This window comes from Mustela putorius, unplaced genomic scaffold, assembly GCF_011764305.1.
Source record: "Mustela putorius furo isolate JIRA1106 unplaced genomic scaffold, ASM1176430v1.1 tig00000129_pilon_pilon_pilon, whole genome shotgun sequence".
Lineage (NCBI taxonomy): Eukaryota > Metazoa > Chordata > Mammalia > Carnivora > Mustelidae > Mustela > Mustela putorius.
In genome coordinates this window covers 36,662,336-36,731,876 of record NW_025421290.1, presented here as the reverse complement: position 1 = coordinate 36,731,876, position 69,541 = coordinate 36,662,336, and the positions used below count along the sequence as shown (strand labels likewise).

General features: G+C 54.5%; 1 protein-coding gene and 1 long non-coding RNA gene across 3 annotated transcripts; both read right to left on the bottom strand.

Moving 5' to 3' along the window:
- Positions 1-10,658: 10,658 nt before the first annotated feature.
- Positions 10,659-14,745, bottom strand: LOC123390525. The gene is made up of 2 exons (XR_006605083.1): positions 13,351-14,745; positions 10,659-11,111 (listed from the first exon to the last, which is right to left on the bottom strand). It is a non-coding gene; the product is annotated as an uncharacterized LOC123390525 (long non-coding RNA).
- A 47,715-nt stretch (positions 14,746-62,460) lies between these two features.
- Positions 62,461-68,451, bottom strand: LOC106006178. Of its 2 annotated transcripts, XM_045071936.1 has the most exons (3): positions 68,245-68,451; positions 64,776-65,784; positions 62,461-64,620 (listed from the first exon to the last, which is right to left on the bottom strand). In XM_045071936.1, the coding sequence occupies exon 3, from the start codon at positions 64,219-64,221 to the stop codon at positions 63,262-63,264; it is 960 nt and encodes a 319-aa protein (XP_044927871.1). In that variant the 5' UTR covers positions 64,222-64,620; positions 64,776-65,784; positions 68,245-68,451; the 3' UTR covers positions 62,461-63,261. The 2 variants fall into 2 exon arrangements, with proteins under 2 accessions (XP_044927871.1, XP_044927862.1); XM_045071927.1 differs by having other exon boundaries at positions 62,461-65,784.
- Positions 68,452-69,541: the final 1,090 nt, after the last annotated feature.

Genomic DNA, 69,541 nt, shown 5'->3' with positions numbered 1-69,541 from the left:
GAGCAAGTTCCTCGGTCCCTCTGAATCTCAATTTCCTCATCTGCAGACAGAAACAATAATGGTATCCTGCCCCACAGGATGGCTGTGAAGATTGAATGAGCTCATGCGTGTGACACACCGAGCCCAAGGCCTTGCACACAGTTAGGACTTCTTATAAGGGTGACCTCATCACGGTGGGCGTTCCTTTCAGAGAGGAGGGATGAGAGGAGCCCTAGGTCCAGCAGGCACAGTAATGACCAAACCAAGAAGCCGTCTCTGAATTATCCAAGTACTGGGTCTTTGAAACACCATGGAAGCATTCTAGTCTCAGGCTTTGGTTAAAGACTTGCATAAAAATCAGAATTTGTTCAGAATCTTTTTTTTCAAGACTTTATTTATTTATTACAGAGAGAGTGAGCACAAGCAGGGGAGAGGGAGGGAGACAAGCAGACTCTCCGCTGAGCAGGGAGCCTGACACAGGGCTCCATCCCAGGACCCTGAGATCATGACCTGAGCTGGAGTGAGACTTAACCGACTGAGCCACCCAGGAGCCCCTGTCCGGAATCTTAACTGAGGGATGCGGGGAGGACCAGGAACGCAGCACTGTGTGAATGGTGCAGGGGACACAGTAGACATCCAGTATTTTTCTCAGCTGCTGAGGTCTGAACCCCTCTTCCTAGGCTGAGAAGGCCTCGCCTCGGGGTGGGGGGGGGAGCAGCTGGGACTTGCAACAGGGACTCAGAAGCGTGCCCACACCAGACAGCGACTCTCTGAGCTGGATTCAGGAGCCGGCATCCCAGGGCACCAAGGCCCATCATAAATTCTCTCGAAGAGCTAGAGCACTGCAGCCGGATGAGCCCTGGGAGCCTGCATGATGTTGCTGGGGTCGGCAAGGACACAGAGACCGCCTGCAGGTCAGCTGGGGAGCGGCAGTCCCGGCTGTGCACCGTGCAGCCGTGGCGACAGCTGCCGTGTCCTCAGGGGACCGGGCAGCCTTGCCAAGAGGGGGCTTGGGATTGGTTTTGTTTTGATGGGTTTTGTGTTCAACAAAATCAAACAAAGATTGGCAAGGCCAGCCTGCATCCTAAACACTGGCTGCAGACCAGTGGCCTTGAACTACAGGAAGGGAATGTTTCTCCTTCAGGAAGCAGCCTTCCTGGAGTGGGAGGGACACCAGGGGGCCGGGAGGCCCACCTTGAGGCCCAGGGGTTTGCCTCTTAAGGAGGGTTGGTGCCCTTAGAGGGCTCCTTTGGCTGCTCGGCCCCCACCTTAGGGAGTCTTGGGGGAGCCAAGAGTGGGGTTGACGAGTGGGTGCCGCGGTGGCCAGGATGAAGAAGACGGAAGTCTTGTGAGGATTTACATGTGTTGTGGTATCATCGAGAACATATGGGCTCTTTCTCCCAGTTCCTGCTACCCACTTTAAAAACCCATGCAGGGCAATTGTGGGACGCAGGGGTTTAAGTGTCCAACTCTTGGTTTAGGCTCAGGTTTTGTTCTCAAGAGTCATGATCCAGCCCCGTGTCCAGCTCTGCACTCAGCCCAGAATCTGCTTGAGACTCTCTCTCCCTTTGTCCCTCCCCCTTTCTCTAAAACAAATATATATATATATAGTTTATATAGTTTTTAAAAAAAAATCCTCTTGGAATTTCCTGAGGGGCAGGAGTGTCTTTGTTTGCCAATGAGGCGACCCAGGGTGGGCCCCCTAGACAGCTTCGGGAGGCTGGTAGCCTGAACCATCAAGCTGGGAACAGAGGTTGGGACTTTCAGCAGATGGGAGAGGAGGTTAGAGATTGAGTTCAATGACATGGGCCGTGTTCTGTCATTCCTACCTAATGAAACTCCAGTGAGAAGTCTGGACAGTGAGGCTCAGAGGAACTTCCTAGGAAGGGACGCTTTGCCTGCCTCTTAGATCTTGCCTTAGACACATCTTCATGTGCCAGCCGCCCAGCCACAGCTTTCATAATAAAACTGGAATCTGAACTATAGTGCTTTCAGTGAGTTCTGTGAGTTGTTCCAGGGAATTATCCAACCTGAGGGAGTCCTGGGACACCCCCGCGTTGTGGGTTGGGATCAGAAGTGCAGCTGTCCTGGGGAGCCCCCTTGAAGCTGGCATCCGAAGTAGTCTGGGGGACCAACGCTCAGTGTGGTGGTGCTGCCCCAGCCCCAGGTGTGATGGACATGGAAACTGTGTACATGAATGAATGATCGTGTTTGAATGACAGAGACAATGTGTGTGCTCAAATATGTGCATGACCGACAAGAGGGTGTCTGTGCCCAACGAGAGGGCTTACCTTTGTCCTGACCAGGCTGTGTCCTAACCAACCTGCTTTGTTGCCAGCATCCTTAAGACTAAAACTCAACTCAGAGCCGCTCCCAGCTTGTATAGCTCCTGGCCGTACCTCCGATTTCCCAGCAGAGGGCGCTTCAACCCCACAAGTTCTCCCCCTCGGAAAAGCCGCAGCTCTCTAAGGCGGAGGTTGGGAGAGAGAAAAAGAAAACAGGACCCCAGACTGGCTCCAGGAAATCAGATTCAGATGCCCCAAAAAGGGCTGTCGTGCCGCTGGTTTCAGCGACACTGGTCATAGCAGAGGAGCGTGGGCCAGAACTCTCACCCTGTCCGGAGAGCAAGCTTCTCCACCCAGGGACAGGGGCAGGTTCTGTGGGGGCTGAGCTGCACCATCTGGGGGAACCTCTTTATAAAAACATACAAATGCAACATGAGGTACAGCAAATGGATGTTTATTGAGAATGAGGAAAAAGTCCCAACGAAAGGCACATTTTCTTTAAAAGCTCTTAGCGGTCTGAATGTCAGGTGCACCCAGAGCCCTGGTGGAGCGTCTCGCTGAGGGAGGGTTCCTGCAGCTCCAGCCTCTTCGGCTCCTTTAGGGGTGCAGGGGACTCTGCCTCTGCCTGCATCTCCTCCAGCAGCGACTGGCCGCCTCCAGATGAGGAGTCCGGCCAGCTTCCTGCCCATCCTGCCATGAAAACGCGCAAGACACATCTCCAGCCAGCCAGCCGCCTGTCCGGGTCTCAGCGCCGCGCCACGACCTTGCGTCTGGCCAGCCTCCGTCCCTTCCCTTTCTGCCACACCCCGGAGGCTGCCACCTGTATCCCTTCTGCCTTTTGAAGCACCAGCCGCTGCTTCTCCCCCCTTGAGCCCTGGCTTCCCAGTGGGTTTTCCATCCCCCTGCCCTTCTTTAAAGATTGTAGAACTCACAGCCCCCAGAATGACTTTCCTAAGGGCACTGTGCTACAAGAAATAACCTTTTCTTAAAATTAATGGGGAATGCAAGTTTGAGGGAGAGGGATTATGTACTTCAGTTTATACTAAAGTGTAAGAGACTTCAATTAAATTCAGTAAACATTATGAGCCTCCCCCGTGTGCAGTGCTATTGTGGGTATGTTTGGGATACATCAGTGAATAAAACAAAACCCATCTCTTACAAGGAGTTTACACTCCAGCAGGAAGGGACCGGCCACAAACAATATATACATCAATAAGTAAGTCCTACAGAAGTGTGAGAAAATGTTAAGAGCTATGGGGGTTGGAGATGAGCTGGGAAGGGGTTCAGGAGAGTCATTGCTGGGGGCGTGGGGAGTGGACTGGGGGAGGTTACAATTTCAGGCCGGTAAGAGCAATGACTTGAAGAACATCTAAGGGAAGAGGTTTCTAGGCTGAGGGAGGACCCCAAGACAGGAGCGTGCCTGGGCAGAACCTGTGCGCTGGCCTGTGCAGGCCTGTGGAGCAGAGAGAGGGAAGAAGACGGCTCAGGTGTGGGGGTGGGGAGTATGGGAGGAGGTCAGAGGTCAGTGGCCTGAGGGCCACTATGTAGAACACAGGGTCTGGGTGACGGGGACCCTTGCAGAGTTTGGGGCAGCAGAGGGCACACTCGGACATCATTTGAAGGGATGTTTGGGCCTCGATGGGTTAAGCTTGACTTTAGGGACTCATAAGCAGAATCAGGAGAGTCCCTAGGGACTCTCATACTGGCAAGAGCTGAAGGGGGAAGCTGTGGGGGTGATCGGGTGCCAGAACCTGGTTGTATTTAAAGGGGGTGCCAACAAGATTCCCCAACAGAGAGGATATAGACTGTGCGAGAAAGTGATGCCCCAAGGTTTGGGGCCCACACACCTGGAAGAATAAAGTCTTCATCGCTGACACAGGAAAGCCTTTGATGGAGAAGATTTGAGTGTTGGGGATGGAGAGAAAATCCAGAATTTATTCAGGGGTGTTTTTTTTTTTTAAGATTTTTTTTTATTATTATTCATTTATTTGACAGAGAGAGATCACAAATAGGCAGAGAGGCAGGCAGAGAGAGAGGAAGGGAAGCAGGCTCCCCGCTGAGCAGAGAGCCCGATGCGGGACTCGATCCCAGGACCCTGAGATCATGACCTGAGCTGAAGGCAGCGGCTTAACCCACTGAGCCACCCAGGCGCCCCTATTCAGGGGTATTTATAAACTGTGGTAGGGAGAGTCACGTAGGCCTTCAGAATCCAAGAATGGGTTCTGTGGGAAGGATCAGGCGCAGGGAATGTGTTGGGAGGCCTGGGTGTCAGAGAGAGGGCGTTTAATGGCAGGAGAACAGGGGAGGCCGCTGCGGGTCTTAGCGTGGACAGAGAAGAGAGGGAGAGCAGAACTGGCACGGGGCATTGCGGGAGGCTACCCCAGCCAGGAGGAAGGTCCCCAGAGTGCAAGGCCCATGGGATGCTTGAGGAAAATGGTCAAGCCCGAAAGACTCACCCCAAGGCCTCTCCCAAGAACAGTGTGGGTGGGTGAGCAGGACGAAGAGAGCTCAGGCAGGCCGAGGGCAAAAGCCACCAGGGAAGAAAGGGACAGGAGAGGGTCCTCCATGGCTTATCTGCCAGGGCCCCTCAGGAGTCTTAGCTCCGTGCTGTCACACCAGCAGCCAACGGGACTGTGGGCTGTCAGGCTGGACGGGATCTGTGGCAAAAGTCGTAAACCTCACAGTCTCTAAGGCTGCCGCAGCTGCCCAGAACCCCTCCTCCGGGTCTGTGCCCGCATCACGGGAAAGTGGCCCCCACCACAACGACCGTCATCAGTCACGTAACAACGCCGTTGTCTGTACCATTTCAGAAGCACCCAGAGCCGTGGGGAGAACCGCTGGGGTCAGACCTTTGTGCCACCATCCATAGCTTCTCTGAGCCTCCGTTTCCTTACCCGCAAGTGAGGGGCGAGCACTTACTCCTCGGGACTATGATGAGGAATAAGTAAGATTAAATCAGCAAGAGCGCGTTTCGAACTATAAAGCTGTACACACATGTGAGGGATTCGCCCTCCCTGTTTGCTGGAAGCCTGACGTGTGTGAGGAGGACCTCAGCCAGGTCAGCCGTCCTCCTCCGCGGCTCAGTCAGGGCAAACCTTCCCTGTCTCCTCAGCGTGGCTTGAAGACTAGATCCGTGCAACGGGGGTGATCCTGCATCCCCGAAAGGACATTTGGCCATGTCTGGAGATGGTTTTCAGTTGTCACAGCCTGGGGAAGGGTGCATCGAGCATGTAGAGACCAAGGAGCTGCCAGACACGTGATGCACACAGGAGCCCTGCTGGGGGTGGGGGGGATGTTTGTGTCTCGCCCCCAAATCCGTGCATTTCAATCCGAACCCTCAAGGTGAAACCCTTAGGGCCTTTGGGAATGATTAGGTCATGAGGTAGAGCCCTCATGCATGGGAATAAGGCCCTTCTAACAGAAGCCCCAGAGAGCGGGCTCCCTTGCCCCTCCCCCATGGGAGGACAGAGAAGACGGCCACCTGCACGCCAGGAAGCGGGTCCTCACAACCACAGACCTGCTGCCAGCTTAGCTTTCTGGCCCCGCGCTCTCCCAGCCTCCCTTGCAGCTAGCCATGCCCCCGTGACCCAGCTGGGCCGCAAGATGCGAAGGGCAGGCCGCTACAGGCTTGTAGGAAAATCCCTCCTCCTGGATAAAAGGAAACAGGCAGAGGGAGACTCTGCCCCCCTACCCCGCCCCACTCTGCTTCTGGGCATGACTGTGCAAGGATGCAGCCTCTGTCACGTGGGCAGGAGGTGGCGTCACCAAAAATGCTGAGGATAGCAGAGCGGAAAGACAGGGATGAGCCTGACTTCAATGACATCTTTAAGTTGCTAGGCAACCCTGCCGCACACCCGCCTTGGGAAGTGAACCAGTAAACGTCTTTCTGCCCAGGCTTCTTCGAGTTGAATTTTGTTACTTGAACCAAGGCATCCCAGGAGTCTCAGGCCACCCTTCCCATGCTCTCTGTCCCTGGTGTCCCTCCCCTACAGGACTAGGAGCCCCTTGAATCTGGGGCTGTGCCCCCATCTGTGATCTCCAGGCTTAGCAGCATGCCTGGGACAGAGTATATCCGGACTCCGAGATATCCGATGGATACGTTGAAAGAATGGAAGACAGAGTGAGGGGATCCCTGCTCTCAGCACCCCGGCTGCTGGGTTTCCTGAGAGCTGCCTCAGCAGACACACTGCCCTCCAGCAGCCCGGCAGCGCCCGTGTGTAAACACACCCACAGATGCCTCAGATGACAGGAGTATCGGCCCAGAGGCCGCGGGTCCAGCTCCAAAAAAAGCAGATATTCCAAGGGGGAACAGAGGACTGAATGGTTCCATGGGGCCAGACTGGAAGCGGGCGATAAATGCACGTGTTTCTTCTAGAAAAAGCCTCCCTGCTACCCATCCTGCTACCCAACCCCTACAGAGATAGACTCTTCCAGCTGCCAAGACCCCTGCCTCACAGGGCTGGTGGGATGCGGGGGGGCAAGAAGTCAGCCAGGAGCCAACTGGCCCAGTGGGCTGTCCCCTGCAACCTCAGTGCTAAGGACCCCAGACTGGGAACTGAGAGGGTGACAAGGCCTTTTTCTCCTTATCCCAGGTTCCTTCCATGATGCCAGGCTCAGTCCTGCCCCCTTCAGGTGTGCTGCAGGGACCCACATTAGCCTGGCAGGAGTATATCAGGGGGCCTCGGGTGAGGAGCTGGTGCCGTCCAGCGGTGGGGGTAGAGGCTTCGTGTCAGGCCGGCCTGTGCTGGAATGCTTGCTCGGCCACCTCCTGCCCCCTCATCCTCTGTGGAGGTCCCACGGTATGCCCGGCACTGTGTGTGTGGCACCACCAGCGTGACGACCGACCAGATGTGAATTCAAACAGCAGCTCCGCTCAGTGACATGGAGCTTAAACCCCAATGGGGAGGCACACAGGAGCAGAGAGCCACCCAAGCCAGGCTGCGGTAAGGACTGCCGCCAAGGAGGAGTGTCCAGGGACGAGGTGGCCACTGTGGGGACAGTAGCCAGTCACTCAGCTCATCAGACTCTTGTTATTGGAACAATAGGATCCACCTCTGTGGCTCTTGTGAGAAGAAATGGGACACGGCCCATAGGCCATGAATGTCCTGGCCAGGCCCTGACCAAGTGCTTACTCACCGGGGGCGGGGGGGGTAGTGGCAGCTGTCCCCATCAGGAGGCTCACGGCCGGCCTGGAAGCCTGGGGATGAGGCTACAGAGAAAGAAGGGTCTTGCACGGGCTTGTGCCCTAGGGGCCTGCCAGGGCAGAGCAGCGCCAGTTTCTATTCCTTTCAGGCCTTCCTCCCCTCCGGCCTGGCGTTTCCGTGCAGCTAGACGGGGACAGCTGTCCCTGGGCAGGGCCTGCCTGCTCTCCCTGACCTCGGCTGAGCTTCGGCTACTGGAGTCGAAACAAAACTCCCGAAGTCAGTATACTCCTGGACCCCGGGCCCACCGTTCCTCTGGCTTGGGGGATTCCATGACCCCAAGGCCAGGCCCCTGCCAGGTGGCAGCTGGCCAGCCTCTGTGAAGTGGTGACAAAGGACAAAGTAACCCAGCTGGGCTGCACGGGGACCTGGTCTGGAGCTGCCAGAGCAGCACCCTCTCCCCCAACGCCTGCCGCTCAGGAGGGATGCCACTCATGGGGGACAGAAGGCCAGGGCAGGCACTGGGACACCTGACCTCGCCCCCACCCAGAGCTCTGGGGCTGGTATGCCATACGGGCAACTTGGCCGTCGCTGCCAAGCCCTCCCTTTCTGTCTGAGATGGGCGGCACTGCATGGGCTCATGAGGCCCCAGTCTACTGGCTGCCTCAGTTTCCCCGGGGGGAACGTGAGTGTGGGACCTCAGGCACCACCACCAAGGACAGGGTAACCTATAAAGAGGCAGAGTGGGTGAATGTCTGCTCAGACCTGCCTTCCAGCCACCGACAGGCCCTGGTCCAGGAGGGAGCTGGGGAGGGGCCAAGGAAGGCCAAGAGTGTTCTGGGAGCAGGGCTGGTTTTATGGGTACAATGTGTGCGGTCACATGGGGCCCCGTACTCAGAGGGGCGTGGGGCTTGGTTTCATGGTCCTTGTCCCCGTCTTAAAATCTTTGCTCGCTTTTTTGACGAAGGGACCTGCAAATTACGTAGCCGGTCCCGTCTGAGGGAGAAGACATTTGCACACGAAGGGCATCCCTGTCTGGGAGACGGAACGGGAGGGTGTCAGTCAGCCCACCATCCACTCCCCAACAACTCAACGAAGACGCAGAAACCGGAGCGGCCTCGTCTCTTGGACAGATGGAGTATGTTTTCAGAAGCGCGGGCAGATCAAGAGCAGCCCTGACTTCAACAGGTTGCCCAAAAGGCCAAGAAGAAAGAAGGCAGGGGCCAGGGGAAGACCAGTCCCTCCTCCTTGAGCCCCGGCTGCCTCTTCCAGAAATGGGGTCGTGGGGCACCCGGGTGAACCCCTCAGCTGGAACGTGCCATTGCAGGAGGCGAAGGCAGACGGGGCTAGAGGGAGGAAGCGGGAGGCAGTCAGGCCTGAGAGCCAGGAGAGAGGCTGCTCGAGGTCTTCAGCCAGCAGGGCCAGCCCAGGCCTGCTCCAGCCTCTGGTCTCCAGCCAGTAAGTAATTCAGAAATTCCTCCAGAATGCTGCCGGGGCCTGCTCGCCCTGCCCCCCGCCCCCAGCCTGAGCCCTGCCTGCTTGGTCCAGGCAGACTGTCGGTTTCCACCTCCCAGAGGCTGGCCAGTGACTCCAGCAGCCTCCCCACCTCCCTCACAGCTGGTCCGGGGTCAGCTGGTGCCGGGAAAGAGCTGGCGGGAGGGGGAGTGGCCCTGGGTCCCGGGCCAGGGCTGGGGAGAATCCAGGCTCCCCAGAAGAGGGTGGAGAGGGGGCCCAACCCTGGGTGTGTTGTGGGGAGAATGAAAGAGATGCGGGGATCTGCCTGGAGCCCAGCCTGGAGGCTGGCCTGACTCTCAGAAGTCAGGCCCAGGAAGTCCGCCCTCCCTGGCACAGACTGGCCAGGCTAGGCAAGAGCCAGGAGCCCGGGCAGCGCCTGTCTCAACACCCCCACCTTCTGTCCCTGAGGCTGAGATCTGGGCCACTGGAGACGCCCTCCTTGGCATCGCCCCCAGATCGCAGGCTGCTACTTCCCTCCCAGGAAAATGCAAACTGTCCTGGGAGGCCTGCAGAGGGCCAAGGAGGGGCGGGCCTCACATCAGGCTTTCATCCTTCACACTTGTGGGAAGCTTGTGCTGGGCCAGCCTCAAGTAAAAGCTCGAGAAAAGGACCAGGGTGGTCTTCAGTGACATTGGCAGTGAAGACTTGCTTTTGCAAGGAAGGAAGGATGGGCAGAAGGGGAGGTGAACTTTCCCATTTCAGACCTGTGTCCCGGGCAGGCTTTCCTGCCATGGACCTGGGTCCCAAGGCTCACAACCACACGCGGGTCTCCACCTCCTTTCCCCTTCCTTCTCCGGGCTCAGGCTGGCCCTGTGGTTCCCTGGAGACCAGGTGTTTGCAGACACGGAAGTTGAAGCCCCCAACATGCAGGGTGAGGTTGACAGCTTAGTGTCTGTGCAGAGCAAGGCTCCTGCTGCCCTCTTCTTGGAGGGCCTCCCCGGACAGGGCCAAGGAGAGTTCTGGACTCAGATCTCAGCTTTGCCACTTACTGGCCTCAGGGCCTTGGGCCAAACACTCGACACCCCTTACCTGTAAGGGGAGAGCTACAGCCCCCTGCTGGGGGTCCTGTGAACCCAGACCTCAATAAGGATGATGGAGGAGGGGTTTGGCTGCAGGGAAGTCCTCAGTCAACAGGTCCTGCTCCTTTCCGTAGTGGTTTCTGTGGCAGAGCTCTGCCCCCCAACCCAGCGCCCAGCGCCCAGCTCCAACAGCCCAGAGCCTATTCCAGGCCTGCTCTCAGACTTGGTGCTATCAAACCACAGGGGATCTGAACCTGTCCTTGCAAGAGCTCCCCGGGCCCTGATGCAGCTCTGGCCACCAACACAGTGGCATCCCCCTTTCCCGCCCTCGAGGCCTGATTCGAACTCCTTCCATTGTTGAAAGAATCTAAAGGTTACTGGACTTGTCCCTGGGTCTATCATTTCTGTAAGAGTTGCAGAACACAGATCTTCACTCATCATCTCCTTTCATTTTAAAAGGGGTCCCCTTAGAGATATTTCAAAAAGAGAAGGGACTACTCTCTTCTTACCGTGGTGATGGCCCTTCCCATGTCAGCGCATCTAGAAGGTGGAGACCATCACCCCTCCAGAAACAAACCCAGCTAACGTCATGATCATATGTGTCCTATGGGGAGCTCCACGGTGAGGGGGCACCTTGGGGTGCACAGGGTTGTCCAAGAGAAAGTCCCTGTCCTTAACACATTTCTTAGTATGTTCTGGGACACAGACGCTTTTGAGAATCTGATGGAAACTGGGTATTTACCCCAGGAAAATGCACCCTCCCCCAATTTTGCATACAATTTCAGGGGGTCAGACCGTCCTCAGACTTCCCAGGGGTGCATGCCACCAGGGTTAGGAATCCTTCCTCGAGGCTGCTTCCGATTGTCCATGGAAGAACACCAGATCGGACTTTAAGGCATGTCGATGTGAAGCCAGCCCTCCGTACCAAGAGAAGAAGGGTGCTGTGAGGTTGCAGTTCAGAAGGCATGACCCTCCGAGGACGGGACCGGGACCGGCTGGAGCCCTCAGACTGAGTTCTGGGACAGGGAGGCCACAGTTTGCATGCAGTGTTGCTGAGCATGTGGGGTCCACCCTGAGCCAAGAGGGAAGTAGGAGGTAACAGGCTCCCGGGACTCTGCAGGGCTAGAGAATTTCAGACCATAGCTGCAAAGACAGAGCTCCATCTGGATGTCCTAGGGGAGAAGGTTAGAAAGCTTATTAGAGCACATGTTCACTTTCTCCAAAGTTCTCAAACCTTGGTGTGTGTCAGAATCAGAGGGGAAGGGAAGCCTGTTGAAAGTGCAGGAATCATGCCTTCCCCCTCCATCCTGGGCCCCCGGGGGTCCACATTTCAGAACCCCCCGGGGGGTGCAGCCCATCCGCAGACCACGGGTATTTCCTTTGAGTGGGGAAAGCTCCCACATCTACAGGGATTCTTCTGTCAGGGCTCCCTTTCCCTCTGGGTGCAAATCACAGATCCTCTCCCCCGACATGGCACAGACATAATTTACCATGTCTTCCCATGGGAGAGCCCACTGTCTCCTGGCCTGTGGGACTTGGGGCTTCTGATAGAAAGGTAAGGGCAGGACCGCCTGGCTTGCCTGGGTCTCAGGGAACAGGGGAGCTAGGAGTTCAGTCTCTGCCAGCACCCAGGACAGCCTGCTCAGGAGGATGGGGAAGGGGCCATGTCCCCCCTCCAGTCTTCCCCTCCCACTGGCACACACCAGCACTCCTTCGGACTTGGTCATGGCCCTCCGGTCCACCCTCATCAGAACCCACATTCTGGGAGCCTCTGGTCTTTGTGCTCAAGGGGTGGGGGAGCTCCCTAGCTGGGATCTGGCGGGGCGGAGCCTGGGACAGGGGCTGGGGGAGAAGGTAGGTGACAATGAGGAAGGGGGGGGCTGCTCAGGGGGAAGCAGTCCCGCCCGGCTCTGTGGCTCTGCCTGGGGAAGCCCTCGAAGCAGACAGCGGATCTGAGGTGCTTGCAGTTGTGAACCGGCTCCGGGGGGATGCGGATGGGACCTAGAAAGGGGCTCAGGGACCATCAAACCAGGGGTCACCTCGTTTGAAAGTCCGAAGGTATGGAAGGCAGCGCGTCTTGTCCCTCTTGGAGATGAGGCTCCGTGGCGAGGAAAGTGGGGATTCACCACCCCCCACACACGTACACACCGGCTTTGGGGAGAAGGCGGAATCCTAGGGTTCTATTAAAGCCTTCAGAGCTTCCCTGATCCAGCGCCCTCATTTTACAGATTAAGAAATGGAGACCCAAAGAGGAGAAAGACTGTGTGTCCAAGGTCCCATTGTTCACTGGTGACAGAGCTTAAAGTCAGAGTCCCTAACTTTCCTCAAAATGGTGTTGTCTCAACACTGAGACAATAGGTCCCACCAGGGGTGATATTCATTTTAATGACCCCAAGGGCACAGCCTCAGTAGTAAGAATGGGACATTGTCCTTGGCACGGGGTCAGGGTCCTGGAGACCCCAGAGATGTCTCTGTAGTTGTGGGCTCTGGAAGAGGTCCTCAGGTTCCCAGGGGGAGTGACTAGGATAGTAGTGGGAGGGTTTGGAGGTGGGGGGGGTGGTGGCAAGCATTTCAATGCTGTGCCATTTAAACGTTAACCGGGTGAGCCAAGGGTAAGAGAGCCCCCAGGCACTCCATTTATTTATTTATTTTTTAAGATTTTATTTATTTATTTGACAGAGAGTGAGAGAGCACAAGCAGGGGGAGAAGCAGAGGGAAGGGGAGAAGCCGGCCCCAATGAACAGGGAGCCTGATGTGGGGCTGGATCCCAGGACCCTGGAACCATGACCTGAGCCACAGGCAGATCTGAACCAACTTGACTGAGCCCCCTCCCCACCTCACCCTTTAGAACAGGTCCCTTGGGAAGGTAAGTGCCACACTTCCCTCCCTCTCTGGGAACCGAGCCCCTGGCTTGCCATTTACATGGAGTGAGGGAGGAGATGAAAGAAATCAAATGACAGGGACCAGCCTTTAGCTTCCGGGTACCTGGCCAGGTCTCCCACCAACAGATCATCCAAGCCCAGCCTTCCCTTCTCTGTGGCCAGCAGCCGCTTTGTGTGTTCAGCCTGGAAACACCTGATAAACCCGGTGTTCTCAACTCTGGGCAGTCCCCATGCAGCTGCTGAGGGGGTGCCAAGTGAGACCTTGCAGGCTCCTCTGCTGTCCTGACGCCGGGGGTGGGGGGTGGTGCCCAGAGGCTGGGGTGACTCAGCTCAGCATGGTGGGGGTGGGGAGCTCCGTACAAGCTCTGTGATGCAGCGGGATGCAGCCACCTTGCGGGGGGAGCCTACAGTCCTCCAGAAGATGAGGGCACAGAGGGCCTGGGCAGGGAACTGGGACCCCTCGTGAGAGAGCTAAGGGGGCAGGAAGGGCACAGACCAACAGGGTGTAAATCCTGACTCAGCCACTCACTGGTTCCTGTGACCTCGACCTCACTGAGCCTCTGTTTCTCCACCTGTAAAATGGGATCTCACAGGTTGCGGTGAGGAATAGATGCGGTGCACAGTCCTGAAGTGAGGTGGTGGGTTCCCCTGTGGCATTTGTTGATTTTGCTTCATAACCTTTACATTGTCTGCGATGTCAGTGATCTGTGAGGATCGAGCTCACACGGAGTCCAGCAAGGTTCTGAAACGCAGTGGTGCGTTAGGTTTCTCCCTGTGGGATGCCATGACATGTGAGTTCCTGAGGGACAGATTTACTGCGGCGTCCTCCTGTGGGATTGTCACTCTCTCCTTCCCCTGGGGGCCAGAAAGCCTCCCCTACATCTTGCCGGAAAGAATCACAGGGCAACCCTTAGCTTAGACCCTCAGAAGTTCCCTTGGCTTCAGGAGATCCGCAGGGAGGCCAGAGCGGTTGTCCGGGGCTGAGCTGGAGCTCAGCCTCAAGGACCCGTGGAGAAGGCTGGCCTCAGTCTTCCAGGGACATCATTCTACATTCCTCATGCTTTGACATGCAAACATGTGAGTTTTCTTCTTCTCATTATGCAGCTTATTTTTATCATAAGCTGCATTTGGCCCCATATTATCTCAGATAACATTTAATCTGATAACTTTCAGATAAACTTAGTCACTGCAATTATCTCTAAGTTGCTTCTTGCTTTAAACTCCAATAAAATCAAGATTTCTCTCCTTATCCTCCTCCTCTCTGGGGCTGATTGTCCAGGGTCGGTGTTTTGGGGCTCGTGGCTCAGTGTGGATCTGCCCTGTGTGGGCTCATGCTCTATCCCCGTGGTCTGCCTCCCTCATCAGGGCCCTCCAGCCTTAGCCTCACAATCCTCAATTATGCAGAAAAGCCTTGGGGTGCATCTCATGGGGGGAGAGTGGGGACTCCGGGTGAGGCCAATCAAGGACCCCATGCGGCCGTCACTACATCTCTGGGGCTGGCGGACCTCCCAGAGCTACAGCCGGAAGGTAGAGCACCCGTCCCTCTACTCTTGATCCAGACCTAAGTGGGGCTTCTCATGTCTGCCCTGCTAAGGATTCAGTGCCGCTCGGAAGAGGTGACTCGGTCTAGGCAGAGTTCCCAACCCTGCATCTGGCCCAGATGGTAGCTGTCTCACAGGGGCTGCCTTCTTTCCCTCTGATCTGAAGACCTTCTCTTTCCAGGGTCTTCCTGGGAAAGGACGCAAAGGAAGGGGTCATTAGTCTTGCCCGGTCGTATCCCCCAAATCATTTCCTTTCTTTTAACCTTTAAAAAAATGTCAAAGCCCCAAGTGGATTCACTGTCTTGCTGTGGGACAACTGCGGAGTGTCCTAGGGTAAAACCACTGGCGGGCGCCTGCCTGGCACGGTGTAGCCCCCGGAGAGGGCTGAGTGGAAAGCGCCTGCAGAAGCCAGGCCCAGCAATGGGCACCCGCCAGCATCCCTTCAGCGCAGAGCTTGAGCCCGAACGGCAGGAGAGCTGCGGCTCCCTGCTCCCACTCCACCCCCTACAGCCCATCCCTGGGGATGGAGAGGATGATGGTTGCTCGGAGCCCTGCCCCTCCCCAGAGCCCAGATGGACCCGACCCGCCCCAGCTACCTGGCAGCTCAGCTTTCTGTACCCCCACTGGCCCGGCTCCTTCCAGACCAACGCCTAGATCTCACTTTGGGCTCTTCTTCCCCACCGCTCGTTGAAGGCCCCCATGCCCTGGTGCAGAACGTGGGCCCAGAGCCGGACAGACCTGGCTCTCCCTACCTCTCCCAGCTCCACCTGTGCAACCCCAGCAGCTTGCTTAACATGTCGAGCCACATTTTGCTAATCTGCAAAATGGGGGCATGGTCCACACACCCCGCCCCGGGGCTGTGAGACTGAGTGGAGAGCGTGCACGTGAGGTGCTGAGCCCGGCAGCTGGCTCTGAGACAGAGAGGGTGGCTATTTTTATTCTTATTATCCTTGTCCCATCGCAGCAGGGAAACAGGTTAATAACCTGCTCCCTCACAGAGCTAATTAAAGGAGGCCTGCCGGGCAGCTGTCCAGATACTAAGCCAGGAGGAGGATCCCACACTGGCTGCTAAAACATGGCCAGTCCTAACAGGACTGAATGAGCCCAATTCTCCAGCACCTCTCTGGGAAGGGCTGGAGACCTTCATCGGGGCCCATGGAAGCAATGCGCCGGCGGGGGTGGGGAGAGACTGCCGCCCAGGAACGTTCTCCATCCAGGGCTCTTTCCTGAGCCTCCTTCCAAAGAGGATGGCCCTGTCGCTGGCAGGGGGTTTGTGGGGAAAGAGGGGGTCAGCCACCGGGAGCAGGGCCACACTGCCCAGGGGAGTCAGGGAGAAACCGAAGCCTCCCACAGCCTCCCCTCCTGCAGCTCGGCACCCCAGGCAGAGCCCAGCCTCTCCTCCAAACAAATGTTGAACAAACACTTAAATAACACAATATGTAGGCCTTCTGATGAAAGAACATGCCAGGACCTCACTGATCCCAGCCTGGTCTGCCTGCTTCCCCAGGGCCTTCTCCTCCCAGGAGTGTCCCAGACCAGGATGTGGGAGCCCGGGAGGGGGTGGTTGGGACACTGCCCTCAAGGCCCCAGTGTCTGGCCATCCTCTACTCTGAAGCTCTCACCGTCTTGCTCCCCAAGGCTCCCTCTGGAGCAGGGCAACTCAAAGTGGGCTTGGGGCCCCTGTGCAAGCTGCGTGCTCAGATCCGGGTAAGTATTGCAATTATCCCCAAGCATTTAGATCCTTTCATGGCAACTCGACAGAATTGTTTTATGTCCCTTGAATCTAATAAAAAAAATTTTTTTTTGGCTTGTATGTTATGTCCTTTGTTCATTTCCTTTTTTCCAGCAATTCTCTTGTGTTATATTTCACAAAAGAAATGGCCCATCATGGACTAGACATTAAGAAAACAATTGGTCCTTGACCGCAGAGAGTTGGGGAAGCTCTGCTCCCAATGATTTTTCATCTTGGTCTTAGAAACCCTCACGTCAACATATTACGTTAATATGTGTCGCTTAGAGAGCTGGTGCCCAGGAGGCGCGGGACGCCCCGTTCCCACGACCCAGCACCGCACCTGACCCTGGTCAGCTCCTCGCCACAGCTCAGCTGTCAGCTGCCAAGATCAGAACTTCCCCCGCCCCCGATCCCATCCTTGGCCAAGCCCTCCCTGCCTCCGTTCACAGCCCTCTCTTCTCCCCTGGAAACTGCAAGGGGTTCTGTCTCCCCCACCCACTTGGTGATTTAGCTAATTAAGAAAAAAACCAAGTGCAAGACTTTGTGCTATGAAATTGAACACGCAACTCCTCCAGCCGGCCTCTGTGTGTGGACTTGTGCAGCTAGCTTTCAGCCTCTGCGGCCCACACGTGACTGCTTGTGCCTGGACTCTTCCACTCCTGGCTTCCAGGCTCCAGGGGCGCCGCTGAGCTCACCCGCCACCCTTAGCATCCCGCCCTGTTGGGCACAGGGTGCTGCCTGAGGGAGATACTCGAACAGATGAAAAGCCTCCCAAGGGGGCACCTCGGTGGCTCAGTGGGTTGAAGCCTCTGCCTTTGGCTCAGGTCATGATCTCAAGGTCCTGGGATCGAGCCCCGCATCGAGCCCCGCATCGGGCTCTCTGCTCAGCGGGGAGACTGCTTCCCCCTCTCTCTCTGCCTGTCTCTTGCCTACTTGTGATCTCTATCAAATAAATAAATAAAATCTATACAAATAAATAAATAAAATATGTTGATTTGGTTTTTTTAAGTTATACATGCAGAAAGTAAAAAAAAAATTGAAAACCTACAGGGGCAACTGGGTGTTTCAGCTGGCTAAGCATCTGCCTTTGTTCCACTCAGGTCATGATCCTAGGCGATCTGTCTCTGTCAAATAAATAAATAAATAAATGTTTAAAATAAATAAGGAAGTCAACAGTCCAAAATCAAGATGCTGGCAAGGCCGTACTCCTTCTGAAGGCCCCAGGGGAGGGGTTGAGGGAGGAGTAGCTGTGTCTTTCCTTGCCTCTTCCAGCTTCTGATGCTTCTAGCATTCCTCGCCATGTAGACACATGACTCTGATTGCCACCCTTGTCACGTGGCCTTCTTTCCTGTGTGTCTCTGTGTCTCTTCTCTTCGTATGAGGACACTAGCTATTGGATTTAGGGCCTGTCCTAAATCTAGGACGATTATACCTGGAGATCCTTAACTTATTACATCTGCACAGACCCTGTTTCCAAATAACGTCGTGTTCTGGTATTCCAGGGGGATGCAAATGTGGGAGGGACCCTGTTCAGCCCCCCACAAAGCCTTCTTTCATAAACGGTTCCTTGGGTAAACTCTAGGCTTGTTTGGGCCGCCAACCCCCAACCTTGGGCTTCTGGGAGCCTGAACCTTGGGTGTCTGTGGACCCAGTGGGGCAGCATCAGGCCAGGAGGGACACATCCAAGAGGCTGGGCACAGTGACCCAGATCCTTGTGCCAGGATGGCAACCCCACCTACAGCAGCAGAGAGCGTCAGATGCTCCCCACGGACCCCTTCTGAGAATTGCCCCCCACCGCAGCCCAGCCTGGAATGCTGGTTGTTCCCCAGTGCTGAGCCCATTTGGCAATGACTGAACACACAAGGCCAGCCTCCCTGCCTCAAGAGGTGACAATTTTGTGGCGCTGCTCACACTCCAGAGCTCCCCAAAGAAACAGCTGACAGGACACATCAGCCGAACCCACCAAGACGCCAAGCATCTTCCCTGCTCCTCCTGCTCCCCTCGCTCCCTCGCTGTCTCACCGGAGAACCCTCTCTCCAGAACTCACTTGTGCAAGAATCCCCACCTCACACGGCTGCTAGGCAACCGGACCTAAGACAGCGGGGGGAACGAGGTTGCGCGTGTGACGGATGGGGGAGCAGAGAGGGTGGGTCTCCTTCCTGAGTCTGCAATTCCCCCAGCCCTCCCCAGCCAGCTATCCCTCTGTGTCTGTGGGGTGGACACACCCCGGATACAGGGCACTGATCGGGAAGAGAAGGTGGAACAGGCAGAGAAGAAGAAAAAGGGGTAAAATGAATAGTTTTCGCCACAGAGTTTGCATTATGGAAATAAGATGCACAAACATGAGCTGACTTGAGAGCAATTACAGAGCAACGAGTCAGCGCGCCCCAACTACCCGGTATCTCCTGGTTATCTCGAGGATGAGTCACAAAGGGCTTCTGAACAGGAATTCATTTCTAGCTACCCTCCCCACCCTCCCCCTTTGGCTCGATTCTCTTTGTTCAAATCCCAGGAGGTGAGGCTCCCTGGTGCCAATGGAATCCATGTGCCACAGACCCCCAAGGGCAGGAGGGCTCACCATCTACCAGCAGCCATGACATTCAGGTTAGTGGGTTTGTTGGGGGGCTAGTTAGCTGGTTCGATAGTTAGAGGAAGAGGAACACATAGATTCATCCAGGCAGAGAGAGCGACATGGACGAGGGCCCAGAGACAGCACGGCCCGGTTAAGGAAACACCAGGAGTCCCACAGGAAGGATCATGAGACGTCTGGCCGGAATGCCACTCCAGAGGGAGCAGAGAGACCACGTGCGACACAGAGGCCCTGAGTGTTAAGCAGGGAGTCAGGACTTTACCTTGAAAGTTGTGGGTAGCCCCAGCATGAGGTTTTTAATTAATTAATCAATCTATTAATTTATTTATTTTAAAGATTTTATTTATTTGAGAGAAAGAGTGTGAGAGAGAGAGAGCCCAAGTTGGGGGCAGGGTGGTGAGGCAGAGAGAGAAGCAAGCTCCCCACTGAGCTGGGACCCTGATGTGGGGCTGGATCTCAGGGTCCTGGGATGAAGCCCTGCATCAGGCTCCCTGCTCAGTGGGGAGTCTGCTGTCTGCTTCTCCCTCTTCCTCTATGCGCTGTTCCCCCTGCTTGTTCTCTCTCTCTCTGTCAAATAAATAAATAAAAATCTTAAAAAAAAAAAAAGAAGAAAGAAAGAAAGAAAGATAATTACTTGGTCATGGGCAAAATGGGTGATGGAGATTAAGAGCTACTTCCCATTTTAAAGTAAATAAGTCACAGGGACAAAAAATACAGCATGGGTTGTATAGTCAATAATATTGCAATATACTTATTATGTGAGCATTTTGTCATGTAGATAATATATGTTTCATCGCTATGTTGTACGCCTGAAGCTAATTCAATATTGTATGTCACCTATAGTTCAATTAAAAATTTTTTTAATTACTTGATCAGATTTTCATTTTAGAAAGATGACTTTGGCAGTGGTTTGGAGGATAATTTCCAAAATGGAGTATTCGCTATTTACTGCTGCATAACCTTTACTCTAAAGCTTAGCAGCTCAGAACAATGAACATTTATTACCTGACAATTTCTGACGTTGGGGGATCTGGGAGCAGCCCAATCGGGTACTTCTGCATTAGGGTCTCTCCTGCAGTTGCAAGCTGTTGGAAGCCTTGACTGAGGCCGGGCGGTCTTCCTCAAGATGGCTGCCTCACATGTTGTTGGCAAAAGGTTTCAGAACCTCACCACATGGGCCTCTCCTTAGGGTTACTCACAACATGGCAGCTAACATCACAACTAGCGATCCAAGACAGCACAAAAGGGAGGCCAAAGAGCTTTTATGACTTAATCACATAAAGCCACTTCTGCCAAATTCCATTCGTTAGAAGTGAGTCAGTAAATCCAGCCTACAGTTACGGGGAGGGGAATTAGCCTCCACCTTTTTGAAGGAGGAGTGTCAAAGATTTGTGGATCTGTTTCAAAACTGCTTAGCCTACAGGTTAGGAGACTGTAGGAGTATTCTAGGAGAGAGATGTCATGGCCTGAACCAAGGCAGAAGCCTCCTGAAGATTATTATTACAGGGATGGCTCGCAGATGCAGGGAACTATGATGGGTCAGGAGCCAGTTGATAGGAGTGGCCTTAGACACAGGACCTGAACCACCTCTCCCTGCAAATAGGAAGAGGGTGACAAGCAATCAATGGTCTCCAGGAACGTTTGGATGTAATAGATTTCTGTAGCAGCTTGATGAATGGAACCAGCACTAGCCAGGCTGAAAGCTCCCTGGAACCCAGTGGTGAGAATCTTTTGGATCTATCCCTCCAGGATAGGGTCAGGGTGAGAGTCCTACCCCTTACAAAACCCAGAAACCGTGGGTCGGCGACGATGATGGCAGAGCAACAGGCTCTAAGTCAGTATGTCAAGCTCTACAGCTTCACCAACCATCCTGAATGTGACAAGTGTGCCTGGGTTTACTCATTCCTTCAATAAACATTTGTTGAGTGTTACCAGGTCCCAGGCATTCTGTAAGGCCCTGGGGAGGAAAACCAGGAATTAAAATGGCCTCATACCTCTCATCAGTGGCACTGGAAGCTAGAAGACTACAGAATGATACTTTCAAAGTTCTGGGAAAAAATATGTCCAGCCTGTATTTCGATATCCAGCCAAACTATCCATCAGTGTGTGGCGGGAATGCAAATGTTTTCAACAAACAAGTCCTCAAAATGTTTACCTCTAATGTACACTTTTTCAGGAAAAAAGGAAGGATTTGTGCCAGCAAAAAGAAAGGGAAAGGAATAATGGATCCCTGAGGATGATGGAGGGAACAAACATTCTAGGATAACAGCGAGATCAGCTAGTTCAATTTGAAGCAGGACAGGGATCCAGAAAAGAAGTGGGGGGAGGGGGAAGCTAACCAAGCAAAGAAGAAGAGGAGGGGGAGAGGGGGTGCGAAGGAAGAAGGAGAAGAAGAAACAGGCAAAGAGTAACTCCAGTTACATGAGAGAGAAAATGTAATCATAGTGCACTATAAGACTCAGCTGTGAACAAATTTCACATGCACATAATAATGTAAACACTACTGGTTTACGTAAAAATGTCATAGGAGGATTGGGGCATTGGGCCAAGGATTAGGGTATATGGTGAGAGGACTAAATCCCAAGATTTCACTATAGAAAGTTAATTGATTGTAACTTTTAAAAACATATATATTTTATAAAAATTAATATCTTTATATATTTTTATATTTATATTATATATTTATATTTGTATCATATATTTATACTTATATTATATAATATAGAGAGCTATATTTTTTATATATTTATATATAAATATATTTATCTTATTTAAAAATCTGAAGGTAAAACCATAGGAAATTTTTTAACAGTATTTTTTATTTTATTTTTAGTTTAATTTATTTATTTGACAGATCACAAGTAGGCAGAGAGGCAGGTAGAGAGCGAGGAGGAAGCAGGCTCCCCGCTGAGCAGAGTACCTGATGTGGGGCTCGATCCCAGGACTCTGGGATCATGACCTGAGCCGAAGGCAGAGGCTCAACCCACTGAGCCACCCAGGTGCCCCATACCATACGAAATTATTTTTAAAAGTTTAAAAATTAGGGGCACCTGGCTGGCTCAGTTGGTAGAACATGAAACTCTTGATCTCTAGGTCGTGAGTTCCAACCCCACATTGGTCATAGAGATTACTTTTTAAAACTTAAAAAAAAATACAGTTAAATGGGGGCTCCTAGGTGGTTTATTCGGTTAAGCGTCTGACTTAGGCTCAGATCATGATCCCAGGTCCAGGGATCAAACTCCGAGTAGGGCTCTCAGCTCAGCAGGGAGTCTGCTTCTCTCTCTCAAGTAAATAAAATCTTTTTTAAAACTACCGTTAAATACAGTTGCCTCTGGGGAGGAGAAGTTGAGTTGGGATAAGCCTCTTAGTGTATTTGATTTTTAAAACACACCTATTACTTTGATTAAAACAATAAAAATGGGGGGCCTGGGTGGCTCAGTGGGTTAAAGCCTCTGCCTTCGGCTCAGGTTGTGATGCCAGGGTCCTGGGATGGAGCCCCGCATCGGGTTCTCTGCTCAATGGGGAGCCTGCTTCCTCCTCTCTCTCTGCCTGCTTGTGCTTTCTGTCTGTCAAATAAATAAATAAAATCTTTAAAAAAGAAAAAAAAAACCAATAAAAATAAATAAATACAAACAGAGTAGCCAGCTGGCGAGGGAGTCAAGGCAACATTCGTAGACAACTCTTTCCTTTTCTGTGAAGGGACTAGAGAGGTGGTGGCCTCCAGAACACTATCAGAGAGACTGAAGTGGGCAAGAGAGTTAGAAGTCTTCTTGACTGAGTCGCCATAAATCCACGTGTTGAAAAGTCTAACTTCTTTATCTGGGCAAATTCTATCAGTGCCTTCCAGTGACTGGTGGAAGCCAAGCAAGCCAGTTTCCTGCAAGCAGCATCCAAGCACCAACTGAACTGACTACAGAAGTCATAAACTCTCACTTGGGGGACGCCTGGGTAGCTCAGTGGGTCGAGCCTCTGCCTTCGGCTCAGATCATAGTATTAGGGTCCTGGCTCTGCTCAGCAGGGAGCCTGTTTCCCCCGCTCTCTCTGCCTGCCTCTCTGCTTACGTGTGATCTCTGTCTGTCAAAGAAAAAATAAAAACCTTTTAAAATAAATAAGTAAACTCTCACTTGGGAGCCAGACTGGGTTTGTGCTTCATGAAGAATCCTTGACTGGTCCCCTTGTCTCCCTTAGACTCAGAACAGTCTTAGAAAGACTCTGGCACTTTTGAGTATGTAAATGGACTCTGAGGGATGGGCCTAGCCTTTAGTCGGAGTGTGAAAGGGGGAACAGCATCCCCACAGTGGAGAGACATCTGTTGTGTTAGCCCATCCAGCATCCTATTCTTCTTCCTGGTGAGAACACACCCCTCCTTCCTCCAGCCCAGGGAGGGCTGACAGCTCAGCAACCCACCCCACCACCACCACCCCAGAAACACATGACTCTGCCCCAACCAATGACAGCACTCTGTGCCTTTGATTGCCACAATTGGTCAGAGGTGGACATGTGATCTCCCTGAGCCAATGACAGCCCTGTTTAGCATTTTTGCTGAATTACTGGAGAAGAAGGGCTATTTCACAGCTCGCATGGCTATGAGGCAAGTCTGATATTGCTGCTTGCCATCTGGCCACTGCCAAGTGAAAAACGGCGTGAAAATTAAGTCTGCTAAGGGAAAAGCAGCACTGAGAGAAGGAAAGGGGTTCCTGATGATGTCATCTGTGCACCTGGATCCAGCCATGCCTGAAAATGACCACTCCTTAGACTTTTATTTAACTGAGTCGATAATCCCCTGGGGGATTTTATGCCACTTATAACTGGGAAGATTTTGAGTGCTACACCTCTTGGGAGACAACATGCCAGAAGAGGGAGACCCCAAAGCGAAACGCAAAATCAGAATAACCAGGTTACTGAATCCAGCCATGGACCCCCAACCACTGTGATTTTCCTCCAGGACTGCCCCAGCTCTGGAAATTGTTTTATTCCCTTACATGTGCGTGTGGGAAAAGGCCCACTGCACAGCCCTGCAAACACATAATTAGGAGGGTCATGTGTTGACAGAACCCAGCTTCTCACGCACTTAGATATGAAGACATCATCTCGTTTGCCTGTTACCTGATCCAGACATCGTCTCTTCACCTTGCCTCACTTAAGGCCATCCAGTTTCTGCTCAAACTGTCCCATGTTTGTCCAGCTTGTCCACTGAGACAAGAAACAAGAGCAGAGCTAGAAGGTTCTTCCTCCATCTGACGGAGCCAGTTTTCGTCTCCCTAAACCTTCCACAGTCCCGAGCAGCATAGGAAAAGTCCAAACCCACACCCAAAGACAGTGCTTCTAGAGCTGTCATGTCCCTTTTTACAAACAGGGATTGCGTTCAGCTGCATGAAACAGAAACCAGACTACAGTGGCTTAACGCAGTGCAGAGGGAGAGATTTCTCAACATTATAGTAGGGCTGGGTGGGCCGCCCGGTGCAGGCGTCACAACCTCGGTGTCCCCTGCTGTCTCCCGCCTTTCTGCTCCACTATCCTAATAAGCGACTTTTATCTTCACGGTTGCCTCAAGGTGGCAAAGTGGCTCCCGCACCACCGGACTCCAGTCTACACTCCAAGCAGGAAGGTGAAAGAGGAAAGCGATCCGGAAACAAAACTTTCCCAGAAATAGCCGGCAAAGTGCTGTGTATGTCACATAGATCAGAACTGGGTCACGTGGCTGCCGCGAGCTGCAAAAGAGCGGAGGATGTCTTTCATTTATTTGCTTAAATCTGGGCACATTGCTGCCTCAGATAAAACGATGGTACTATTGGTACAGAAAAAAGGGAGACTGCGCCCGGGGTAGGCACCTAGCAATTACTTCAAAAGCTTCCTCTGGGACTTCAGAATTCTTGCATGGAGAGGCTGAGACCTTGACTGTGGGCAAGTGGTCCAACCGGCCCCCAACTTCCTTCTTCCGTGGGTGACTTCAAGAGATATTTTTAAGCTCTTTGCGCTCTTGTTTGCTCGTTTGTTTAAAGAGGATAAATGTGCTTTTCTCAAGGGTTTCTGAAGTGATTAAAGCACCTCCATGCAAAGGACCTTCACATTTAGACACTCAACAAATGTTAATGACTCTCTTAACTCCCTGTGATTGCTTGTTATGTGACATATTTTTAATCCTTTCTTCCTGGACATGCTCCTAAGATCTGCTCTCATGTATCTTTTATTTTTTTATTTTTTGTTCATTTTTTAAAGTAATCTCTACATGCAACATGGGGCTCGAACTCACGACCTGGAGATCAAGAGTCACATGTTCTACCAGCTGAGCCAGCCAGAAGCCCCTCTAATGTCTCTTTTAAGAGGTAGCCCCGGGGAGACTTGACCGGCTCAGTTGATAGAGTATGCAACTCTTGATCTCCAGGTCATGAATTCCTGATCTCCAGGTCGTGAGTTCGAGCCCCATGTTGGGTGTAGAAGTTACTTTAAAAAATAAAATAAATAGGAGCAGCTGGCTGGCTCGGGCAGAAAAGCCGGTGATTCTTAATCGTGGGGCTGTGAGTTTGAGCCTCACCTTGGGTGTAGAGATTACCTAAAAATAAAATCCTTAAAATAAATAATAAGTTAAGGGCGCCTGGGTGGTTCAGTGGGTTAAGCCTCTGCCTTCGGCTCGGGTCATGGTCTCAAGGTCCTGGGATCGAGCCCCGCATCGGGCTCTCTGCTCAGCAGGGAGCCTGCTCTCCCTACCCCCCGCCTCTCTGCCTACTTGTGATCTCTGCCAAATAAATAAATAAGATCTTTTTAAAAATCAAGCAATCAATCAATAATAAGTTAAACAAAAGGTAGCCCCATGATGGAACACGAAACTCCATCGTGTCTTGCTCTGGGCCCTGGGCTTCCTTCTCACACCACCTAGCCATGAGCCCACTACTGTGGCAGGCATGAATCGCTTAACAATCACTTCTTCCCTGGGATCTTACACCATCAGGAAGGAACCAGAAGGACCTGAGTAAGCATGGGTCTGCCCACAGGGTTAGCTTTATGAACATAGAGATGCAGGCCCTCCAACTGTCCCCCTTGAAATCTAGACCCTGCCCAACTCCAGTGGATTCTCCAATCACAACTGGAGAAACTGGGATGCTGGAAGTAAGGGCCCACCCCTGGAGTGTCGCACTGTATCCTACTTTAAAAAAAAAAAAAAGTTGCTCTCTAATCAGATTAGTGCCCTGCCTCCAGCAGGGAGAAGGAAGGAGGTAAAGAGGCTGTGAGAGATCAGTTGGTACCCCCCCACAAACCCCAAAATAGCTACATCTTAATCCTTAGAACGTGGGAACGTCCCCTGCCATGGCAGAGGGGATTCTGCTGGTAAGATTAAGTTAAGGGCCTTGAGAATAGAAATTCTGGATGAGGGACACCTGCGGGGTGGGGGGGTTCAGTCGTTAAGCATCTGCCTTTGGCTCAGGTCATGATCCCAGGGTCCTGGGATCCAGCCCCTCATCGGGCTCCCTGTTCGGGGGGAAGCCTGCTTCTTCCTCTCTCACTCCCTCTACTTGTGTTCCCCCTCTTGCTCTCTCTCTCTCTCTCTCTCTGTTAAATAAATAAATAAAATCTTTAAAAAAAAATCCTGGATGATCCAAGTGGGTCCTATGTAATGGCAAGGGTCCTTATAAGAGGGAGACAAGAAAGTCAAAAGTGAGAGAAAGAGGTGGGATCCTGGAGGCAGAGGTGGGAGTCATATGCTTTGAAGTTGGAAGAAGGGACCATGAGCCAAGGAATGCAGATGGCCTCTAGAACCTGGAAACGCAAGGAAACTCCCCTTGCCAAATTGCTCCCCCCCCCACCTTGATTTTAATCTCATCAGACTCACTTCGGCCTTCTGGCCTCTAAAATGTAAGAGAATACATTTGTGTTGTGTTAGGCCACTAAGCTGGAGGCATTCTGTGACAGCAGCAACTGGCCCCTCACATGGGGGCTGGAAAGGGAGAGGGTGGCAGGGAAGCAAGAGAAAATCCTCCCAAGGATGTTGTCTTGTAGTCACCCAGGCCTTCTGGAGCTTTCCAGGAGCTCAGGCAAGTCCTTCCTCACTCCATCCTCCAAGGCTGAGCTCAGACATTGCTTTTCAAGAGGGAACCTGACTTGGCGGAGTTAGCCGTCCCCTTGTGCCTGCACCCACAGGGCACTATGTCTATATGACAGTTCTGGTCGTTCCAGCTCGGCATCCTAGTTCCTGGCCTGTGCATCTGTCTGACTCCCTCGGCAGAGCGGGAACTCCTTGGGGACTGGAGCCGGGGCTGTTGCTCTTAACAGTATGTTGGATGGAGTCGAATGAAGCCGGACCCTCCCCTAGCACGTGTCTAGTAACTGTCTCTGCTTTCTTTCATCCCCAAACAGAAACCCTTGCTCTGCACCTCCAACAAGCTGTCTTTAGTGTCCTGCCTTGGCCATCGATGTGTATGTCACCATGGATATCTCGTGTGTTATTTACATCCGTACAATGGAAGTCTTTCCCCAGGGATCAGGGATCAGGGATCAAGACCGAGAGGCTCCAGCCCAGGCTGGTTATGGCTGAATGGAGCAACCGCAGACTCGACTACTATTGTTTTTATTGGATTTTTTTTTTTTTTAAGATTTTATTTACTTATTTGACACACAGAGAGAAATCACAAGCAGGCAGAGAGACAGGCAGAGAGGGAGGGGGAAGCAGGCTCCCCACTGAGCAGGGAGCCCGACGTGGACCTCGATCCCAGGAACCTGGGATCATGACCTGAGCCAAGGCTTCACCCACTGAGCCACCCAGGCACCCTTTATTGGATATTTTCTATCCCAAGTTCTGTGCATCCGGGAAAGCAGGGCTGTGGATGAGGAGAGGCATGGGAAGAAGAGGGCAGAGAGGAGAGGAAGGGTGCTGTGGGTCCCCGCAGAGCCTTGTTCCTGGATTGAGTACATCCCCGAGGCCCCATGGAAGGCCTGCCCTGGAATTCTTGAGATACTTCTGGGGTCTTTCCAATAGATTTCCTGTTTAGCTTAGCCCAGCCAGAGCGCATTTCCATTATTTGCAACCAAAGAAGTCCTTAAAAATCTGGAATGAGCAAGCCTGAGCCAAGAACAGAGTGTTGGCACATCACGCATATGGTACATTCCCAAACCAAATACGGTAAAGCGTCACAAGCGTGACCCTCTTGCCTATGCAGGACACGGTGGAAAACGCAGAAGAAAGAAAGAAGGCCTATTGTTCTCTCTGCCTGGCTGCAGGGCTGGGGCCCGGAAGAGCCAAACGGTAGAGCAGACGTAGACGGTAGAGCAGACAAAGCTCAGGGATGGCCATGGATTGGAACACCAGGGAGCAGAAGCCGGGGTAGAGAAGGGGGCCAGGGTCCAGCCGGGTGGGGGAAGCCACCCTGCCAGAGAGGGCCCTGGTGAATTTCCTGGTCTGTCCTGTGTGCACAGACACCCCTTCTGAAGGCAGAGGGTTGGCAATGACCGTGAGAGGAATGGATAAGCTACAGCGGGGCTTCTCCCCCTCGGCACTCATGGCATCCCGGGCCAGTGACGTCTTCGTCACAGGGAGCTGTCCTGTGCCTTGCAGGACATTCCCAGCCCGCTCCACCCCCTGGATGCCACTGGGACGCCCTCCATTTGTATCAACCAAAAAATGTCTCTGACATTGCCGCGTGTCTCTCTTGGGGACAAGGTCACCCCAGGTGGAGAACAGCGGTGCTGGAAGAGAGGGAGGGACAGTTCCATCACACAAGAATGAAAAAGCCCAGCAGCCTCGGCCAGTTGGTAAAGGGGCAGAGCCCAACGACTGTCTGACCCTCAGGTCCCTTGTTGGTGACAGCAAGTGGGAGCCCAGTCCCACCAGCCCCTGGGCCAGACCTTCCCTGATTGAAGCTCCCCAAGAAGTGGCAGAAAGGTGCCACCCATCCCATTTAGGAAGACCTTGTCTTAGGAAGAAAGTGGGGTGGAATGGGCCCCCGAGGGGTGACAGCGCTCCCCCAAGGAGGACTAAGTCCACGGGATTGTTTTTCCTCCCTAATATTGGTTAAATTAAGCTTCATTTTAAAGGTTTCTACACCCATTCCATCTTGGTTTAGGGCTTGTTGGGGGAATGGAGCTGCCCACCTTTTCTGACAAGATCCTCTCAGTACATCCGGGTCATCAGCCATCCTGCTTCCTCCTCGAGGCCGTGCGGGCCTCCCTGCCGAGGCCTCGCTCCCAGGCCCCTTCCTCCCTTCCTTATCTGCCCTGGCTCTTTGACCTCCTACACTTACCATGCGGGTCAGGAAGAGGTAAGGACATCTTAGCCCAGTCAGAGCGTTGTGCGTGACGGACAGTCAAACCGGTGCCACGGGAGGGGGTGCAAGTTGTCTCCTCTCCCGTTCACAACGCATGGGCCTTCTCCCTCACCCTTCGAGGGCTACGAAAATTGGAGCAACGTAGAGTCATAATTGGGAAAGGAGGAGTGCTATCTGGCATCTGGGGTCTCAAGTCATTCTCCCCGCTTTTTCCTCCAAACATCATGACCAAACCTAAGCTGAGTTTAAAAAAAAAAAATGTCTGACTGCTGCACAGGGTGGTTGTATGAGCATGCCTGCGTTTGTGCACGTGTGTGTGCACGTGTGTGCACAAATACGGAGGGGTGTAAGGAAACGCATGTGTGTGTGTACATGCACAGGGCCTGTGCACGAGTCTTCTACTTGGGGTTATTTAGGGTCTGCATTCCGGCTGTTGGAAGCAAATATCTCTGCTGAGAGGCCTTTTTCATAGTCAGCAGTGTGGGCCTAGGCACTTCCTTTTGCAGTAGAAATAGGCACTGTGATTAGTCAAGCCAGTGGCTGGGCCTTGGGGGAGGTCTGGCTGAAGAAATGTGGGCCCCTGGTCCAGGGCAGGCGCGCTCAGACCTTCACCCAGGGATAGAATGGCCCGTGGCAGGCATGTGAGGCTCCTGGACCATGGCCGCTGTCCAGGAGTGTTGCAACTCTGGACATCAAGGTGGGAGCACACAGCCTGGTGTGGGCATGGGGACCCAAGTAGACCTCTACACTCACCCTGGAAGAGGTGGGTAGTGAGTCATTCCTGCTACCCCAGGGAGCCTACTCATGGGAACTTCCAAAGTCTAGGCCCTAAGAGCCCTCCTCGGAAATCCATACTCAGCCACGGAAGATGTCAGCCTGGTTGGTAGCCCAGTACCCACCAGGTGTCCTTTCCAATCCAGTGTCCATGATGATCTCTTGTTCTGCCTCCAAGAGGAGGGAGACGGGCTCCTACCCTGAGACTGGTAGTCATGAGAAGACCCTGGGGCCATCTTCTTTGGGTGGAGCTCCTGAGCAAGCAGAAGAAGGTGCACCAAAGAAAGGGATGAAGATTTTCCTTCCAGAAAACATTCTGGGGGACGTGTCCCAGGCACTGTGCCAAGCGCTTCATAACACACCAACTTGGGGATCTTCGAAAGAACACCCAAGGGCACTGGGGCCCTTGACAACTCAATGGACGCATGAGCAAACAGAGGCTCAGAAAGAGGAGGTGACTTTCCTGATATCACACAGATATTAAGTTCAGAGCCTGGATTCAAACAAGGTCAAAAATTAGATCTAAAATGCCCAACAATCAATAAACTAGTTAACTAAATAATGGTTTATTTATAGAATACTGGGTAGTCATTGACATTTCTTGGTAGAATATTTAATGACCAGGAAAGACGTTCAAGATATATAGATGGGGGAGGGGGGAAGGTTGCAACACAACGTATGTTAAAAATAAAATGCAGAAGTATGATTTCTAAGAAAAAATGTCAAAATATTAGCAAGGGCTTGTTTCTGGTACAAGGAGTAAGTATGAGTTCTGTTCTGTGACTTTGTCCATTTTTTCTTACAGTGATTGCTTTGTGACAGGGACAAACCTAATAGAAAGATCCCAGCCTGTGTTGAGGGGCTGCGGGGACAGGGGGGTGGGTCTCCAGCCAAGATCAGCCCTGAGATGCAGGATCCTAAGGGCTGAGCCTGCCAGAGGGTGTGGTGGGAAGCAATGCCCTTCTTTGGAAAACATCAGACTTTTTCTAGATTGAGCAAGTGGCAGGCAAGCCTGGGTGCCTTCCCCAGCTGCGGGTACCCTGGCTCTGAGGTCCACCTTTCTAGCCCTATACTTACTCTGCCAGGGGCCGTTGAGGGTGGGAGAGGGCAGTGCTGGACCCAGTCTATCCTGGGTGTGCGTGGAGGGGGTGGGGAGAGCCAGTGAGAATTGCTTAAATCTAGGCATTTATGCCCAGTCTTCGGTAGGTGGGGGGCTGGGGTGCCCTCACCCAAAAAGAATAGGAGTGACAGTTGGATTCAGTTATCTAGAACTGTGCCTCTCAGTCCTGTGAGCCCCAACAATGCTCCTTTTAAAAGTTATTTTTAAAATATTGTGTAATAGGGGCGCCTGGCTGCCTCAGTCAGTAGAGCATACCACACTTGGTCTCAGGGGTCTGAAGTCAAGCCCCACGTTGAGTGTGGAGATTACTTAAAAAGAAAAAAAAAGAAAAAACTAAATAGATAAATAAATAATGTGTTGTGTAATAATGTAACAATCTGAAAGTAAACTTGTTAACCAAATCTACAGACATAATATATATTTTTTAAAGATTTTATTTTTTCATTTGGCAGACAGAGATCACAAGTAGACAGAAAGGCAGGCAGAGAGAGAGGAGGAAGCAGGCTCCCCACTGAGCAGAGTCAGACATGGGGCTCAATCCCAGGACCCCAGGACCATGACCTGAGCTGAAGGCAAAGGCCTTAACCCACTGAGCCACCCAGGCGCCCCTGGACATAATTTCTTTTTTTAATCTTTATTTATTTATTTATTTATTTATTTGACAGACAGATCGCGAGTAGGCAGAGAGGCAGGCAGAGAGAGAGAGGAGGAAGCAGGCTCCCCGCTGAGCAAAGAGCCTGATGTGGGGCTCAATCCCAGGACCCTGAGATCATGACCTGAGCCGAAGGCAGAGGTTTTAACCCACTGAGCCATCCCCGCGCCCCTGGACATAATATTTTTTAATCAATCTAATGCCCTTACCATATTGCGAAAGAAACAGTTCATAATAAAACAATATGAGTATTTCAATATGTAAATCCTCAGGCAGGACTAAGATAGAAGAACTGTCCCCACCACTCTACCCCCAAAACGGCACACACAAACTTCCAAAACTTCCCCTAGAAGAGATTCAACCATAAGGACCACTGATCAGAATAATAATCACTAGCAGGCAGCGAGTGCTTTCTCTGAGCCAGGCACTCTAAACTCTGTGTGCCTGTGTGTGTGTGTGTGTGCGTGTGTGCACATGTGCGTGTGTGTGCGTGTGCGCGCGCACGTGCACACCTGTGTGCATACAGTCATCTAACCTTCAGGACACTCTGAGGTAGGTATTATCACTAGCCCCATTGTACAGATGAGAAACAGAGGCCTGGAGGTTGAGTTACTTGCCCAAGCTCACTCAGCCAGGGAGCAGAGGAGCTGGGATTTGAACCAGTGGGAAGGGGCTTTCCCTGGGGCGGAGGCTGAGGGGGCTGGGGCACAGCCTGGAGGGCTTCTCAACCTCAGACAATTCCTAACACGATTCCTAAGACAGCTGGATATTTCTTTTTGTTCTGGGGGCTGCTCTGTGCTGGGGAAAGTGTTCAGCAGCAGACCTAGGTTCTGCCCATCAGACCTGGGCTTCTTCCCGCTCCCCTGCTGGTGGTGACCACACAAATGTCTCCAGACATTGTCAAAAGTCCCCCCAGACTAGGGGGTAGGCAGGAAAAATTGTAGTTGAGAGCCACTGGGTTAGAGTGAGCAAGGTAGAATCCTAGAGAAGACCCAACCTGAGGCAGGCCAGACATGCGCAGAGTCCTACCGCAGAGTCCGAGAGAAGCGGGGCAGTGTTCTCTGGTGAGGGATGGGCATGGCCGGGCACAGTGGTAGTTGGGCGTGGGGGGGGGGGTTCCATGGAGGACGTGTGCAAGCAGGTTTAGGTGGCCCCGTGCCCATGGGATAGAGAGAAAGCTGTGATCATGTGGCCAGAAGGAGGAAGAAGCTGCCTTCACGTCCTGGCCTGGGAGAGGACGCCTGCTAACGACGGGGCACCTGAAAATGCCTCTGCCTGAGGGTCCCATATTGATCAGAATTCACCTGGCTTTGCCAAGCCGCCTCACCCCCTAGGTTAGCCTGTCTTTCCGACCCTCAGATGACTCATTCCCACATGCAGAGACCCACCTTCCTGTTTTGTAATCTCCCCCCATTCTTAGCGAGCCTCCCAGCCCCACCTTCTCTCGTCCTGCCAGCCGGCGGCAGTCTCCCTGGGGTAGAGGGGCTCCTGACCTGTGATCCTGAGAAAGCTGAGGAGTCAGGGAAACAAATGGCTTGGGCTGATTGGCAAGGAGCCTCTGGCCCGACCCTTCTCACCCCCTGGGTCCCCTCTAGGCTTCCAGGAGAAGAGGGGATTCTCAGACAACCCCTTTGGCTCCTGACTGGAATAATTGGAAATGGAGCCAGGAATGATGTCATGCCTCTGCAGAACACAGGATGACTTTGAGCAAGACATTTACCTTGGCCTCAGCTCTCTTCTTTGTCAAGGCAGCAAGGGTGGACTTGGTAAGTTTTAATGCTCCTGCACTGACATTCTGATTTGAAGATGAAAGCCCCGTGGACAAATCCTTTGGAGAAGAACAGCCTGGGTTTGCATACTCAACTCACTTCCCCTCCCCCTTCCTCCAGGTGGTGCTGATGCAGCTGTCAATCATGATGCCCTCCCCCACTTCTAGGAAACCAAGGGGTCCGAAAGTATCCCAGGCCACCCAGGCAGAGAACCCTATGTTGATGGGTTCATTAATGGACATGCTCCCAAGCAAGTCAGTTAAGGGTCCTTTCTGGAGTATGAAAGACAGAAATGATGTTTCTAGAGACTTATTAAGCTGGAAAAATGAGAATCTAAGGTTACTGGCTGTCACCTTCTTGACACAGGAGGCAAGCCCATCTGCAGAATAAAGCCAGCATGGAGTAAGACAAAGCTGAGAGCCAAGAGAGAGAAAAATCCCTAATGACATTGTTTGAACCCCTGGATCAAACTATGCCTGAAGGTGATACCCAGTTATGTTAATAATTTTCCTTTCTGCTAGCATGATTTGGAATTCTGTAACCTACAAATGAAAGAGTTCTATTATAAGCCTTTAGCGGGAGGGCTATGAAAGAAAGGAGGGCTATTGAGCACATGGAGGGGGAGAATCAGCCAGCTTACACCCCCAGCCTGGGGCAGCAAACCCCAAAACCCCTGGCATATCTCTCCTGTCATGTGCTTTGATGGTCTCTTAACTTCAGCCTTGGAGGGGAGCTCTCCCAACCTAATCCATGGCCAACACCACCGTGCACATTTTTCGAACTCAAATTTGACAGCAGCCTCGAAATATGGCCCCAGGACATAGCATCCCAGGAAATAGGCATGTGGCATCTATGACACACAGCCTCCAGCAAGGTCAGAGAGATGGGGAGCAGGGGTCCTCAGGGGAGTGGCACATGTCAGCAAGGGTTCTACATTCATCCTCAACCCCATCATTGGTGGTCTGTGTCCCCTGGCCCTGGGATTACAGGAGCCTGGGGCTTAGAATAGCCCACCAGGCCAGGGTGATGTCTGGCAGGTTGGAATCATCCTTTCTACTGCCTCAAGCCGCTGAATGGGGAAAACAGCCCCAGCCACAGGGCCCAGAAGGGCCTGTCACCAGGAAGTCACTGCTTGGTACCCCTGCAGCATCTGGGTTCTTGGAGCCAGGTTCCACTCTGCTATAGACTGGATTGTGTCCTCCCTGAAGTCATACTCTGACACCTTAACCCCCAAGGTGACTGTATCTGTAGAGAGTCTTTAGGAGATAGTGAAGGTTAAATGAGGTCATAGGGGCACAGTCCTAATAGGCCTGCTGTCCTTATAAGAAGAGGGAAAGAGAGAGAGAGAGATCTCTCCGAGAACGTGCCTGAAGAAGAGGGCATGTGAACACACAGCTGGAGGGCGGCTGTCTGCACAACAGGAGGAGGGCCCTCCGAGACCCTGACCATGTTGATCTCCTGATCTCCGATTGCACCCTCCAGAACAATGAGAACATAAATGTCTGTTGTTTAAGTCACCCAGTCCTTGGGATTTTGTTAAAATAGCCTGAGCTGCCCATGATGCAGTCCCCTCCATCCCCTCCCTCGAAGGCCCCGTGTGCTCCCTCCTGCAGGGGCAGAGAAATCTTTCTCAGCCAGGAGCTCCCAGCTGTCACCCTGGGCCAGGGACAGCTCGAAACCCTTGCCATGCCTTGGCTCACTGAATCCGCAGAGCTACCCTGTGAAGTAGGTGACGCTGTAGTCATCAAACAGACGAGGAAACGGAGGCACGGAGAAGTTAAAGAACTAGGGTCCTACAGTGATACTATAAAACTGAATCCCAGCCCCACAGAACAAATCCAGCAGCCCTCAATGCTGCGAAACAGAAAAAGGGATAAGGAAAATACTGCACAACGTCCCTCGTGAGAATCTGTCCCCCATGAGAATCCGCAGCAAGGGCGCCATGGCCTGTGAGCTCAGCATCTAGATGCCGTGGAATGAACTCGGGTCCTCTGCCTCACAGTCCACTGGAAGTGACCTGTCTCTCTGTCCCCTTCAAGGCTGTTTCCCCTCCAAGGGGACCTTGCCTAAGTCATGTCATGAAAAGCAAGAGCTGGGCGACACAGCTGCTCAAAACCCTTCCTGTTCATTCTCTGGTTCTCAAAACACTGCGACTCAGGCCCCTGTATGGGAGGTGCTCCAGGGGAATTGTGCGGAACCCACTCGCCAGTGTGTCCGGCTCAGGGTATGTAAGCCCAGGTCAGAGCCTGGCACAGGTCTTGACTCAGCCCTGAGGAGAGTAGCAGAATCTGTTCTGTACCCAGTCACCCCAGGGCACTGGGGTTGGGGCCCATCACAGGCCCTAGATCTTCTCATCCACCCAAACCTCACTCAAGCCCAGTGACCAAGCATCATGGTTTCACCACCTAGCCAGGTCCCCAAAGGTCCTTGTGTGATGGGGCACTGAACTCTTCCAAGGCTCATCTCCAATCTCCCGAGGTCCCCAGTGCCCAGGACTTTGGGCTGGGGGTAGTCACGGGGTTTAGCCTGCTAGGGAATGGGACTGGGACCGCAGCCCAACAGGTTGGTCGCATGGCTCACACGCCCGGTGGGATGCTGGAACCAGGGGCTTGGCCTGCAAAGGGCCTCTGGCATCTTCTTGTGACCACACCCAAGGCCCACCAGGTGTCGCTGTGTAGCCAGCAGGATGAGAGCTGAGGCTTTTCTCCAGCCCTGACCCTGGGAAGCAAAGGCAGGAGGCCTGTCCCCCTACCAGTAGCTCTGTCCCTCTAGCCTCTAGGCCAGCAGAAGGACCCCTGTGAAGGCGTGTGCTGTGGTCTACATGCCTGGGGACAGCGAAGGTCTCTAGCCATGACTGGAAATAAGGTGGAAGAATTCCTGGCCTGTCTGCTGAGCTTTCCTTTTTACCCCAGCATGCTACTGGGTGGGACTGGAGGTTCCCTCCACTCTTCCAGCCCCCTCTGCAGAAGCTCCCTTCAGTTTCCTGGGCCCCCGCCTGCGGGAAACCCCAGCCCCATTCACAGACACGGTCCCCAGGCCCTGTAGACCCACCATGAACACCAACGGACGTATCTCATCAGCTCCAGACAGCACAGACCCGGCCCCTCAAGAGGAAAGTCGGTTCAAGGTCAGGCAGGACTATGAGATTCCCCTCCGGTCGTCCCCCACCTAACCTGAGCCCAGAAGGCACGTCACCCAGACACCAGCGGCACGGAACACTGGGTTCCCGCCCAACCTCCTCAGGCCCAGGGAGGGAACCCACCAGTCCCAGGTGTGAACCCTGCGGCTCCACGCACAGGAGACCCTGCCATGGCAGTGGAAGGACTCTCCTCGAGCCCACCCCATCTGAGGACTGACGAGGGCTCACCCTACGGCTCGCAGAAGTCTGGGTATGGTTCTGGCACATCTGGCATCAGCGGGGCCTCTGGGGAGCTCAGGGGAGAGAAAGGCCAAATGAGGTGGCCCTGGGAACCCAGCCCCTCTGGCTCCTCAGAGTCCTTCTCTCACTAGCGGGCACTCAGACTCCTCCGTCAGGCTCTTTCCTGGAGAGGAAAATCAGAAGGGGTCAGGGGACCGAGAAAAGGTAGTATTCAAAAGGAAAGGAGCACATGGACAGAGTCACAAGAAACACAGTGGCTGCGGGTGTAGCTTTCACGGGTGCTGGCAGATGGGGTGGGCCCACCAAGTGAGGGGCGGGCTTACACAGGCCGTTGTGGGTTTGGTCTAGGGGATGGCTGCTGACAGTGATACAGAGATGGCGGGTGCGTCTCGCCCCGAAGTTCCCTTAGCACAAATCATCCAGAGTCCTTCCTCTATTCGCCAATACACAGATACCAGCGGGTCTCCTACTGGAAACTTCACTGTGCCAGGCTGTGTCGGGGAGACCCCAGGAAACACCCTGTTCCCAACGGCGCTAGTCACAGTCGAGCCCTCGGCAGGGACACAAGACTCATGATCAGGAACCGGCGTGCCCCTGCGTCACCTGCGACACCGGCTGTGCGAGACCCCAACTGTCCAATGTCTGCTCAGAGCCACCCCTGAGCACTCCTAACATGAAAAATACAACATGCATTCGAGACTCCCCGCAGCCCCGCCCCACTTCCCTAGAACAAGCTGTTCAAGATTTTGCACTTCTGTGTGTCTGTCTGTGAGTGCACGTGTGTGTGCGTGTCTGATTGAGCACCTCAGTACGTCTGTGGCTTTGTGCTTGGGAGGCTTGAAGAAAGGAATTCCCAAGACTTGTGCCAGAGCAGCAGAGGAATGGGGAGGTCTCCTAGGCCTTTCTCACTGTACAGAGGGGACAAGAGAAGGTCCAAGAGGGGGGAATCATGTGCCTTGGGTTACTCGGAAGTGAAGAGGTTAATAAAACTGGCCCGGAGGCTTGTCTTGAAAGATGTGGGAGCTCACCAGAGGTCAGAGACAGAACCCATGTTGGAACCAGAAGAGCAGAACTCTGGCAGTAGTGGGGAAGGGGGTGGGGACACGCGGGGTCCCCTGAGCCAACCTGAAGCGTGACGATCAGAGGAGACAACGAAGGCAAGTGGTTAAGTGCTCTGAAGACAAATTGCTGCGGCTGGAATCCCAGCCCCGTTGTAGTAGCTGCCTCTGAACAGCGCCGCACCCTCGGTTTCCCCATCTGGAAAATGCGGACGATGACAGCGCCTCCCTCACGGGGCTGTTGTGAAGACGAGACGGATGGATAGATGCAACAAAGGTAGCGGGTTGTCTGGCATGGAGGAAAAGCTGAATCGAGATGTACCACAAAGCCCATTCTCTGCTCGCACGCTGGCCAGCAGGACTCCAGCAAGCCTGCTTCCACAGACAGTGCTGGCGTCCAGAGACTACCACCCTGGGCTTCTCTTTTTACTGATTTACCCTGTAATCCCCAAACCTGACCTTCAGGCAACTCATACAGAAGGTCTAGCCTCCTCCGGGTGAAAAGGAGGACGGGGGACAGCGGGTCCTTGCGGCTTTGTCCTGTAGCTGGGCTCGGGGGGCATGGGCGGAGCTGGGGTGCTGGGCAGCTGACCCGTGCGTCCCAGGGAGGGAGGCTGGTGTCTGCAGAACACGAAGCTGCATGTTCTCCTGCCTTGGGGCTGTCAACTCTTTTGCAAGATTCTCATGACACTACACAAAATAGGGGTTCTAGAGAGTTCTGGTGGTTGGAGCTTACACGGGGCTGTTGACATCCATACAAAGAGTTGTCTCTTTGTGCAGCTCATTTTTATTTTTGTCATTTGCTCTACTCTCTAGTTCCACCCGCGCTCCACATCACCGCGTGTCAAAACCAGCAAGAACCATGGAGCCGGCCTCGCCTTTATTTCAGGACCAAGGACCCTGAGCACGGGCGGATATTTTTTCGTAGCTGGCAGAGCCTTGCCGCAGCGTCTCCCTTGGGGACCGGGTACAAGGCCTTCCTTAGCAACCGCCACTGGATCACAGCAGAGAGCGCTCGTGGGACTGGGCCCTGGGGTGGGTGCGTTGAAACAGCCACACTTGAGCCGGCGCCCAACGGAGCTGGCGAGAGCAGTGCGGGCTCCACACTGGCCTGGGGCCACCTGCCCCGCCCCGCCTTAGGAACCCGTGACAAACAACCTCGCCCGGTGCCCAAGCTCTTGCCAAGCTGTGTCGCAGTAAAACCCTGGCAGGCTCAGCAAGGAGTCCAACTGCAGCCCAGCGGGTGGGGAAACCAAGGCAGAGAGAGCCCAGTGTGCTCAAGGTCACACATCGAGCTGTCAACCAGGAGCCAGGCAACTGTGGCCGCCTGCTGGACAATGAGCCCTCTGGCCCTCCCCAGCCCAGGCTCTGGGCCCCGAATTCAGGACCGACTGACATTTCCTGAATCCCCTTGGCACAGAGCCCAGAGAAAGGCCCAGCACTTTCTACCCAGGAGTCCTCCCAGCAGCCAGCCCCCCTCTCACTAGGGGAGCAGAGGCACTGAGGCTCCCTAGAAGCCCCCTCGGGGCCTCAGGACCAGGCCAGGAATCCAGCCCTAGAGGATTCCAGCTTCCAGCTGAGAGCCTCAAACACCAGACATCAAAAACTGGGCAGGCCGAGGGAGAAGGGAAGATTAGATCATTCCAGCAGAATGAAGGAAGCCGAGAAACCAAGGGAGGGGAGGAGGGCCAGAGGCCAAGAATGTTTTAAGGCAACCTGAAAACTCCTTCAGATTCAAGCAGGCCCAGATCCTGGCAGCTTCCCCGCTGCCTGACTTACTCGGCCTGTGCAGACCTGGCGGGGCTCCGCCCCTCCTCGGGGTCAGCGCTGGTGCACACGCGTGTGCGGGCACTAGGATGTGAGGGTCACAACGGCCTCAGGAGCAGTAAGTACGCACGCTCGGTGTGCCTTCCCGTATTTGGGCACACGCACGCGCACACATGCAGGTACCCGGGTTGGGCGTGCAAGCCCACAGGAGTATGTGTGTGTGTTTGTGTGCAGTCTACAAACATGTTTTCACCAAGCTCAAGGAGAAGCAATCAGTCATCTCCCAGGAATCCTAGCAACAGCCGTCCCCAGGAAGGGCTCCTGCCAGCTGGAGCAGCCGTGAGTCAGCAGAGGCTGCCTCGGGAGGGGGAGCTCTTGCCCCCGCGCCCGGCCGCTCCCTCTCCCGGCCTGGCTGCCTTGCCTGGGTCACTGCTTTGGCACTGATGTCCGAGAACACATTCCTGGAACTGGCCAGCACGGGCCGAGAAAGGGTTTTTCCCTCCTCCTCCCTCTCCCATCCTGTCCTCCTGGCCCTCCCCACACCCGCCCTTTTAATTCCCCCCCTTCTTGCATCAAAACCGAAACACCATGTTCAGGAGTTCAGGAGTTCAGGAGCTGCAGCCAAATGGTGGGAGCTGGCCATGGAGGGGCTGGGATGGGGACAAGGGGCTGCCTGGGCCTGAGCGGGCCAAGGTCTAGGCCACCTCCGGGCCGGGCAGCAGAGAGGGCCCTGTGGGAACTGCTGAGTGCTGCTGAATTCTTATGGGGCAAAAATGTCATTGCCTGGGGCTCTTCAAGGTAGTGGCTTGCTGAGAATTGGACTGTGCCTACCTTTGCCTCATAGCAGAGCCGGAGGTCGCTAACGCAATTGACCAGGCAGGAGGGTGGTCGAGGAACACAGAGGCTCCATTACTAATCGTGCTTCTATCTTCACAGCACCCCTTGGGGCGATAGAATGATCTCCTCTTACAAATGGGGAGCTGGAGGTGTGGACAGGTAAAGGGGTATGGCCCAAGGTCACACAGCTATTAGCCAGGGAGCTAGACGGAATTAAACCAGGCTAGAGAGGCCTGGGAGCTTTAACCGCTGGACCACACAGCCTTTTTTCCGGAGCTGCCCCTGGGAGGTGCGCGCCAGGATCGCCGCACCTAGAAAAAAAATAAATACAATAGAAAACAATCGGCTGGTGCTGTCCGCTCTCCCTGTCCCTCTCCCCTCCTACGAGCAAACGGATCTGGGTGAAGAGCAATCTGCCATCTCAGCAGCCGCCGAGGCAGGGGCAGTAACAGCCCGGCCCAGCCCGAATCCCTGGCCTCTTTACTGGAGGCAGGAAATGAATAAAAGCTAAATGAGTCTGAAAATGCCAGGAGGCAGTGTTTATCCCCTTCCCCCTCCCCCTCTCCCTGGCAAGGACCGTGTATAGTTACAGTTTAATCTTGGAAATGCCAGACAGCTGTTCCCCGTTGCTAAGAGACTGGCCCACATTATGCAGATGTCAGGGACCTCAAATGTCTGCCGGAAATTACAGATCATGTTGGAGGAGCAGAGGGGCCTTCTCTCCGCTGGGGAAGCGCAGCGGGAGACCTGGGGAGGGGGGGTTGGCAGAAATAAGGGGCCCACCCCTTCCCGGGTCCCCCCCTCGGTGGCTCTGGATCTCCACTTCTGCAGCCCTGGCTCCCTCCTTCCAGCAGCTCCCACCCCACATCCGGGCCTTCTTCCTTTGACAACTGTGCCGAAGCCCATCTCCACCCTCCCCCCTCCAGTTTTCCATCCAGGGTCCCTCTGTCTGTCTTGCAGTCTTTCCTGCCTCCGGGAAGCAGCTAAGCTGGCTGGGATTGCGCTGGGAGGGGCTGGCTGCTCCCTAGGAGGATGGGATCCCACTCCTTGAGCCCCACTCACCTGCTGCTGAAAATGGGGACACACACACACACACACACACACACACACACACCTGCCCTGCCTGACATCCCCCTCCCACTGCAGCCACTGAAACCCAAGTGAGGGCCGCCATGGCAACACAGTTAGGCTACCAAGAGCTGCCATAGGCCTGGTCCCTGGAGAAGGGGACGACCATGGGTGGCGGGGTGGGGGGAAGGGAGTGGGGGAGGGGAAGCCCTTGTCCAAAGTCTAAGGTAGAGCCTGACTGAAGGTGACAGGGCAGGCAAGAAGCAGGCACAGCTCCTCACTCAGGCTGACGAGGGTGTGGAGAGAGCCTGTCAGGTGGCCAAAGGAGTGACTGGCATCCATGGCGTCCGCAGGATGATCCCTGGGTCTTGTAGTGGGGGTGGGGCTGAGGCCTGGGTACAGAGTGGATGCTGAGTGCCCACTCCTCCCCTGAGAGCCCACAAGGGACCCCGAAGGCAGACATGTCACGTTAGTACCCAGGCATCTAGATGGTGCCTGCTGTCCCTGGTGCCAAGTGTGTGACCTCAGTTTCCTCCAGTCTTATAAAGCACACAGTGAACGTTATATGCCACAGAAGGGGGCTGTGAAGGTAAGAGTGTGTGTGTGTGTGTGTGTGTGTTCACCCCAAAGTGAGAGCATTTTAGAAAGAGCTTCGTGGGAGCCTCAGGAACGCGGGGCCTTCTGAGCACGCCTCTGGTGTCCCTAGAGATGCCCGCGAGGCTGGTAAGAGGGGACACTAGGTACATAGCTTTTCCGGGTACCCAGGTCTTCCCCCCCAAAATGGATATCACCTTCAAGGAGGCCCTCACTGGCTGTGTCTTTGCTCCTCTGGTCAGCTTCTCAACCCACACATTTCTGCAGCCAACAATGATGTTGGGTGGGGAAACTGAGGCACAGACATTTCTGAGACCTGCCCAAACCATCACAGACATTAGCTTCTCCGTAGGCCCTCAGAGCTACCATTCCCCTACCCATCCCCTCATAGTCCAGTGGGACCATGACCTCTGACCCCACAGGTTAGACACCAAGGCTTCTCCTCCCCCATTGTTAGCTCCGGGAGCTGGGTCTCCTTAGCTCTCATTCCCCTTCTGGAAAATGGAAACAGATGATAGTACAGACCTCTCAGGGTTGCTGCGAGGATTGAGTAGGATAAAGGACAACCTGCTTAGCTCTTGCTAAGCTCTCAATACATTTTCGTTCTTTTATTAAGGTGGAGCCATTCCTGGGCCCTGTCTCTTCAGAAAGGGGCCAGGCTTCATCAGTGAAAGGAGCGGGACTTCCTTGGGCTGCATATACACCTGCTCTTACCCTATCCCAGCCTCCTAGCGCAGTGGCCGGTTTCCACCTCTTTGGAAGGTTCTAGAAAAATTATCCGAGACGGTGCACCTGGGAGAACTCTGAGGGCAGGCACCAGCCACCAAGACTAGGGAGGTAGGGGTTTCGTGGGGCCTCAGAGAAGACACTGTAGCAGAGAAGGGGTGCGTGGTGGAGGACACGTGCCCCCTTCCCCATGGAAACTGCTGAGCCAGCAAGGATTTGGCGGGCAGGAGCCACGGAGACTGAGTCATGGCTGGCTCCCGGCTCATTCAGCCTCAGCGGCCCTCGGAGGCCTTTGCTTGGCGGGAGGGAGACGTGGCAGCTGCTCAGCCCGGTCTTTGTTCCTCTTCTCTCTCCCTCCGCCCCTCCCACCCTGCCATTTCCTCTCCCCTGCTCGAGCTCCCTCATTCACTTTCTTGGCCTCCTCCTTCTTCTCATTCTCCCACCGACCTCAGTTCCCTCCCCCTTTCATCCTGCCCTTGAAGCGCATTTCTTGCTTTCTCATCCTTTCTTCTCCCTCTGAGCTCAGAACCACACTTGGCAGTCTCCCCTCCCCCCTCCCTTTCCTCCCGGGTGTCCTTCCTCCGCCCCTTCTCCTCCACCTCCCCCAACCTCTAGGTCTCCTCGTCACCTCAAGGAGACACTTCAAGTCCCCAGACTGACAAAGCCAGGTCAAGGTCATCTACCAAGCCCTCACCAGCCCTGGTCTGGCAGACTGGGATCCAGAGATCAAGGTCAGAGCTGAGCAGAAAATCAGAATGAGTTGGGGAGAGTTTTTTTCCCCCGGAGATCGCACAACCCCTACCAACAGTGGCCCTGGCTCCCGGTTTAGAGATTTCCTATGCCAGGCCACCTGCTTCCAGCTCCCTCCTGCCTAGGGTCCCAATACCGCAGGGGTTATCAGAGTTTTGACCCTCCCTGGTTCTGCTCCTCCTTTCTCTCTGCCCTGGTGTAGGGAGGCCAGGTGAGAAAGGCAAGAAAGAAATCAGAAGCAATAAAAACTGCTCTCAATCAGAAGGAAAGCGGCTGGGGGAGGATTGTACCATAGGGGAGGTGAACCTTGGGGTAAGAAACAAAGTGCAAGACTTTGAAACCAGATAGGGTGAACTTGAATCTTGACCCCGCTTCTTATAAGCCAATGAACTTGAGCAAGACACTGTACCTCAGAGTCCACCTCTATAGAATGGGGATAATAAGAAGAGCACCTCCTTGCCAGGGCTCTTGCAAGAATGCAATGGAAAAGTGCACAGGAAGTGCCTGGCACCCTGGCTTCTTCTAATCCCTACTTCCTCCCTCCTTAGAGAAAGGAAGGCTTCCTGGAGGAGGCAGAGCTTGTTTGGGTGTGGAAGGATAGATAATAATATAATCATATTTCTGTGGTGTGGAAACCAGGTGCTATGCTGATCACTTTGAATGTATTGTCTCTTTCAATCCCCCAGCAACCCAATGAGGCAGTTATTTCCTTATCCCTGTTTCGTGGAAGAAGCAGTTGAGGCTCAGCAAAGCTAGGCAATTTGCCCCAAGTCACACAGCAAAGTGGAGAAGCAAAATTCTTATCCCTCCTGCTCTTAGTTGGGGTGGGGTTGGAGGACACAACAAGAGTGACCGCAGACAAGACCAAGCACAGTGCCTAAATCAGGCACGAGCAGGCGGACAGCAAGGGTCTGGCTGGGGTAATGGGGAAATTCTGATGGAGCCCAGGGCAAACCCAGCTCTCAATTCCTAGGTCAGACTTGGAGCTTTCCAGTTTCCTAGGTCAGCCCGCCTGAACTCTTGCTGTTGAACCACGGTGGGCAGAAGCTGGATGGGGTCCAGCTTCCCACCACTGGAGCACCGTGTCCCCAAGGTTTCCCCTCCTTCCCACACACACCCCCTATAATCCAAATCCCTGCGGTTATGTCCAGGCCCCCAGATGGCAAAAATGATCTCTCTTGGTTTTTTTTTTTTTTTTTTTTTTTTTTTTTTTTGCCACACTCTGTTGTATAACAAGGATAGCCGCTCCTTCTCTGGGGAATCAGGACAGGGCCTGTGGGGCTACTGCCTGTGATCGCAAACAGACTCGGGCAGAGAGGGCACGACGACAATGACGGGAGGCGGGTGTCTTACGGGAAAGAAGGGCAGTGAGGCCTTGAAATAGATGGTTTCTGGAGCGGTGAGCTAGGGAGACCGTAGCCAAACAGGTGGAATCTTCCCACCTAGGTTCCCCGGCCTCAGCACCCTTCCCCCAGCCATCTCGGATTACACCCAGCTCTGCTTTCAAAAAGAACTCCGCAGTTTCCATGGCAACTCACCCACGTGGTCTCTGCCTTGGAGGCTAGAGGGGGGAGCGGTGAAGGGCAGCTGACAGGAGGCACGAGGAGCTTCTACAAGGTGAGGGCAGAGTCGCACCCTCCTGCCACCCGCCCTCTCCTCCAGGCCCCCGGCTAAGGCCTCAACAAAGCTCCCAAGGAAAAGAGGAGATAGACCTCCGGGACAAAAAGGCAGCAAGGTCACTTCCCCCAAATGTGCCCTTGGCCATGGGCCCTAGGGCAGCATCCTGTTCCGCCTCTGGGCTCTTCAAGGAGAGGCCAGGGGACACCCTGAGTAGGAACATGCCTTTGGTTGCATCTCCTCTCCCCTTCCTTTGAAAGGGGGTGGGCATTCTGTGCTGGAGCCAGGGTTTCAATCCTTTCTTGTTTGGCTGTGGTGAGCTGTGTTACCTTGGGAGAGGGGCTTCCCCTCTCTGAGACTGTGTCCTCATCTTTAGGATGAGGACCGGTGCATCTACATCTCAGCTTAGTCAGAGGGTAGCAAGGGAGATCGCATTTGGGAAAATGCTTCGTGAAAGAAGAAGCATAAAAGAGAGAAAAACGGAGATGGTCCTGGTTAAACGGGAGGACACTCAGAGCCCACCGAGGCTCCCCTTATCTGGCCAGGGGCCCGGCTCTACTGCCTGGAAACTTGCAGTTCAGAAACTCCTGTATTTATGAAAACCTTGATTTGTTAAGACCTCACCTTCCTGTATGAACTGGGTCTTGATTGATCTCCCCTGAATGGGACCCCAAGCAGAGGCACCTCCTTCTGGCCAAATACCTCATCTAGAACCAGGTGGCCCATGAACTTGCCTCGAGGTCCCACCACTGAGCTGATCTCAGGTCCGTAGGGCTTTCCCTGGGGAAGACAGAAGAAGGCTCAGCCTTCTCTGGGCGTGTCCCTCCTTTTCCCCCTCTCCCGTCTTTACACTGGGAAGTTCCCTCATGGCCTCTGACTGGTGATTTCTCTCTAGCCTTGAGCTTGGTCCCCTGAGAGGCAGCCAAAACCTCGTGAGGCTGAGATTAGCGGAGGGGTGGGGGAGAAGAAGAAGAAGAGGCCGGGGTGCCCAGGGCACACATACTCCCAGCTACAGGGGCTTGCACCTGACCCTGCCTCTCCCTTCCTGCCTGGTGTCCCCGCCCGGGCTGGGGAAAAACCCACTGGCTTTGCCCAGCCACCCCCAGGGCACCAGCGTGGGCCTTCCCTTCTCCCTCTGGGGGTGCCTGAGCTGCTCCCTTCTGCCCTGGAAACTTGAGCGAGCTGCCCACCTCCCTCCATAAGCCTCCCTCCCGCATCCATTAAGTGGGGGTGATTCTGGAGGCCCCCTTGGCTCTAAAACACTGACTCGGCAATTCTCAGCAGCAGGCAGCCTCCTCCCCCACAGCCCAGCCCCCTCCTTCCCTTTGTCACCTCACTCGGCAGTGCCCCCAATCCCGGAGAGGGTGGCTTTCATTATTTTTTCTTTATTTTTATCAAAGGGTATTTTTTGTCAAAAATTGTGTCTCCCCTGAGACAGCACAGCCTTTGAGCAGGCTCCCCTTGTTTCCATGGCAACAGCAGCTGGCTCACATGTGTGGTTGCTATGGAAACAAGGCTGGTTCTCCTCCCCTCCCTCCCCTCCTCTCTCACTTTCCCTTCCTTCCTCACCACCTCACCACCCCCTTTTCTCCTTCGCACCACTCGGGAGGCAAGAAAGGGCAATGGGTGGTCCCCCTGCATGGCACAGTTTGGGGGAACAAACTGGGTCCTGGCCCCCCACCCCGGCTGGGTAGGAGCCATGTGGGTGGACCCTCGCGACTGGCCAGGGGGCACGTCTGTCCATTCCCAGGGGCCCTTCCTTCCATATTCCCTACACTGGGGTGCGGCTTCTCCGGTCCAGGGTGTGGGGCGCAGGCTGACTTCAGCGCTTTGGACAAGGACCCAAAGGAATCCTGCCTCTGGCAGGAGTGGGGGGCTGTCTTCTCGCCTGCCTGGCCCAGAGCCCAGCCCCCCAGACATACATCCAGCACCTCCGAGTTGCAGAAGGAGCCTGTTTCTGCCACAGCAAATACATGCAAAAGAAAAGGAAGGCTTCTTGGAGAGGAAATCGATAGCTAGAGACAGAGACCGAGGAGAGAGGGAGCGGACCGAGAGGTCTGTCTTGTCTGTCAGTCGATGGTACAAAGATCCTGTATCCTTTTTCCCACAGACATGTAAGCACCTAAGAGTGGGAACCCTGCCTGTCTTGTCACTGATGAATCTTCAGTGTCTGAGGGGAGAAAGAAAAAATAGTACATACCAACATGCTCACGGCGAGGGTTTTTTAGGTGATGGTTCTTATTATAGCCTTTTCATGTCTTTTCTGCAGCGAACATATATTAAATATATAAAAAGAATAAACAACAGGTGTATTTGTTTGATCTGAGAGGATAAAGGGAAGGGAATTTGAAAGAGGCCAGATTGTGGAACAAACCAGAGGCAGCTCTCCCTCCAAGCCCGAGCAGGCGGACTGTCTGCTCGTCTCTCGCGTCACATGCCGGGCCCAGAGGGGTGAGGTGACTCTCCACTTGGCATGAGAAAGGTGCCAGGAATCTCAAGTCAGAGCAGGAGAGAAAGCCTGTGGGGCCAGGTAAGGGCAGCTGAGAGTGAGTGAGGCCCTTGTCATCTGCACAGACTGAGGTGACAAGGATGTTAAGAGGCTGATCCCGATCCCCCAGGAGGTGGGCGCTGGCCTCGCCTGTCCCACCCCCACCCTGTCTCTCGTGCCTCAGACTAGGAATTTGGCTCAATCATGCTGGAGAACTATGAGAGCCTCCTCTGCTGACTTGCCCAAAGGGACGAATGCCAGATCCCTGCCTCCTGAGGGGCAAGGTGTGTGGAAGGCATTCTCAAGGTCAAAGAAGACGTCACGCAGATTCTTTTTTTTTTTTTTAAGAATTTATTTATTTATTTATTTATTTGACCGACAGAGATCACAAGTAGGCAGAGAGAGAGGAGGAAGCAGGCTTCCTGCTGAGCAGAGAGCCTGATGTGGGGCTCGATCCCAGGACCCTGGGACCATGACCTGAGCCGAAGGCAGAGGCTTTAACCCACTGAGCCACCCAGGCACCCCAGTCACACAGATTCTTGTCCTCAGCCAAGGACACACTTCTCTGTTTCCTTCCCCCACCTACCGCCAACACACTGTAGGGGTGGGGAGGGGGGTTCACCAGGCACCTCAGAAATCTGGAAATCTGAGCATCTTGGATTGGGAGGGCGCAGGGACCTGGTGGGGGGAATCATGCTAATACTCCCATCATCCCTCCGTTTGAGGGACAGACAGAGGACTGGGAGGCAAGGGCTTGGCCCTGGCTCATCCCCAGTCAGCTAATCCTGCCCTCTGTAAAGGAGGAGAGAGGGACAGAAGAGAACCAAGAGAGGCCAAGAAAGAAGGGAAAGCAGGAGAAGGAGGGAAGCGGCTCTCCGCCTGGTCACTGCCAAGGAGAGGACCTTGCCTGGCTCCTCTGTGCCCCTCTGTGAACGGCGAGGGAAGCGCCCAAGGTCAAGTGGAGGGGGGGACCCAAGATGGTTAGCTGGGCACGAAGTGGGGGAGGGTCAGGAGACTGGTGTTGGGGTGTTGCATTCAGTGCCTGGTAATAAAAATAGAGCTGGCACAGTTAGTGGTCCTTCGAGGTCGACAGGCCTTCGCAACAAGAAAAGCACCACATCACAAGGTTCTGATCAGCTCGGTACTGCTCAGTCAGGGCCAAGGCACTGAGGTGATGCTGTCTTTCTGCTACTTCCTCACTAAAGCGAGGCAAGGCAAAGCAAGAGTGCCTCTAGAGTACTGACCGTGGTGGAGGAGATCCAAGGGTCAGGAAGCCTGACAACGAGTCATGGATTGTGTGCACAAGAAAGTCTTAGAGAGTCATCTTAGAGGAGTCATCTCTAGAACAGCCCTGAGGAGACATTCTTCCACTCTCTGCTTGGATGCCTCCTGTGACGGGGAGCTCATCCCTTTACAGCTATCTCCTCTCTGCCGATTCAATTCCCTCTTGTTAACATTTGTGCATTCCATTTAAAAAAAAAAAAGGAACTGTGCTTCCTATTCCATTATCTTTACAGAGAAGATCAGTGACAAATAACATCTGGGCATATCTATCATCCATGCATGCTAAATTAGCCCTCACCCCACGGGTGACTCTAACTCCCTACTTTCCCGTTCCCCCACCTGCCAAAAAATTGTTTGGCGTGTGGCCCTTCCTGCAAGCCTGAGCCCCATGTGGGGTGCAATGGCCCGGGCTCATGTTCCTAACATCTCTGTGGCTCCTTTATTCTTGTCCTTGGTTCTACGCCCTTCCTCGGCTTTGAACGTGTCCTGCTCCAGCCTGAGCTCATCCGACAGCTCCTCATCTCTGAGGCTCCTCCCCTTCTCCTTCTCATCAAAGCCTTTCAATGATTAAGCAGAGAATTTCGTTCGCGAGGGCCTCGCAGACCCACTCAACATTCTTTTCTGGCTCTCCTCTGGATCGCGCCTGCCTTTGGCCTCGGTGTTTTGAAGGTTTATCTGACCGAGTCAGATTCGCCACTGGCTTCCCCTCGGAGTCCCCGTTTCTTTGAAGCGGGGAGAGCGTATTAGTATCCTAAGGCTGCCGTAACAAATTACTACCAACTGGGCGACCTAACATTTCAGATGTTTATTCTCTCACAGTTCTGGAGGCTACACGTCCGAAATCAAGGGGTCAGCAGGGCCCTGCTCCCTCGGAAGGGTCTCGGGGAGAATCCTTCCCTGTCCTCTTTCAACTTCTGCTGTTGGCCAGCATCTTGGGTTCTCCTTGGTGTATAGACCAATCACTCCCATTTCTGCCTCCACCGTCACACTGCCTTCCGTGTCTCTGCTCACCTGTGTCCATACTTCCTTCTTCTTATAAGGATGTTGTCTTTGAATTTAGGCCCACCCAACTCTAGTATGACCTCATCTTCACTTGGTTACATTGCAAAGACTCTATTTCCAAATAAGATCACACACAGTCACGGGTTCCTGGTGCACGTGAATTTGGGGAGGACCCTGTTCCACCCAAGGCACTCCCTCCCCCTCACCTTGATCCTTCCCCCATCTCCCACCCCCGAAGAAGCTTTTCTGGCTCAGTCAGTTAACCTGACTTCGTCCTTGATGTCCTGCCCGTTCCTCACCAGCAGCTTCCGGCTCAGTCTCTAGCACCCCAGTGTGTCCTCAAATCTTGGGCACCTGGGTGGCTCAGTCGGTTGGGCGTCAGCCTTTGGCTCAGGTCATGATCCTAGAGTCTGGGAATTGAGCCCCACTTTGGGCTCCCTGCTCGGCGGGAAGCCTGCTTCTCCCTGTGCCCCTCCTCCCGCTTGTGTTCTTTCTTTCTCTCTCTCTCAAACAAATAAATAAAATCTTACAACACACACACACACACACCACACAAATCTTACCTTATCCCCCAAACATGTCCCACTGTATTCAAGTTAAGGTACAAAGATTTGCAGCACAGAACACAGGACCTTTAGCGAGGCTATTCTTACTTCCTGGTATAGCTCATTTCGTTTTGTACCGTCACACACGTACACACGCACAAACACACAAACACACAAACCATACTCAAGCCACGCTCTCACCCAGCCGTGGCTCTTGGGAAGCAGCAGGCTCTCTCCTGCCTCTGGGTCTTTCCACAACTCTTCCTCTCCCAGAGGTCTGCTATTTCTCCCTCAAGACAGATTCAACTGTGTCGGCCCTGTCCAGGACACGGCCTCCCGCCCAGCCCTCCCGCCCCCACGAGCCCAGCGCAACACTCTGGCTTCTGGAGCCCCGCCCTGTCTCTGCGCCTCACCGCCGTGAGGTCCTGGAAAAGCTGTGTCCAGCTGTTCCGCACGGACAAAGCACGTGTGAATAAATGATTTCAGATCCTGCCCAGACGCCTTGGATCTGCATTCCTCTGTTTTCCATGCAACTTAATACCCACCTGTCTTTACCGGCTCCCCGGGACCCTCTGTCCCTGCCAGCCCCAGGGCCGCCTCCTCTCTCACATCCAGCTGTTCCGCAGCCTCACCCAGCATTCTGGGCCTCTTTATGTATGTATTTATTTATTTTAATTGTATTTATTTATTTATTTATCTGAGACACAGAGAGAGCACTAGAGAGAGAGAGAGAGAGAGAGAGCAGGCATGAATAGGGGGCAGAGGGAGAGGGAGAAGCAGACCCCCGCCGAGCAGGGAGCCCGATGCGGAGATCCGTCCCAGGACCCTGGGATCATGACCTGAGCCAAAGGCAGATGCTTAATGGACTGAGATGCCCCTGGGCCTCTTTATTAAACAGCCTGCTTTCTCCCCCATCCCCAGTCTTGGCTGAACTTGTTTCCCTTTCTTCCCTACTTGGGCCTCCCAGTGCGGTCCTCTCTCCAGACTGCCACTTGGCTCCTGGAATCGGATTATTTGCGTGCACCGGCTGTCTGGGGACATGTTTATGGGAAACCGTTCTGTGGCACCGCGGTGTGGAGTTGACTAAATGATTTCAGATCCTGCCCAGACGCCTTGGATCTGCATTCCTCTCAGCAAGAGAGGACCCAGGAGCCCCTCAGGTTGCTGGGAGGCCACAGAGAGCAGAAATGCTCACCTGGAGGGAACAGGTTTGCACTCAACCCCCACCCCCACAGGGCAACACCCCAGGGTACCCCTCGGTGCTCACCAGGGCACTGGAGCCCCTCGGGGCTTTTTGCTGGCAGAGAAAGATGGAAGCCTTTCTCCTGGGGTGTTGCCAATGGGAAAGACATCATGGCGCTGCTCCAGGGCCTGACTGAAAGCAGACAGAAGAAAGGCCTCAGGTTCCCTACTTCAGAGGTCAGCGAGTAGCAAGGGCTGCCGAGGGTCCCCTCCTGGCAGGGAAGCTGTGCTGGGTAGGAAAGTCACCCAGAGCCCCAGGCCCCAGCTGCCAGGACTGTCCTCATCCCCGTGGGCAGGGGAGGCAGGAGGTCGGCAGCCTTGTACTCACAGAGCCCAGCACAGCTGCAAGGCCCAGGGTCAAACTCTCAGCATCCTCCCTCTATCCCCCAGCTCGAAGGCCTCGGGACCCAAGCCAGAAGGCAGGGTCTCCTTCGCCTCTCTCCCCCGCCGCCAAGAGTGGTCGGCGCTGCCTATGGACCACCGCTCCCACCATCAGCCCAGGCCCTCTGCACCAGCCTCTTGCACGGGGCTGCTCCAACGGTCCCTTAACTCACCCATGGCCCACCTCTTTCCAAATCACAAAGCAACCACCCAGTCTGGAAGCAGAAGCAAGTATAGACGATTAGATGATGTGGCTTGTGGCTCTCACATAACAATTCACAACACGGGGCTATTACCTCTGTTTCCAGATTCTCTGGCCACTCTGCAGTGTCTACCTAGTGGTCTGGGTAGATCTGCTCATTCAAATTTTTTTTTTTAAAGATTTTATTTATTTATTTGACAGAGAGAAATCACAAGTAGACTGAGAGGCAGGCAGAGAGACAGAGGGAAGCATGTTCCCTGCTGAGCAGAGAGCCCGATGCAGGACTCGATCCCAGGACCCTGAGATCATGACCTGAGCCGAAGGCAGCGGCTTAACCCTCTGAGCCACCCAGGTGCCCCTGCTCATTCAAATTTGATCTTGTCTCTGTCCTGTAAAAATCCTCCCTAGATTCCTTGTGAAGTCAGGAAAAAACACCCATAGTGTAACTTTGAGGCCTCTTGGGTAAGATGGCTGTGCCCATGAGGTGATGGGGTTCTTCCGTCCAGATTTGTGGTAAATCTCTCCTGATGGGATTTCCTTTCTTCTTTTGATTCTTAAGAACAACACCCCCCCCCTTATTTTTAGGATTTTACTTATTTATTTGACAGAGCAAGAGAGTACAAGCAGAGGGAGAGGGAGAAGCAGGCTCCCCGCTGATGCGGGGCTCGATCCCAGGACCCTGGGATCATGACCTGAGCTGAAGGCAGAGGCTTAAAAATTGAGCCACCCAGGTATCCCCCAAGAACATCCCTCCTTTGGAGTTCCCCAAATTCCCAAGCTGTTGAAAGTCCACTTCCCCCCACCACGGGCATCCCTGGAAGCTCCCTCAGTTTCCCCGAGAATGTTCATTCCCTCCAGCCCTCCAGCTCCAGCTCCTCCAGGAGGTAGAGACTGGCCCTGCCTCCCGCAGCCCAAACCAACCGGAAGACTGGCCTGGGGCAGGACCCAGTAGTCGGGTCTGGTCTACATGCCCAGGGTGGCTACGGAAGCCCCCCAGGGAGGCCCTGTGACAGGACCTGGCCGTTGGAGGAGCCCCTACGGCGGCACCGGCTCTCCCTCGGCGCCCCAGCCCCCAGCCTCCCCTCCATTTTGTATTCCGGGCCCATTCACTGCTTTAATGAAGCTAACCATTTTCTAGCTGCCCTGTGCTCCTCTCTGCATTATTCATGGGCTTCCGTCTTTGCTACCGACAGGCACAGGCTGTTCGCCTGCTCCATTCAGAGAGGAAGAAAGTAAAGGCCCGGGCGACACGGACCCCTCCCGGCCCCTCCCACTCTGCCTTTTCTCCTCTGCCCATTTCTTCAGTCAAGAGGGTCAAGAAGAGGGTCTGTGATGGCCACATAGGCCTCTTGGGGTCACGGGGACCCTTTGGTCATTTGCAGCTTCTCGTCCTGAGCCGCTGCCGGCTCCGTGGGCCTGGCTCTGGACAGGGGCCCCAGAGAACTGGGAGGGGAGTTCGGGAAAACCCTTTCTGCACAGGCCGGAGGCTTCTCCAGTCCTGCTCGCAGCCTCCGAGCCAGCCTCTCAGGTGAAGACGTTCCCTTGGGACCACCAGTCCTGAGGCTACAAGGAGAAAAATGCCTCATCTTGGTTATTTTTTTGCCCCCTCCTAGGGCCTTGCTCTCTCCCACGGCCCGAGCCCCCAAGGCGGGGGTGGGGGGCACACGAATCGGCACCAGGCAGGTGGGGCAGGACCTCCTCCCGGAGCAAAGAGACAGGAGCACTGCCCCGTCCTCTGAGGCTCCCCACCGCCTGCCTCACTGACCCTCCCGGCCTCCCAGGGCCACACATACAGCAGGGCAGAGCCATGACGGGTGGGGTCGGAGGGCTATAATCCCCCAGGAACTGTGCCCTGAGCACCCATCTAATTGCCGCATTTATTCTTAAGCCATTTTTGGAGGCAGGGGATATGTGTCCCTCCTCACAGATAAATAGCCCCGGAGCAGTGACTGTGACCAAAGTCACACAGCCTGGCAAGGGGGACGTCTCTTTGTAAGCAAGCTCCCTGGCACCCCGATTCCAACCTTGCCACTCTTCCAAGGGCCAGTTCAGGAGCGCCCAGCTGGCTGGGGATGCAGCCACTCCACCCGCCCCAGAAGGACCCAATGGCTAATCAGAAACACTGGTATCCAGGCAACCGGCCTCCCTGGCTGGAGATAAGCAAAAACAGCTGGGAGCTGCAGAGGCTGGGAAGCCGGCTGGCCTTGGGGACAGAGATGGGGAGCCAGCCGCCAGTCAGCTGTTATTTTGAGCTTCTTATTCTCACCTCCCCAGACCTCGACTTGAGCTAGGGCCTTTCCCCCAAGCTTGTCCTGGCCACTGCTTCAGGAGAGGGGTCTCCTGGGGCTCTGCCCAGCCCTGAGCCCAGCACAATTTGGGAGAAATAGCGGGAGAACAGCTGACCTTCCCTCGTTCTGTGAGCAAGGAAGGGAAGGGAAGCTGATCACCGGGTGCCCAGGTGCAGGGGTTCTGGGGTCATTTATTTAAAATTTAAAAAAAAAATTTTTTTTAATTAAAAAAAATCTTTTAAAAATCTTTAAAAAATTTTTTTTAAGATTTTACTTGTTTATTTGACAGAGAGTAAGAGAGCACAAGCGGGAGGAGCAGCGGAGGCAGAGGGAGAAGCAGGCTCCCCGCTGAGCAGGAAGCCCGACGTGGGGCTCGACTCTAGGACCCCAGGATCATGACCTGAGCCAAAGGCAGATGCTTAACCCACTGAGCCACCCAGGTGCCCCATCTGGGGTCATTTAATAAACACAAGTAGTTGAGGTTCACCTTTTGAGGCCTCCAGGAGAGATTACCCTCTTCCCCCACTGTGAGGACAGGTTCAGCGGAGAACCCCTGCCTTCCCCAGGATGGCAGTAGTAATCGGGCATGGGGAGGGGTGCAGCAGGCGATGCGCGGACATGGGCCGCCAGACAGCGAGGCTGGGGTCAGTCCCCACCCTGCCCATTATAAGCTTGGCTCTGCCTCGCTGAGCCTCCGTTTCCTCATCTGTGACATGGTGATGCTCATGCCTACCCCGCAGACAGGGAGGTGGCATGGAAGCGAGAGAGAGCGTGTGAAATGCCTGGCATGGTGTTCGGGGCTCTTGGCGCTGCTGTGGCTGTCCTCCCTCCCTCCTGTCTGGGCCTGCCCCTGCCCAGCCTGGACGTCTCTCCCACATAGATCTGTCCTCTCCCGGGCTATTTCTGTCTCTGGTTCTAAAGGTCAGTGCCTTTCCTGGAATATGGCAGCTGCTTTCTCTTCCCCACCTCTAAGTGTTATTAGTCTCATGCCTGGGGGTGGGGGTGGGTTTGCCCCAGGTGACTGGCTCCCCTTCCCTTGCCTTCACCCAGGACTGTCCTGGGCAGGCCTATCCCCAAGTGGACAAATGGTTTCTCTTTTCTTTTAAGATTTTTTTTTTTTTAAGATTTTATTTATTTATTTGACTGATAGAGATCACAAGTAGGCAGAGAGGCAGGCAGAGAGGAGGAAGCAGGCTCCCTGCTGAGCAGAGAGCCCCATGCAGGGCTCGATCCCAGGACCCTGAGATCATGAGCCGAAGGCAGAGGCTTAACCCACTGAGCCACCCAGGCGCCCCTCTTTTAAGATTTTATTCATTTATTTGACACAGTGAGAGAGAGAGACAGCGAAGGAGGAAACACAAGCAGGGGCAGTGGGAGAGGGAGAAGCAAGCTTCCCGCCGAACAGGGAGCCCGATGGGGGCTCAATCCCAGGGCCCTGGGACCATGACCCAAGCCGAAGGCAGATGTTTAACAGCTGAGCCACCCAAGCGCCCCGACATATGGTTTGTCAAGGCTGCCACTAGGCCCAGAGCACAGAGAGTTACTGACAGACTGATGGACAGCAGCCAGTGGCCAGAATATTCCTGCAAATCCTTCAGCACCAAGGCTCCTGGGGGGTCCCCGCTGACCTCCTCGGCCTCTCTCCCTGAGATCTGGCTCCAATCCATCCCAGACCCTCCACAGGGACCGGTGGGCTCCTCCTGTATGAGAAAGAGCGGGGAAAAAAGCCTTTCTCTAGGAGGCTTAAAGGAAAGAACCAGAAGAAGCAGCTCACCTACCCAGGAGGAAATCATGGTAACTCCAGGATTGTATTCCCACTTTTCCTGCCTCTCTGCCTCCAGCTGCTGCCCCCTCTCCTCTGCTGACCCTTTCTTCTGGGCCCTGTGACTGGGGTCTGGCAGGGGGGATGTAGTCTGGAAGGCCCTATGTTTAGGCAGCCAGCCGGGAGGCCTTGCACCTTGCACTGGTGCAGTTTTGGGGAGGAGGGAAAGGAACCCGGTGAGTGACACACCCCAGTAACTAGAGCACAGGGCACCTGGCTGGCTCAGCCAGAAGGGCACCTGACTTTTGATCTCAGGGTTGTGAATTCGAGTCCCACATGGGGTGTAGAGATGACTAAAAAAGTAAATAAACTTTAAAATATATAAAAGCACTAATTCAAAGGCATACATTCTGTTCCTGTTCATTTACACTCGGGACTTCTCCAAGGCACCCAGAGTGTCCTGACCCAGGAACAGGGGTCTGAGGTTCCCACCTTTTCTGCCAGCCCCACCCTAGGGATGACCTCACTGGAGGGCCTGGAAGGAGAAGTGACACTTTGGCTGGGGGGTGGGGGGTGTCTGATAAGCACGGTAGATCTCTTAGCACAGCTGATGGAGAGGGAGCAGGGCTAAGCTGGTGGCCCCAAACCAGGACAGGAAAGGCTGAAAAGAGGAAAAGACAGCCTGTGGGTGGGAGTTGGGGGGCAGAGTAGGAGCAGCTCCCACTGCTCCCACTGCTCCTGCTGCCCAGCCCCAGCCAATTTCTCCTGTTCTTTGGGTCACCCCCAATGTCCTCCCATCACTGACCCACTCCTGCTGCAGAGCTTCCTGGAGAGGAGCGGGGACACAAAAGCAAGATAAACAGCACTGAAGGAGGCTCGAGGAGCATTCCAGAGCTAAAAATAACAGGGTCAGCTGGCTGGAAGAGTTAGGGGGGCCCCCAGCCCCTCCCCCCCTTCTCCTCCACCCTCCTCCCCCACCTGGCTGGGCAGCCCCCAGCCCTCAACTGAGCCTCCAGTCTGGAACGCTAATCTGCTATCTCCAGGTCCACAGTCCCCTTCCCAGACCCTGCCCCAAAGTGTGGGGCCACAGCCCAGGGATATGGGGAACCCACTCCTGTTGGCCTCACTCCACAGCACGCACTGGGAAAGTCCAGGTGGCCCACAGCTCCACAGCTGACCCTCCCTCCGGCCTTATTATTTTGGACCAAGATACAAGTTTGCAGCCCTATCAGCAAAGGCAGGGCTCCTTCAGACGGCAAAGGACCTTATTCTCCCTACAAGCACAGCTCTCCCAGCTTTGGTGAGCGATTCTGCTCCTCCAGATGACAGGGGTGGGGAGGACATGGAGGAAAAGAAAGTTCCCGGAGAAAACTTACTGTCCAGCACTACTAGGTGCCCGGATGGCGCTGTGCCTGTCCTGTCCGTCATTTCACTCCATTCGCACAGAAAGGAGCTCTGAGCGTATCTCATTTCCAGTTGGAAACCGGAGCCTCCAAGATGCGAACAAAGAACTAGACCTCTGAGGTAGCCCAGAGATGCCAGGTGGCCTGTGTGGCCTGGGGCGGCCTCCACAGGGGCAGGTTCTTTCTCTCCAGGGCTGCAGACTGGCTCACCCTCTCCCCACCCGCCACTCAGGGGGACCCCCTTCAGCCGCTGGGCCACGAAGCCTGTCTTGGCCCATGGGGGCCGCGGTCCCTGGAGACCCCAGCCTAGCTCTCTCCATCCGCAGGCAAGCCACTCTTCTGGTGGCCACCGCTGCTGGGAACAGCGGTGGGGAGTTGGGGGTTGCCGGGAAGGCTTGATAGGACAACCTCCTCCTCATACCCATGATGCCCTTAGGGTGTCCCCACAGAAGACTAACTGGTCAGGGGGAGTGTTTGGTGGCCATGTCCGGCCCTAAAGGATGCCCTTTCCTGAAAAGCCGGGAGACCTTGGACTAGGCCCGAGCGCACCTTCAGCTGGGCCCTACTACTCCGCCCACACGGGGGTCTGTGCTCCTGCTGGCCCTGGGCGGGGACGAAAACAGAGATTGTGAAGCCCAGAGCAAACAGGGCAGGCTTCTGTGACCAAGCTGCGGTCTCTAACGGGCCGGCAGAGGGGGTTTTTTTGCAGGTCATGGGAGGCAGCTGCTGTCCTGAGATTCAGGGAAGCTGGAGGAAACAGGCCTTCCCAAGGGCAGCGATTCAGGCTCCCCCTTTGAGGATGCCCCAGTTTCCTGCCAGCCTTGAATACATCTAGTGATGAGAGGCTCATCCCCGTGAGAAAGCTGAGATGATGAGCACCATCCCTGTGCTTCTCACCATCGGCCCTCCGGGGCCATGAAGTTGCTCCCCTTTCCCCCCAGAAAGGCCTTGCAAAAATAGAGTCCTGTGTCCAGACGATGGGATCCAGGCCTGCTTCCAAACGCTAAACGTGGGGGAACAGCCACAGACAGAATTACACTATTCAAAACCACACCGTTCCGGTTGATAACAACTCTCTCCAAGCTCTGCTCTCCTGACTCCGTGTCTCCCAGGCCCCTGCCGGTGAGGAGCCATTCACACAGGGGCTCGTTAGTTAATGAACAGGAGCAGAACCTTTTCCTGCGCAGCCTGTGTGGGCTCTGGAGGAAAGATTCTCACATGTCCAGTAAACAGAAGGTCTTTCTCTGATAGCAGCTGGACTTTGCATCATTTACCAGGTTTCTTGGATTCCCCAGGCCAGAAACCCAGGGGCCCAGACATTTGTCCCATTCCTCCCACCCTCCAGTCCCCCACGAGCAATCCTCTCAGTTCCTCCCCGGCCAGGGCTCATTCCTACCCACTTCTCTCCATCCTTATGACCGCCTCCCTCACCTGCCCATGTCCCCATACCTCTCACCTCCTAACTGTGCTCCCCACGCCCAATCCCTCCTCCACCTCAAAGCCAGAGCACCGGTCACATCTTGTCACTCACACATACAAACCTAACGATGGTTGTCAGTGTGTTTCAAATGACCACAGCCCTCACTGTGCACTATAAGGCCCGTCAACACTGGGTGCAGACGCACCTCCCTGACCACAGGCCTTCCAGAAGCATGTCAAACTTTTTCCTGCCATGGGGCCTTTGCACCTGCTGGTCCCTCTCCCTACGACAACATTTCATTAGCTCTTCACGCACCTGGCTCTTTCTCAACCTTTAGGTCTCAGCTAGAGTGCCATCTTCTCAGAAAGGCCTCCCCTGACTGCCCTATGGAAATCAGGTTCTCTTTTCCAGCCTCTCTTGCAGGCCCTTTTCCACTTCACTTATACCACTTAATGTTTTCACTCATTCACTTATGATGTTCTCATATGTACGCTCCAAGAGAATATGGACCCTGTCCGTCTCGCCTGCCACTGTACCTGCTGTGCCCCATGTTGGGCCTGGCACCCGTAGGCAAATAGAGAACATCGGTTGGGTGATACGTAACACCTCTGCCCTCGTGGTCTCCAGGGCAGCTGGGAATAGACTCTCCTTGGAAACAGCGAGATGAACGAGAAAACCAGGCACCAGCCTCCTGAACCCCCTCAGAGGAGGAACCCATGAGAAAAACTGGCCAGTTCCCAGATGTCTCCATTTGTACATCCACTTACTCATCCTTGACAAAATCTGAGTGCTTCCTGATAGCTGGAAACTGCTCTAGGGACGGACGCCTCCGTAAGCCATCCCCAAGTCCCTACTTCAAGGACCTCACACTCCCATGGTCAACATTTGATGATCAAGAAGTAAACAATACAATGTCCACTGAGCCCTCTAGAAACACGGGGAACCGCAGCCTCTGGGTGTACCGGTGGAAAAGAAAGCTGCAGAGACTTCTTCCCTAAAGCATGAGGATAACCCTGGACCACCTGCCGCTAAGCAGCCACCTGCCAGATCTGCTTCCTCAAAACGAGGACCGCTTGCAAACCAACACCCTCACAGGTAGACCTGTTTCAGGGCTCAGGAAGTGGGACCCCAACCTGACACAGCTTGTAGAAACAAAAACAAAAAACAAAGAAACCCTCTGCAATGAGCAAACACAAAAAGAATTCGGGCTCCTGACTGGCTGAGTTCGGGGAGCATGCCTCTCTTGATCTCGGGGTGTGAGTTCAAGCCTCAGGGTGGGCGGTCAGCTCACTTACTAAAATGAATAAATTTTTTAAAAAAAGAATAAATATGTACATAAATACAAACAAACAGAATTGCAATAAATTTGTGATACCTGATTTGGATGCTAAGACGACCAAAAATAACAAAAGCACTGCCACACATCTAGGTGACAAAGTCCCACAAAATGTGTGTCTGCCTGTGCCCTGTGCGAGGCCAGCGCAGCTGCGGGGGGTGGTGGCTGGGGTTTCCTGGAGTGGTGTGCACTTGGAGGGCTGGTAATTACTTGGGTGGAGCACATCTCGTATCTCTTATGTTTTATTATACTTTCTCATCTCTTCCCCCTTCACTTACTCACTCGTCAAACCTGGGCATCCCTTCCTTGATCCAAGTCCTTTAAGAGGCTCTGGGCTGGGAACCGGGAGACAAGGAGGGTAAGGAGAGTCCTGGTGTCAGACAGTTCGGGTCCCGGGTTTCTGCCTTAAGGAGCACAGCCCCACCTACGTGCTGCTGCCCTGGGAGACAGATGTTCTAGATGCCTCTGCTTCCTCAGCCTTCTTCCTCCTACCACCAGAAGTGGTCACTTGTACCTCTTAAAGACTTCGTATCTCCCCTTTTACCTCCTGCAGGAGCCCTAGGGCAAGCCTTGCCCCCTCTCCCAGATTGCTGCCAAGCCTCTGGGTCCTACCACCTCCTCCGTCCTCCAGAGGCCCTCTAGCCGGCCACTTCCCACCAAGGGCGCGCAGAACTCAGGGAGCCTGTCCCACCTGTCTGGCCCCGTGGCATCCCCTCCGTCCACACCCGCGGGATGAGGCAAGTGGTTCCAGAGGCTCCAAGGGCAGCCCCTGGGACCCCGTCTCCCCGGCAGAGCCCTGCGCGGTACCTAGCGCACTATCGGTGACACACCGGGCCAAGGCGACCCATCCGATTTTTCCTCCTCACGGAGCCGGGTAACCATGTGGTGGCAGACGAGGCCCCGCAGAAGGAGGCAGCCAGCGCCGGGGCGCAGGCAGCAGCTGGTGTCGCCATGGAAACCGCGCACCGCGCCGCCCGCTCGGGGCCTGGCCTTTTCACTCTGCCTTTTTGGCAGGCTTCCTCAGCCACCCCGAAGCCCATTCACGGGGTGGGGGCAGGGCCTTGCCCCTGCCCCCCAATGCCCGTGGTCCTCTTCGGCCGGCTCTTCCTCCCCTAGCCTCCCCCCCTTCCTCTTCTCCCCAGCCACCCTCCCCTTGGCTGCCTTTGCCAAAGCGCTGGGAAGGAAAGGCTAGGCCAAGGAAGGACTCGGATTTTCAATTCTAAGCAGATTTCCCCTCCACAGGCAGCGAGTCCTTTCATGCATTTTTTTTCCCTATTATCATAAACGCAGGAACTTGCATTAGGATGAATGAGCAGAAACTCCTGTCTTTGTCAGAGCCTTGGCAGAACGCCAGGCATAGAATGACCTAAAACATTCAGAATTAAATGGAGCTGGAGAGGGGGTGGAGATCCCTCTTGGTGAGAAAGGCGATGGTGGGGGTTGGGGGGGTGGCCCCTGTCTCTGATTATCATAATAGTGTTCACCGTGTTCACCATGTGCCCAGACCCCGTGCTCAGCCCTTCTCACGGATTCTGGTTTAATCCGCACAAAATTCCTATATCCGATTTCTCCCCCACCCCCCGCCCCGCACCCCCCTCCCCAGACACCCCACCCAACCCCACCAAACCCCAACTGGCCTTGCTTGTGTAGATGATGAAACAGAATCAGGGGTGCCGAGGAACAGACCCAAGATCCCACAGCAAATGAGTGAAGGAGTAGGATTTGAACCCTTCAAACTGTAGCCTGAACCACAACTTCAAGGTCACCTTCCTTTCGGGCTTTTTCTTGGCTCTGCCTCCCGTTCCCATCCCCCACAGCCTCCAGACCCTCTTCCTGCTCTAGTTCTCCCTTCACTCCTCAGCCTCCCTCATTTCTATTTGTCGGTGGGATTTTGCAAATGAGACTGAGTTAACTACTTGCTGCCCTCAGATTACATTTAGAGAGGACTCCCCTCCAGGCAGAGGGAAGAGAGACTCTTCAAGATCCAGCCAGGGGCCTGTCTGTGCCTCCTGGAGGGCAGAGATCTTGCTCTGTAAAACGTCATGCACGTGTTTCTTTTCCGGTGGATGGACTCGGACCCAGAGCAGGTGCTCAGCAAGCATCTCTTGCATGAGATGTGGAAGGCTTCACGTGCCCCCTCCAGGCTCAGAGTCCACCCTCTTCTACCCTTCCTGTGGCCCCGAGTCTGACCACTGAAGGACCGTGTCTCAGAGCTCTTTTACTGTCTGGCTTCTGGATGGCTTCAGCCAATGGGAAGCTGCAGCAGAAGGTAAAAAGCAGGAGAAGGACATGGCGGTCTTTATTCCCCCACTTGCTTGGAACCAGGGTTTGGCAGTGGCTGCTTTCCTCAGCCCCAGGCCCACAGCTCCTGTCCTATCATCCTATTCTACAACTCAGCTGGGCCATGCTCCCTCAGGAACCCAGCCGCTACCCTGTTGTCAGCTCCAGGAGATTTCACCGTTCCTTGTTAATTCCCCTTACCTTGTCTACAACGTGTGCAACTGCCCTGGATCAGCCCATTCTCTTCCAGGACGCGGACAGATGCAAGCTTCTGCTACCTGGTGGCAGTTGTATAGCCTTCTGGTTGGTGGCAGGGGTATAGCAGGAAACAAAACCAACAAAATGTCTGCTGTGGTAGAACTGGCATGGAGGAAGGCAGCCAGGGGACAAACAGAACAGACGCAGTGTCAAAAAGTGGTAAATGCTGTGAGTGAGGGAGCACATGGATGAAGGAGTGGAGGAATATAATCCCTTAGGGGTCAGGACTAGACTGTAGAGACCATCTAGTCTAAATCCCCACTCTACAAATGAAGGGAAGGAGGCCCAGAGAGGATGCTCAAGGTCGCACGGTGGTGAATTATTGGTAGAGGTTTGGTGGGGCGGGAATTCCAGCTGCCCTTGACTCTGCCCTGGCCGTGACCAGAGGGGTGCAGCTCAGTCCACAGAAGAGGTATTGGGGAGGGTGGAAGGCAAAAGCCTTTGAAGTTCCTTCTGGTTCTTTCCCTTCTTTAAGGACTAGTGGGAGCAGCAGTTTGCTGAAAGTCTCAGACAACAGGGAAGGTGTCACCTGGCAGGAACAAGGGGATGTCTCTGCTCCACTGCCCACCGGCACAGAGGATGTGTGGGTCCTGGAGCCCCCAGGGGAGAGGCTTATGAAGCAGGGTACAGTGAAGGGAGGAGGGGTGGGGGGGCAGGGTTTGCACTGTGGGCCTGGCTGTTCTGGAAGGGTATTGTTCTTGTGTTGCTGACCAAGCCGCAGCCCACGTGCAGGGCTTGGCTGGGAATCTGCGATGGCCCTGGCTGGCCGGGTCATCCGTTTCCCACCCGGCTTACCATCCTGGCATGCCCCCAGCGCCTTGCCGGGTGGAGGGAAACCGCAGTGACCATGGACTGAGTCTGCAATGCACCAGCCACGGCTGCTGAAGGATCCCAGCAGGATCATCCTCGCAACTCTCCTTAGAGATGAGTTCTTAGCCCCATTTTGCAGATGGGGAAACAAGCTCATCAGAGTTGTATGACTTGCCCAGGGCCAGAGAGAGGAAGGATTCAAATGAGACTTGTCTAACAGGAAAGCCTGGGTTCTTGCCCCATAAGCCTCAGAGACTCCTGCCAGGGGGCTTCTGGGAATCTGCCAGCGTAGCCTCCCAGTCGGCCCAGAGCACGGGTGCCAGGTCGTACCCCTCTCCCCTCTCCACCTCCTCCTCAGCCTTGGCCACCCCCTTGGCCTGCAGAATCTTGGGCCTGTGCCCGGCTCAGCTTCTCTGCCATGTGGCCCTGCACCAGGCTCTTGGCCCCCAGGCCAGGCTGGGGTTGCCATGGCAATGCCTTACCCTTGGACTGCCTCGTGAGCCCAAAAGCCACTGGAATGTCTCAGAAATCCCACCCTTCGGGCCAGCATCCAAACTGCCTCTCCCAGACGGCCACTCTCATTATGAGCAACAGGAAAATCTTTTCAGGTCGTGTCCTGATTTTCAGTTTGGAAAACAGATGGCCCCCATCGCAAGGCCCCCATGCACCCTTTTATGCCTTTTCCCTTGCATTCCGTCCTCTCTTGTTCTCTCGGCGCCCAGTATGGTGTGGTGGTGGCAAGCACGGGCTAGACGACTGAGCTCAGATTTCAGTTCCTCCACGTCCCAGCTGTTTGACCTTGGACTCATTCTTGGGGCTTGATTTCTTTGTCCTTCTTCAGGATGACTAATCATACCCATGTCCTTGACTTTTGTGTAGATTACAGAAAGGTTCAGAATCAGAAGCGATGCCGCCTTCTCAGCCAGGCCTTCCCCACCCTCTCTAGTTCAAATCACAAACCTCTCCCGACTCCAGCACCCCATCCCCCCCCCCATCCCTCCTTTGTCACCATCAGCATCCCACCTGGCCTCTGTCTCTTGATTGTTGACTGTTTTCCCTCCACTAGAATAGGAAGCTCCGTGAAGACAAGGGTTTAAAAAAAAAAAAAAAAAAAAACACGTTTCTTTAGTTGTGTCCCCTGTGTCTAGAACAGCAGCTGCACACAGAGGATCTTAAAAATTATTTGCGGACTAAAGGGATGGATGGAGACAGATAGGCCAATGGAACGGGGCTTTTCACAGGTGGATCAGGGGTAGCCGGGGCTTTGCTGGGTGGCCGGAGCACCTGGCGTGGCGCCTGGCCTGTGGTTAGTGCTTGAGGTTGACCGATGCTACTGCCTCTCACTTTCCTCCACCCACACCCATACCTTGGGCCTCCCTGGGACACCCTCGGGAAGCCCTGCCGGGAGCCCTCAGAGGAAGGCCTCGATTGAGGCAGCATCCTGAGCCCGCCCCAGCGCCCCAGCTGCTGATACAGCCCACGGGGCCAACCCACTGGCTGCCAGGACTTCTCTCCCCTCCTCTCATCCACAAGGGAGGTTGAGTCAGGACAGTAGTCTGGGGACCGGTGGTGACCTCAGGCCACCGTCTTGCTGCCCAGGCAGGCTGCTCTGCCCGGGACTGTGGCAGGAAAGACTGCAGGCACAGGGGGCTGGTCCCGGGTGAGCAGCGCAGGGCAGGGGACCCGAGGGCAAGCAGCTGCCCCTCCTTCCTGGGGTCCCTCTGCAGACAAGCTGGTAGGCTGCGGGCTCTGTAGGGCTGCTTCCCCCCCCCAGAGCCACTTTCACTTTCTGTTTTCTCCACCAAAGCAGGAACAGCCAGGCCTGGGGCTGCCGCACTAGCTCCGGGAGATGGGGTAGGGGCTGGGCTGTCAGAAAGACCGGCCCTCGGGCATGGAGACAAAGTGGGTTCAGCAGCGTTCCGTTCTCCGCACCCCTGTGCGCGCATCTCAGCTGCAGAGACGTCCTCACCTTCCTCCAGCAGGAACACTTTCCAAAGCATTGTCAAGATGATTCACTCACTGGATCCTCATTCTGGGGTGGCAGGGATGGAAAACACAGGAGTCAATCAGCAGAAGGAAAAAAAAAAAAAAGTCCACCAGCTTAGAGGCCGCTGAAGCCACAGAGCCAGGATGGGAGAACTTCGTAGTGTTTCCCTTTTGTCAAACTTCCCCGCTGTCCCCAGAGGGCCACCTTTGAGCGGGGGAACCCTGCTCAGTGCCTGTCCACCTAGGAAGAAACTGAGCCACAGGGTCTGGCAGGACCTGGAGTGGAAACATAGCTGGCATCTTCCAGACCCTCCTAAGGAAAGGAATTCTCCATTTCTGGATTCTCGGGCAGAGCCCTGTGTCTTAGGAGCTGGCATGGCGAGGAAATGACCTCAGGGAGTTGCGGGGGGGTAGAAGGGGGGGGGTACCCAGAGCCTTCAATCACCTGGAAGAAAGAATGTCTTCCTTCTCATTTTCTAGAGAGTAAATAACTAGCCCGAAGACACGGAGCTAGCAACCGAGAGAGCCAGGCCTGGATTATTCCACAGCCTTCTGGCTAGTTTCAGGGGGCGCTGCAGTGTCTATAGTGTTTATCCCGTGCTGTAGCCCCTATCCATAGGCCCTTCACACCAGCACCTCCCCGCAGCCTCTGTCCCTCCCCTTACCCGTGTGTCCCTAAGGAGACCTGTGCTTTTGGAAATCCCGTATTTCCCGTTCAGGCCTGCCCCTCAGATGCTCTGCGGGGTGGGGGGGGGGGGACTAGGGACCCCCGCAAGGTCGCACAGGACAGAAAAGATCTTTGCTATCAAGAAGCTTTCGCAGAGGGAGGGGCGTGGACAGACAGCCCAGGAGTAAACAAATAAAAAAGATAAGCCCAGCAAGCAGCAAAGACTCTGAAAGAGCTACAGGGAGTCATTGCACGGGGACTGACAAGCAGGAGGCTGTCAGGGACCATCTCTCTGAGAAGGTGAGAGTTTCTGCGGAGATTCGGGCCACTCATGCAAAGCTGGGGGTGGGGACAGAGGAGGTGGAAACAAGGCCAGTTAGGGCTGTGTGCCAGGGACATCCCGGGTCCCATGTGGCCCTCGTGTCATTTTTAACAGTTCCTTCTTCCACAGTCAAGAGAGGCGCCTTTGAAAGAAAGATGTTACTAATGACAAGGGGTTGAATTTATTTTAAATGCAGTGGGAAGCCACTGGAGGAAATCATGTGATTGATGTCTTGAAAAGACCTTGCTGGCTGCTTCCTGAAGAATAAATCACAAGGGCAAGAGGGCAGGAGAGCCAGGCTGGGGGGTGGCTGCGACCACCCAGGCCTGCCACGATGTCCCCTTTCCCTAGATTCCTGTGTGGACCGTAGGCTGTGAAAAGGAATGTTCGTGAAGGATCCTGAAGGTCTCCTGGCCCAGACTTGGGCTCTGAGCCAGTCTCAGAGCTTAGGGTCCATTGTCTGTTCTTGCTGGTGGTGCCCAGACAGGGGAAAGGGCCAAGGGCCAGCCCCCTGCCTCCATCCCACCTGGGTCCAGCCTCTCCTAGGCCTGACCAGGCCGGCTGTGCACCGGTCAGGTTCCACCCCGCCTCTCTGCAGGAAGCCCGCTGGCAGCGCCTGCTGTGTGACCTTGGGCTGCAGAGTCCGGCTTTGCAAAGTCAAAGTGAGTCACTTCCTCCCTGGGGCCTCCCCCGGAGCGGGCAGCCTGTGGCCGCTCCCTGCCCCCTCGCCGCTGGCCCGGGCCTGGCGCTGGCAGGCAGGCGCTCCGCAGGCTAAGTGCTCTCCCTGAGCCCGCCGCCGCCCCGAGGCTCATTTGTCACCCGCTGCTGACTCAGCACTTCTGGGGAAGGCTTTTCCCTTCGCCTTAGAGGAGGAGGCCTGGAAATGAGGCGGCCCTGGCTCTTCCCTCCCTTCCCTCCAGATTGTGTGCTGGGCGGGGAGGCGGGGCCGGGGGGGGGGGAGGTGTCTGTGTATGTGTAGGTGTCTGTGTATGTGTCTGAGCGACGCTGGGTCTGTGTGTGTCTCTCATGTGTCTCAACATGGGTGTGATTTCTGGGTCCGCGAGTGTCTTTTGTGTGCAGCTGGGTCTTTGTGTGTGGCTTTTATGTGCGTGCCGGTCCTGTGGGTCTTTGGGTGTCTGCCAGCCTCTTTCCTGTATGTCTGCACGACTGCATGTGTTTGTGTGTTGTCTGTGCGTGTGTGTCTGTGTGCATGTGTGATACGTGTCTCTGGTTGAGTGAGTGTGTGTGTACCTCCTCGTCAGGCACACTGCGGGCCTTCGCCTCCTGTCTCCCCCAGCCCTGCACACTCCCCTCAGACCTCACCTTACTCTGAGCCCTACCTATCCTCCCCAGGGACTCCCCCCCCCACCCCCGCCAGCTCCTGCCTCACCTTTGTGTCCTGTCTTCTTATCACAGGACCTTGGGAATTCAAAGCACAGGCTCAGGGACCAGACTGATCTAGGTTTCAACCTTGGTTCTGCCCTTGTCACCTGAGTGACCTTGATTGAGATACTTACCTTTTGAGCCTCAGCTTCTTCACTTACAAAACAGAAGTGATCCTATCTCCCTCAGAGCAACTCATGATGGAGTCTGGCATATCGCAGGCTGCAAAGGGGGCCTGTGATTTCTTCTTAAAGCAGTAGGCCCAGTGTCAGGCACACAGCCAGGGTCTAATGAGCCGCACTTAAGAACAAAAGCACTGATCTCCGAGGCTGCTGGGGAGGGCGGGGGGGTGTGGGAGCCAGTGACCTGGATTGCCAGGAGCTGGGCAGGACAGCCACTGCAAGGAGAGACAAGTGGTGACCTGATTTAGTGCTGCCTTTGGGAAGCCGAGGAAGCCAGGGAGGAAGTCATAGGAGAGGGGCTCGGAGCGGCTGAGCCCTGCCCTATCCTGCCCCAGAGCAAGTACTGCTAGATACCCCCAGCTCTTGCCAGTGCCCAAGAGGAACAGGACACCTCCTACAGCCCCAAGCCCAGAACAGCCTCATGCTGTGTCTCTGGGAGTCTGTCGACTTGTTTGGAGCTTCTTATGAACCCTGAGAGGGAGTTCCTCAGCATCCCCATTTTGCCGCTGGGACAACTGAAGCTTTGGGAGGTTGAGTGCCAAGGACACAGGGCTAACATGCAGAGGAGAGAACTCTGGCACTCCAGCTCCCGGTCCAGTGCCTCCTGGATGTCTACACCGCCCACTTTCTTCCTGGGCACACACATATGCACCAGCACACACCCCTGCGGGCCCTCCCTGCCCACGGGCAGAGCTCCTACACAGATTGGCTCCACACCCTCCCTAGCGCCAGCTCCTGGAGCAGATCCTTCCCAGAGCCTGCCAAGCCCTGTTCCCCTTCATTGAAAGTAGGACTTTATTCAGAAGGGTTAGTATTGCTTGTCTCAAGCCCTGCAGTGTGGATTCTCATTCCGTCCTTCCACTGTCTTGAGCAGGAGATGAAAACCAGCTTGGGAAAGCACACAGGGCCTTCCCTGCCCCCCCCGCCCACCCCCCTCCCTGGCAGGGGAGCATAGATCTGGCAGCCTCGCACTTCAAAGTTGCTGCCTAAGCTTGGACTAGAAAGCAAACCAGGGATCCAGGCAGGTGGGAGCAGGGAGAGTGGGGGCCTGGAGGGCAGGAGACCCCAGTTCATGCTTCCGCTGCTAACTAGCTGTGTGGCCTTGGGCAGATCACTATCCCTCTTTGGACCTGGGGGTCCCCATCTATACAGTGGAGGTGGTTCTGAGGTTCCTGCACAGCTCACACACTGTCCCAGGTGCTACTAGCCCTGGCTCATGGCTAAGTCTATGATTCAGATGCTACCAAAG

Coding starts and splice junctions, on each gene's coding strand:
- LOC106006178 (XM_045071927.1), bottom strand. CDS start 64,221: ATGGCAACCCCAGCCTGGCCTGGGGGCCAAGAGCCTGGTGCAGGGCCA.